The sequence below is a fragment of the Eleutherodactylus coqui genome, chromosome 3, assembly GCF_035609145.1.
Source record: "Eleutherodactylus coqui strain aEleCoq1 chromosome 3, aEleCoq1.hap1, whole genome shotgun sequence".
Lineage (NCBI taxonomy): Eukaryota > Metazoa > Chordata > Amphibia > Anura > Eleutherodactylidae > Eleutherodactylus > Eleutherodactylus coqui.
This window is the reverse complement of record NC_089839.1, coordinates 136,478,051-136,550,139: the sequence shown is the minus strand read 5'-3', so window position 1 is coordinate 136,550,139 and position 72,089 is coordinate 136,478,051. Positions and strand designations below refer to the sequence as shown.

The 72,089-nt window shown below is 45.4% G+C and overlaps 2 protein-coding genes across 2 annotated transcripts; one reads left to right on the top strand and one right to left on the bottom strand.

Moving 5' to 3' along the window:
- Positions 1-14,121: 14,121 nt before the first annotated feature.
- On the bottom strand, positions 14,122-39,073 carry TTL (tubulin tyrosine ligase). The gene is made up of 7 exons (XM_066596125.1): positions 38,822-39,073; positions 33,929-34,007; positions 30,532-30,764; positions 21,400-21,535; positions 19,549-19,818; positions 18,167-18,310; positions 14,122-14,595 (listed from the first exon to the last, which is right to left on the bottom strand). Exons 1-7 carry the CDS (start codon positions 38,976-38,978, stop codon positions 14,481-14,483), a joined length of 1,134 nt encoding a protein of 377 aa, XP_066452222.1. The 5' UTR covers positions 38,979-39,073; the 3' UTR covers positions 14,122-14,480.
- Positions 39,074-57,404: 18,331 nt separating this feature from the next.
- On the top strand, positions 57,405-67,646 carry SOD2 (superoxide dismutase 2). Its single transcript, XM_066596124.1, has 5 exons — positions 57,405-57,541; positions 60,313-60,506; positions 61,262-61,378; positions 61,471-61,650; positions 67,261-67,646. Exons 1-5 carry the CDS (start codon positions 57,513-57,515, stop codon positions 67,404-67,406), a joined length of 666 nt encoding a protein of 221 aa, XP_066452221.1. The 5' UTR covers positions 57,405-57,512; the 3' UTR covers positions 67,407-67,646.
- The last annotated feature ends 4,443 nt before the right edge of the window (positions 67,647-72,089 follow it).

The window sequence follows — 72,089 nt, the reverse complement described above, 5'->3', positions numbered from 1 at the left end:
TCTTAGTGCGGCCATCTGAGAGTTAAAACGACGCTCATGTGAAAGAACCCTTGGGAGAATGGGAGCAGGGCTGGGTGTCCTGGTCCCTAATGGTAACCAGAGGAGCCCCTGATGATAGGAATACAAACTATTGACTCAATCAAATGTTAACCACATAAGGACAGTCACTATATAATCAAGGGTGCATTAAGACACAAAGATGATCGCTCAAAAGATGGCTTTTGAGCGATCATTTTGCATAAACTACTACTTGGTACTAATGCCTATTAGTACCCATAAGTAGCTTGTGAGCCACTGGGAGCTGTATTCAGAGAACAGACCACTTGCTGTTCTCTGAATAAATTCCCTTTGTTCTCCAGCGGGGCTGACGGCTGAGACAATATAATCAGCGATCCACGGGCAGAACACAGCGTACGGACCTTCTCATCAGCTGTTCTGCCGAATGATGGATTTCACCGAGGGTCGTGAATGACCAAACAACAACATAGGGTTCTTATCCACAAAAATGACCCCCGATGATGCAAATATTACAACAGAGATCTGTAAGGTCTTGATTCTTGGTATGATCACTAAAAGGGCAAAGCTTGGTCTTTTAGTCCTCTACTTTTCTTCTGAATATATATGAATTTGACACGGAAATCTGTTTTCTATCCAGAGACAGTCCACGTTCTATGAATGGGGCTTTTGCAACTTTGTTCAAATGCACTGGATTAAAATATAAATGTACAGACTTTTTCTCTGCACTGCAAGAAAAAAATACTACGTGTGCCGGTTTCACAGGGGTGACAAAATCGTGCGATTTTCTTGTGATGCAACAGCGATGCAAATCACGTTTGTGAAGCTCACGCTTTCCAATGGTTTTCTTCACATTAGCGATGTTTTGTAGCCTGCCACATTGTGAGAGGAAGAAAAAAAAAAGCGGGTTGCTGTATCTTGCTGCAATTTGCTCGGTTTTGTAGCCCATGTCTCCCTATGAAGCCTTTCTTTGTGTTGCGTCGCATCACACGTGCAGTGCGATGCAACTTTTACAGTAGGAATTCCTAGTGTTTCACCTAAAATAAGCCCTAGCTGCATGAAAAATACCCCCAAAAAATGATACATCACCTAAGAGGTGCTGTCCGGCTCCAACGCACATCTCCTCTGTATCTTCTGCAATTAATGGATGTGATTGGTTCATCGAGTGCTGGCTCTGATTGGTTCTTGAGTGCTGCGGCTCAGCCAATCAGAGGCGGTGCTTCCTGGAGGCGGTGTTTTTTTCGAAACTCCTGACAAGGAAGCTCTGCCGGAAGACTTCAAACAAGTGCTGGAGATGCCGAGGAGACGTGCAGAGGAGGTGATGTATTGTTTTTTGTTTTTCATGCACCTAGGGCTTATTTTTGGGGTGGGGCTTATATTTCAAGCCTCGCCAAAAATCCTTGCAAAAGAGTGCTGCAAAGTCGCGTGAGTTTGTAGTGGCGCAAAATCGCGAAAACGCAGCAATATCGCACAGAAAACCGAAGCGATATCGCTGCGATTTTCTTGCGGCAGTACTGCTGTCGCCCATGTGGAAGAGGCCTTATTCTCATGAATTCCACATGGTGGATTATCCCCATGCTAAATAACTGCATTGACTGGGACCAATCCTTTTGTGGATCCATGGCCACTAGGATGCTGCTTATTCTTATGGAACCCACATAGAAACCCTGGCGGATTAGGATTATCCCCACACAGAGTAGCTCCGCTGACTGGGCTCCACATGTGCGGATTCACAGCACATTCGCAGCAGATATCCAGAGGTCAGCCTCACATTACTGCTGTGGATCCTGTAGGAAATACATGTCAGATTTGCCTAATAGTAACTAAACTCTGGGAATAACGTCTCATCAAACAGCTGCCTGTCTACAGTCATTACACTAGGAACGTACCTGTAAATTCAGGCTAGGGCCAGGTTGTAGACTCAAAAGCATCATATATAGATCCTGCAGAAAAACTCACGGTGAAAGTATAAAACTGGAGCTCTTCTGACCATACCCTCCCCTTGCCGAGTTCTTCTCGCAGTCCCGGTGTATAAATAAATCATGACGATAGGTCATCTCCAGGAAGCGAATGTTCTCATAGCAACTGTCTAATGACGACTTGCATCACGACCTGCAAACTCACTGGTTTATTTATGAGCCAGCAGAGCCCGTACAGCCCATTGTAGGAAAAATACAGTATTACGGCTCATTTACACGAGCGTATTTGCACAACATATTATGCATGCAATTTGTGTACATAACACGCAATGAATAGAGCACATTGATTTCAATGCGTTCGTTCATTTGAGCGTATTTTTTTAACACGATATATGATCTTATGAAAAAATACACAATATTTCTTACTTTGGTGAATATCACGCACTTTAGCAGCCCAATGAAATCAATGGGCATGTATAAAAACGCATGGAATATGTAGGAAAACTGCATATTTATTGTGTATTTACGCACAAAATCAATGTGATTTTGTGTGTTTATTTAAGCGAATAAAACGACTGACAGCTTTCAGAAAAATGCAAGATTTTGACTCGTGAATATGCTGCATATTCAGGGACTGAAATGCAGATACTCCAGTGTGAAAGCACACTTATCTAGTACAATGAGGTCTTTTCACTCCATTAGAGTATTTCAGTCTTAACCCCTTAGTGACGAAGCCCGTTTGCGCCTTAGTGACGGAGCCAAATTTTGGAAATCTGACATGCGTCGTTCAACGTAGCATAACTCCGTAAAGGCTTTACATTTCCAAGTGATTCTGACATTGTTTTTTTGCCACATGTTGTACTTCATTTAGGTGGTAAAAAGAGACCGATATAATTTGCGTATATTTATTAAAAGTACCAATATTGGAAAAAATTTCAAAAAATTGTCATTTTTTTCACATTTTCAACCGTAATATCTCAAATATGTGCAAACATACTGTACAAATTTTTGATAAGATATATATTTCCATCTGTTTACTTTATTCTGAATGCACACTTGAAAAACTTGTGTTTTTTTAACCATTTAGAGGACGTACAAATTTAACATTACTTTTCAGCATTTTGAGGAGCACTTTGTTTTCCTGCACCAAGCCAAGTTTGCAAAGGCTCACGAGTGTCAGAATAATAGATACCCGCACAAATGACCCCATTTTAAAAACTACACCCCTTAATGTATTCACTGAGGGGTGTCATGAGTGTTTTGACCCTACCAGTTTTTTTCAGGAATTAATTCAATTTAGAGGAGAAAAAATAAAATTTCATATTTTTGCAAATATGTCATTTTAAAAGACATTTTTTTCCTATAGTGCCCATGAAAATGAGGATTTACACCCCAAAATGGATACCCCTGTTTCTCCCGTGTTCAGAAACATACCCATTGTGGTCCTAATCTTATGTCTGGATGCACAACGGGGCCGAAAACGAAAGGAGTAGTCAGTGGTTTTCAGAACATAAATTTTCCTTGAAGGCGTTTTAGGCCCCATAGCACTTTTGTAGAGCTCTTGAGCGGCCAAAACCAAAGAGAACCCCCACAAGTTACCCCATTTTGAAAACTAGACCCCTTAACGAACTTATCTAGGGGTGTACTGCCCATTTTGACCCCACAGTTTTTGAATGAATTCAAGCAAAGCAAAAGGAAAAAAATGTGATTTTCGTTTTTTTGTCAATTCTATCATTTTAAAAACAGCTTTTTTGTACAGCACACACATGAATGAAGACTTGCACCCCAAAATGGATAACCCTGTTTCTCCCGTGTTCAGAGACATACCCATTGTGGCCCTAATCTTATGTCTGGAAGCACAACGGGGCCCAAAACGAAAGGAGTAGTCGGTGGTTTTCAGAACATATATTTTCCTTGAAGGCATTTTAGGCCCCATAGCACTTTTGTAGAGGTGTTGAGCGGCGAAAACCAAAGAGAACCCCCACAAATGACCCCATTTTAAAAACTAGAGCCCTTAATGAATTTATCTAGGGGTGTACTGCCCATTTTGACCCCACAGTTTTTGAATGAATTCAAGCAAAGCAAAAGGAAAAAAATGTGATTTTAGTTTTTTTGGCAATTTTGTCATTTTAAAAACTGTTTTTTTTGTAAAGCACACACATGAATGAAGACTTGCACCCCAAAATAGATACCCGTTTGTCCCGTGTTCAGAAACATGCCCTAATCTTTTGCGTGGATGCACAACGGGCCCCAAAATGAAAGGAGTAGTCGGTGGCTTTCAGAACAGAAATTTAGCATGAAGGTGATTTGGGCCCCATTGCCCACTTGTAGAGCCCTTGGGCGGCCAAAACGACAGAGAACCACCACAAATGACCCCATTTTGAAAACTAGACCCCCTAACGAATTCATCTAGGGGTGTACTGTGTATTTTTACACTACAATTTTTGAATAAAACTAAGCAAAGCAGTAGAAAAAAAAATTACAATTTTCATTTTTTTGGCAGTTGTATCAATTTTAAAACTTTTTTTTTGTACAGCACACATAGGAATGAAGACTTTCACCCCAAAATGGATACCCCTGTTTGTCCCGTGTTCAGAACCATACCCCTAGTGGCCGTAATCTACTTAAAGGACACATGGCTAGGCCTATAATGGAAGGAGCACCCGTTGGATTTCAGGGTACAACGGAATAAATTCCAGGTCCCATTGCTCACTTGTAGAGCCACTGAGCGTTCAAAACGATAAAGAACCCCCACAAATGACCCCATTTAAAAAACTAGACCCCTTAACGAATTCCTCTAGGGGTGTACTGCATATTTTGACCACACAGTATTTGAAAAATCTAAGCAAAGCAGAAGGAAAAAATTACGATTTTCATTTTTTTGGCAGTTGTATCAATTTAAAAACAGTTTTTTTGTACAGCACACATAGGAATGAAGACTTTCACCCCAAAATGGATACCAGTTTGTCCCGTGTTCAGAGCCATACCCCTAGTGGCCCTAATCTACTTAAAGGACACATGGCTAGGCCTATAATGGAAGGAGCACCCGTTGGATTTCAGGGTACAACGGAATAAATTCCAGGCCCCATTGCCCACTTGTAGAGCCATTGAGCATCCAAAACGATAAAGAACCCCCACAAATGACCCCATTTTAAAAACTAGACCCCTTAACGAATTCATCTAGGGGTGTACTGCGTATTTTGACCCCACAGTATTTGAATAAATCTAAGCAAAGCAGAAGGAAAAAATTACGATTTTCATTTTTTTGGCAATTTTGTCAATTTAAAAACAGTTTTTTTGTACAGTGTACATAGGAATGAAGACCTTCACCCCAAAATGGATACCCCCGTTTCTCCCGTGTTCAAAAACATACCCCTTGTGGCCCTAATTTACTTACAGGAAACATGGCAAGGCCTATAATGGAGGGAACACCCGTTGGATTGCAGGGTACAACTGAATAAATTCCAGGCCCCATTGCCCACTTGTACGGAATAAAAATTGACACCTTAAAAAAATCTCTCCCCCCCACACACACACTCTGCGCCCTTTTCGGCGTTCCCCAAATCTTAGATAAAAGTAATAATGTGAACTGTGAAGTATTTCCAAAAGACGGGTAATTACGGAGGCTGGTTGGGATGGGCACATGGGGCAATAAAATTGTGTATCCCCCCTCCTCTCATGCTTTTTGGGGGTATTTTGTGACCTCAGTAGTGGGTATGGGGTGTAAAAAGTGGCGCTCTGTGAGTCTCCGTAATCTCGCTGAGGTGCGGCGGTCTCACACAGAAGATGCTCAACAAGCTGCTCCTGGAACTGCAAGAAGGTGAGCGTTCCCGGGGCTTTTTGTAAATTACGGATTACAGGTAGCGGTCTGAATAACGCCGGGCTCACGCAGCCGTAGGCGGAATCCGCTTGCGAAGGCCTGCAGCGGATCCCAGCTGTGACCCTGCGTACGGCCGCGTAATGTACTGCGCATAACTGCCTACTCACACAGGCGGTCATGCGCAGTATATATATTTTTTTTGTTTGTATTTCCAGCACCGGCGCTTAGCGATGACACGGGTACCCGCAGCCCGTATACAAGGTAGTTGCGTATGGGCAGCGGGTATATCCGCGACCACGGAGCACAATGGGCTCTATGTTGCGGATATCTGCAGTAAAATAGAACCTGCTGCGTTCTCTTTTCTGCGAATAGATTACACAATTCTAACCCACTAATGTGAGCGGAATTATGTAATCCAATGCGATTGATCTGCGTAATACCGCATCGGTGAGGGGAGATGAACCTTCACTTTTTTTTACTTTTACGTAAACGCCATTATCCATTGGATAATGGCGAACACGTGATCAGGAACCGCTCATCGCTGCCCCCCGTGAAATCTCCAGGCTCTCGGGTAAGTTTTGTAGCCAGGAGCAGGGAGATTTTAAATTACCACAGCTTTTGCGCATGCGCCTGCCATGTTGGCGACATGCGCGTGCGCAGAAGCTGGGGTGAGGTCCGCGGACAAATCCGCGGGCCTTAGGTACGTCATTTCATCCTCCCTCACGGATATGATCCATGGGGGGAAATGAAACGCAAGTTTTTAAAACTTTTTTTTTACTTTTTACACTTTTTTTTTTTACTATACATGATCACTGTCATCCATTGGATGACAGCGATCATGTCCCCAGTGACATCCCTCTGCTCCTGGCTACACATGGCAGCCAGGAGCAGAGGGATTTTAAATTTCCCAGGGCTCGAGCCCCTCTGTGCACGCGCCCGATGATAATCATCGGGCGCGCATGCGCAGAAGGGGACTCCAGTCCCAGAAGACCGGGACACCGCTGAGGACCGGGGGTGAGTATTTTCACCTCCCCTCATGGATCCGATCCATGAGGGGAGGTGAAACTTAACTTTTTTAAAAACTTTTTCGCGATCGCCGCTATCCACCGGACCGCTCACAGCGGTCCCCGGTAACACCTCCTGGTTCCCGGCTGGAATCAGCACATGTGACGGGGCGGAGCTACGCGATGATGCGTACAAGGGGGCGGGGCCAGAACACCGCTGCTGCCGAGCCGAAGGGAAAAGACCCATCTGCGCAAGCGCGTCTAATCGGGCGATTAGACGCTGAAGTTAGACGGCACCATGGCAACGGGGACGCCAGCAACGGAGCAGGTAAGTGAATAACTTCTGTATGGCTCATATTTAATGCACGATGTATATTACAAAGTGCATTAATATGGACATACAGAAGTGCATAACCCCACTTGCTGCCGCGGGACAACCCCTTTAACTCAAGTGGAGGGAAAAGCCCCTATGCTGTCAGGATGACTTCAAGAAAAGGAATTAACAGGTAGGACCTTATTCCTGTCTTCCCCTCGTCATCCTGACAGCATACAGCTGGAGAAGTGCCAACAACTGAGGGCTTTTTTAGGGAGGGACCACTGCCTGTAGCACCTTCTGCCCAAAGGCCATATCATGGCTGGCCCCCAGGTCCAGGCGATAGCGTTTGGTGAAGGTATGGGTGTTCGACCATGTGGCGGCCCTGCAGATCTGGTCGGTTGTCTCCTGGGCTCTCTCTGCCCAGGAACAGGCGACCGCCCTAGTGGAATGTGCTTTAACGTTGCCCGGGAGTGGAATCCCCTGGGATCTGTATGCGTCTTGTATAGCCCTCCTGACCCAACGCGCTAAGGAGTCTTTAGTAGCGGCCCCTCCTCTGCGTGGACCCTGAAATTGAATAAAAAGGTTGTTAGAGACTTCCTGAAGGAATGTGTGACCTCCAAATACTTGAGGATTGCTCGTCTAACATCTAGATTATGGAACCTCTGTTCCGTGGTGTTACGGGGTTCCTGGCAGAAGGAGGGAAGGACTATGCGCTGTTCTCTGTGAAAGGCTGTGAGAACTTTAGGTTGAAAAAAAAGGGTCAGGTCTGAACTCTATTTTATCCGGGAAGATGGTCATATACGGAGTCCTAATAGAGAGGGATTGGATCTCCCCAATCCGTCTAGCAGATGTGATGGCGACTAGAAAAGCTACCTTATAGGAGAGGATCTTAACTTGTAGATCTTCCAGGGGCTCGAAGGGGTATGCGCAGAGGGCCTGTAAAATTAGGTTCAGGTCCCAGGGGGGCATGGTTTCTCTTATAAAGGGGTGGAGTCTGACTGCCCTTTAAGATATTTCCTAATTAACCTATGGTCGCCCAAGGAGTCGAAGGCGGCCCCAAGAGCGGCCACCTGGACCTTAAGGGTACTACGTCTTAGCCCCATATCCAATCCGTCCTGCAGGAACTCCAATATCTTGCTAATGTTAGGCTGTTGGAGGTCATGGATACTATGCCCCAACCACTTAGAAAAGGTATCCCAAACCCTAGCGTATATAACTCTGGTGGACCTTTTGAGGCTTTCGCATAAGGTAGTTGTTACCCTCCCTGATAGGCCCTGGCTCAGGTATTTTACCCGCTCAGCTTCCAGGCCGTCAGCCTGAACTTTCGAACCTCTGGGCATATCAGAGGACCCTGCTGAAGGAGGTCGTCTCTCTGTGGAAGATGTAGAGGGTCCCGTTTCGAGAGAGCAGCCAGGAGCGGGAACCAGGGTCTCTTGGGCCAGAATGAAGCTACCAGGATAACGGAGCCTGGGGACTCCTGAACTTTTCTTAGGACCAGAGGGATCAGGGGAATGGGTGGGAAGGCGTATGCGAGGTCCCAATCCCAGACCTGGGACAGCGCGTCTATTCTCATGGAACCCCCGTCCGCTCCCTTGGAGATGAACCGGGGAAACTTGGTGTTCTCCCGTGAGGCAAACAAGTCCACCTGCGGTGTCCCCCATCTTTCTATGATTAGCTGAAATGCGTGTGGATGTAGAGTCCACTCGCCCGGATCTATCTTCCTGCGGCTGAGATGATACACCATGGAGTTCTCTGGGCCCCTTACCTGGAACGCTGTGACGGAAGGTGTCCGCTGCTCTATCCTCTCGAGAACTTTTGCCGCCAGGTCTTGGAGTCGGGGGTTCCGCGTGGATCCCTGGTGGCGAATGAGGGACACAGCTGTTACATTATCTGAAAAGATCTTAATGTGTCTACCCCTGACCTCTGTCTCGAAGCCACGGACGGCCTTCCAGACAGCGCAAAGTTCTTTATAGTTGGAGGACTAAGTAGCTTCCTCCGGGTTCCAGCCCCTTTGGACGCAATGACTGCCTAAGTGGGCCCCCCAGCCAGTTGCACTCACGTTGGTAAAAATGGATGCTGGGGATGCGGGGTACCAAACCGTGGCCCTGGCGAGGTTGGTAATGGACATCCACCACTCCAAGGAGGAATTTATCTTGTGGGTAAGGACGACTAGCTGATCCAGGGAAGCGGGTGACTTATCCCAGCTACTCAGGATGAAGTCCTGGAGGGTTCTACAGTGTAATTGGGCCCAAGGGACTACCCCGATGCAGGACGTCATGAGGCCGAGGACCCTCATGCCTCTCCTAAGGGAGACTTTGGTAGCGAGAGAAAGTGCCCGACACCCATCCAGAATCGCCTTCTGCCTCTCTAGGGGGAGGGATGAACACTGGCGATGTGAATCCAGAATAACCCCCAGGAATTTTTTCTTTTGTTCGGGCAGGGGACTAGATTTAACGGTGTTGATGATCCAGCCCAGTGATTCAAACAGACGGAGAGTGAGATTGACATGGAACCGGAGTTCTGAAACTGATCCTGCTATGATCAGGAAATCATTGAGGTACGGGACGATCAACACCTTGTTAGTCCTTAGTGCCGCCACCATTTCTAACACCACTTTGGAGAACACCCGGGGTGCATAGGAAATCCGGAACGGCAGGCACGTAAACTGGAAGTGAGAGATTGACCCATCAATCACCAGGGCAAACCGAAGATACTGTTGGAAATTGTGTGCATAGGGACATAGTAGTAGGCGTCCTTTAAGTCCACGGTGGCCATGACGCTATCTGGTGCGATTAAGGGGATTGCTGACCGCACAGATTCCATTTTAAATCTTTTGTATGAGATGGATTTATTAAAAAACTTCAAATTAGTGATGGTTCTAGAAGACCCGTTGGGCTTTTAACGAGAAACAGGGGGGAGTAGCACCCCTTGAACCGTTCTTCTGTGGGAACCCGAGTGATGGCCCCTAGGGACAACAGCTCCTGCACCCCCAACTGGAGGGCCTGAGCAGACGAGGGTGACCACAAACCTCCAGGGAGGGGGGAAATTTTTTTTTATAGCCCTCCGTAACTAGGCGTAAGGCCCAGGGATTGGAGGTCACCTCCTTCCATTTGAGGGTGAACCCCATCAGCCTACCCCCTACTTGCAGGGTCTTGGAGGGTGGATTCTCACCCTTTCCACCTTTGGGGTAGGACCAGCGTCCAGTTTTCCCTTTTCCCTTGTATGTCCTAGAGGGAATAAAAGTTGGAGGGTAGGAGGAGGAAGGCCGCTTATCTGATGCTTTCTCCAGGAGGGTATCCAAGGAAGGCCCAAAGATTCTATGCCCTTGGAAGGGTAGGGAACAGAGCCTGTTCTTTGATGCATTATCCCCTGCCTAGGCCTTGACCCAGACGGCTCTCCTGGCTGTGTTAGAGAGGGCTGCTGAACGGGCCCCAAACCTCACCGACTCCATAGAGGCATCCGCCAGAATGCCGGTTGCTTGTTGGAGGAGGGGAAGGCAGCTGGAGAGGTCTTCCCTAGAGCCCCTCTGGGAGACCAGCGTCTGAAACTGGTTCAGCCAGACTGTTATAGACCTTGCCACTGATGTGGCCGTGATGTTAGCCTTAATGGTCAGGGCCGCGATCTCCCAGGCCTTTTTCATCGCTGAATCCACCTTGGTGTCTAGTGGATCCCAAGTTGTGAAATGTCCTCAAAGGGGAGGGCTGCTTTTTTTGAAACCCTGGCCACTGCCAGGTCCACCTTAGGGGTGGTTTCCAGGAACTCGATGTCGTCTGCTGCGAAGATCATCTGGTCCCTAAATTCTTTGGACAGGAAGAATTTTTGCTCTGCCTGCTTCCATTCTGTCAGGATCAATTGTTTCAAAATGTCATTAACCAGGAATGACGGTTTTGGTTGAGGTTGGAGCCCCCGGAACAGACTATCTTGGAATGATGGCTGCTGCGACACCTCTTCCTCCACCTGCATGGTGCGTCAAACTGCGTTTAACAGCTGACCCAGATCCGCCGATGAGAAGAAGTATTTTTTCACATGTTCCATTGGTGGCATGGATTCTGAGGGAGAATCTTCCAGGAGTCCTTCCTCAGGGTCAGACTCTTCTGTGTGCGTCCGCCTCGCCCTTTTCATGGGGGGCAGAAGAGAAAGAGGAGAGAGGGACCGGATGTCCATCATGGCAGAGTAGCCCTCTTCACGGACCACTTTCACCGTACAGTCCGCACACAGTGGCTTGGTGTGGCCCTCTTCTAGCCGCCGTAAGCAGACCGGACATTTGCGTACGCGTTTTTTGGCCTCTCTAATCTTTTGCGCATCTCTGTCCTAAGGAAACGGAAACAGCAAAGGAACTTCTCCCCCAGTGCAAGACCCATAAGGAGGTCTACTCACAAGCAGGCTGCTTTCAGTGTCTTCTCTGGCTGACAGGAGACATGTAGGGAAATCCGGCTCTTGAAATTTCAAATTTGGTGCCGGCACGCCCCCTTGAACGAGGCCCCATCCCCCACGTGACGCGGCCGCGCTGACGTCACACCGCCGCGCTGGACCCGGGGGATACGCCGCACATACCAGGGACGCCGACCAAGGAGGAGCACACATGGAGCAGCTGCTCCACAGACCGCGCGCATGCCTGACCGGACGTGAGCCTGACCGGACCCACGCCCAAGCCCCTGCTGTCACCACGCGACCATTCGCCCGCATAGGAGTGCATACCTCTGCCCTGATGGGCTGCTGGATCCCCGCTGGAGTCGCCGGGCCTCTGCTCCAAGCCCTTCAGGTACTGGGGGCCGTTCCACCAGCCAGCTACCCTCTGGGCAGCGCACTGGGGGAGGATTTTCCCACAAGGGGAATGGTGCTGGGTAGATCCTGCGGGTGAGGGTCCCCTTGTAGGGTCTCACCCGTGCAAGTCCTGTCAGCCCCACCAGAAAGTCGTCCCACCAGGGGCGGACAGGCTGCATGGGAGTCTTCTTTCTTCGTTCTCCTCCAGCATACACTTGGAGGATCCGCTTGGACTGTCCTGTAGGGACAGGAAGACACTGGTGAGCCAGTGGTGGAAGTTACCTTTTGCGTTTTTCCGCTTCCTGTCCCAACAGGTGTCCAGCGGACAACCTCCAGGTGTATGCTGTCAGGATGACGAGGGGAAACAACTCTTTGCCTATAACATGGTAAAGGCACTGGTTTTCCAGGCAGCACTGGCCGTCAGTGCCGCTGCTTCGACTCGTGTAGCGGCGGGTGCTTGTAATTCCAGGTGCAGCTTGCATCAATTTCTTCTCTCCCCTCACCCTGTTTCCGGGCCTGGCACAGAGTACACTGTGTGCTGGAACTGGGGGAAGAGTTCTGAGACCACAGAAGCAGCCAGCAAGTGATCACGATGCTGGGTGACCCTAAAAACTTGCTATGGGTCTAGCCCGAGGGGCTTGTCTCTCTGCCCATCCCTAGCCACCAGAACATGAGTTGTTCATAGTCGGAGAGCCCCTCTCTGATGCGCTTATTTCGCAATAGGGCATATGGACAAGGGATGGCTTTATGGACAAACATTTAGCTGTGTTTTTTTTTTTTATGCTTTACCCATTTAATCATTTTAAGTTCAGCAAAAAGTGTTTTATGGCTTCTGCAATAAATGAAAGTTTATTGGAGAAAGGTCATTGACATATATAGTCTGTAGGAAGTGATGGGGGCACTGATAATCTAAGACATTGCATGTTGCTCTGTTTGGCCAGCGCTGCTCACATGACCCATCCTGGCCAATTAGAGCTGCATGTTGGGACTCAGACTACCAATGCAATGCAGTGTGCGACCAGCTCTGTTTGTTATAGACTGGAGGGTTGCTTTAACCCCCTAAGGACGTAGCCCCTTTTTTGTTTTCCATTTTCGGGTATTACTTGTCCCCTTTTAGAAAATCATAACTGTTATTTAACAAATTGATGTATTTGTCTAAGGGCTTGTTTTTTGCAGGACAAGTTGTATTTTTCAGTGCTACCATATAATGTACTGAATTTTTTTTTTTTTGTTAATTCTAAGTGCAGTGAAATGGAAAAAAAATGAAATTCCACCATCTTTGAGTGCATCTTGTTTCTATGGTGCACAAACTGCAACAAAAACGACATAACTTTATTCTATGGGTCAGTACGATTAGTACAATACAAAAATTTATAGTTTTTTTGCTGTACTATTTTCCAAATATATTTTTTTGAATTTTCTACCACCATCTTCTGACAGCCATTATTTATTTATTTTTTTTTTCAATCGACATAGTTGTGCGAGGGCTCTTTTTTTTGCGGGATGTCTTGAGGTTTCAATTGGTACCATTTTGGAGTACATACGGTTTTTTGATAGCCTTTTATTTTTTTTCTTGGAGACAGGGCAACCAAAAAAGCGCAATTCTGGCATTTAGTTTTCTGACAACGTTCAGCATGTGGGGTAAATATTGTATTACTTTGATAGCTCGTACTTTTACAGATGCAGCAATGGCAAATAGGTTTTGTTTTATTATTTAGATTTTATTAAAAATGTGGCAAAAGGGTTTCAATGTTTTTAAAGATTTTTAAAACTAATTTACTTTTTTGTTGCGATGCTTTGATCGCCATAGCATTACATTATACCGCAATCTGACAGGCAGTCTATCAAGCCAGCCCACAGGCATGGCTTGATGGGTAACCTGCAATGACGGCCCTGGGACCTTTCAGAAAGGCTCCAGCTGCCATGGCAACCCGTGATCTTATTGGGGGCGGCAGTGTGGGACCCTGAACAATGGTCAGGGCATTTAGATGCCACTGTCAGAATCAACTGCAGCATTTAAAGGATGAGTGATGTGGCTCATCGGATATGTAGCGAGTGAGGGCTAGGCTGTAAGAAACAGGTGGCAACCGCATTGTATGGAATAGGATCGACCCCCGATCTCCCTCTAGAGACGCCCAAACCTGCAGGATGTAACTGTACGTCCTGTAGTGTTAAGGGGTTAAGATTCCACCCCCCTTCCCTCTTATCTTTTTCAACACTATAGTCATCAAGGGAAGTCCCTACTGATGAATCATTGCCAGCACAAAAAACGTAAGTCAGATACTAATTGCTTTAAGGCTTTTACTCCATATAGGTCTGTAAAAACGTATAGAGCAGAAAGCATTCAAGCGCTAAACATCCATAGGAAACAAAAAAAGTTCAAGCTGACTAAACTTGCATCCTTCATTTTCACTTAAATAAAAAATAAGTTATATTCATATAAAAAACCTAAATGCTTGGCGTGTAAAATCATAAAAAGCATCATCCAGTTCATTTCGCCTCATCTTCCCCTCTTGCAATGGGTGTTCTATCCAAGTGCAATTACCAATTAATTGGCATGAGTGGGCGAAAATCACTGATTTGGGTATCAAACAGTAATACGTGGCAGCAGTGCTTGTGCGTATATAGATAAGGCAGAGTCTTCAGAGTTTGATGAACGCATTGTCCTGGGTCTGCTTCTGCACAGTGTCTGTGAGAGGAAAAACCGTGGAGATGGCGAGATCCACAATGCCTTGGCAAAGTTCTGCATACAGCTTCCTGGAAAGAAGAAATGTAGAAATATTGAGTGTTCTGTACATTCAGTAAGAAGCTGAAGACAAAAATAATGAATAGGGAAGGAAAACTAGAATATGCCAGATGCTCAACATCACTACATTCATTCCCAAGACCACAAATGTGCAGAGTCAGTTCTGTTCTGAAGTGCAAAAAATGTATTGAATGCTTTTTCTTCCCCATTTGGACATTATAAGGCGGTGTTATGTAAGAAATACCTTTCAAAGTTATAAAAAAAAGCCATTTAAAATGGAGATGCAGGGACGGGCAATTTCCCTACCTTGTCAACTGTGGTCCAGTTTTCTATATGATGAGCACTGCCTTAGAGAGCAATATGCAAACCAATTTTTTGAATCATGTGATTAACTCAACAGATGCTACCATTGCTTGACAAAATCACCTATATGCTTAGCGTGTAAAACTTAAAGGGGAGTTCCAACACTAAACTATAGAGGACTTGTCCCCAGAATACGTCATCAATAGTTAGTCAATCACTGCTGCTCGGGATCCCCGCCTATGTGCTGAATAAAGCAACAGTGGCACTTGGGTGACCACTACTGCAGTCCAGACAAGTCGTCTCGCACAGGCTGATCGTCATTTGATTTTTGCTATTGCTGCACTCTACCATAACTGAACAATCTTTTTAACCCCTTCCCGCCCCATGACATAAAAGGTACATCATGGGAGCGGGGTACTTCCCGCAAAATGACGTACCCTTACATCATAGCAGATCTCGCTCTATCCCGCAGCGGGAGCCCTCAGAGATGCGCGCCCCCCCTGCTGTTAACCCCTTAACAGGGCTCACAGCGGGAGTGCGCTCCATCTGACTCCAGCCAGCTCTCGTGATAACATCGCGAGAGGCTGGCTGGTTGCTATGGCAACAGGACACCAGATACTGGCGTCCTGTATTGCCATTGCCTAAGATCGCTGTAATAAGCGATAAGGCATGCCAGGAGAGAAGTCCTGCCATGCCTTATCACAGCGATCATTAGTGCTGAAGTAAAAGTCCCTCAGACTTACTACAGACAAAATAAAGTACAAAAAAAAAAAAATGTAAAAAAAAAAAAAAAAACATCCCACGTATTTGGTATTGACGCATTCGTAATGACGCGTACAGTAAATTGAACACGCTTTTTATCCTGCACGGCAAAAAGCGTTTAAAAAAAATGCTAAAAAACTGAGGCAAACACACTACTTTTTAGCATTTTGCCTCCCAAAAAACGCACTAAAAGTGATTTAAAAAAAAATGTATGTACCACAAAATGGTACCAATAGAAACTACAGCTCGTCTCGCAAAAAATAAGCCCTCGGAGAGCTCCGTCTATGGAAAAATAAAAAAGTTATAGTAATTTGATTGCTATGATTTTAGAAAAAATAAATAATTTCTAAAAAAGGGTTTTTATTGTGGAAAAACCTAAAAAAAAAAATTATATATATATATAAGAATTTTGGTATCGTAACCGTACTGTCCTGCAGAAAGAAATGTAGTGTGTCATTTATGCTGCATAATTAACGCTTTAAAAAAAAAAAAAAAAACCTATGGCAGAATTGATGCGTTCTCTCCCTAGGATCATAAAAAAAAATTAAAAAAAATAATAAAAGTTTTACAATGTAGTCTATGTAACCAAAAATGGTACCAATAAAAACTACAGTCCACCATGCCAAAAAAAGCCCTTATACGCCCGCGTCGACAGAAAAATAAAAAAGTTATGGCTTTCGAAAAATGGAGATGAAAAAATACCAAAAATAGTTTGGTCCTCAAGGCCAAACTAGTCCATGTCATTAAGGGGTTAAAGACCCTCTGATAAAGCCACCACTCCCCCTGATCTCGCTCCTGAGGACCGAAAAGATTTCCAGTCATCTACACCTTTGAGGTGACGAGCAGAGAAATAACACTCCCCCCTCAACTAACATGAGGATCTGGCAAGTGATTGACATCAACCGGGACCTTGTTCCTCCCAGGTAGTTCATTACCTTCATAACACAGGATCACCAACCTCAAATCTTTGAGAACTGCCAGAAGTTCTTTTTGCAGGTTCTTTTGCATTGTAATAAGTCCCAAATAATGGATTGGTCCCGGGACCTCTGAAACATTTAGTCTCCCATGTGAGCCACCACCCCAAGGGACTGACATCTGTAGTAGTCAACATTGGATCTAGAGTTTTCCATGGAACACCATAGGAAAGATTCTCCTCTATCAGCCACCACCTTAAATCTAGACAAGTTCTCTGAAATTGATATGTAATCTAGGGTTTTGTAATCTGTTTTTCCATACTAGGCAGACCTCCTCTTATAGCCTCATATGACCCAGAGTCCATTAACCTCCAGGATGCATGAAGGTAGATCTTAGGTTTGACATAGCGTCTTGTATAGCGATCAAGGGACAGAAGATCAGATTGCTTACAATTTCCTGACTCATTGGAATCTTTTCCTGAAGCAGAAGAGACAACTAAAGAGCAGAATCTAGTCGGGTCCCCCAGAAACACCCGACGCTTCAAGGAAGTTATCCAAGATTTCCGGTAGCAGATTATGCATTCCAGGTATAATAAAAATGTTCCTGACTTGGATTACCCGATCTGAGCACACCAACGCAACAGACTTGGAATCAGAAAGTTGTCCAGGCAGGGTACCACTAAAATATAGATTTGTCATCTATACAAAGTTACAAGGGGGCCATTGTTATATTAAAAGGGTAGTGCTTTGACTCAGGTAATGTATTCCTGGTGACCCTGGACCAGACTGTCACCCTCGAAAACTCCCATGAAGCAGTCAGAATATAAAAGACTAACTGCAGAATGAGTTTTATTCCATTTTGAAAGTTTAGAACTTTCACATCTACCGTTCTAAATCTGCCTGAATGTCAGGGATAAATTCTCCTTGCCTATGGAATTCCAACTTACACCCGCTCTGCCACCCTCAACTGGGCCTGAAACGGAAGTCACACTCTGACAAACCCACACAGGCGAGCGAGATCCACCGGACGCTCAAAAGTAGTGAACTGAACATTTAACCCCTGCCATATCCCTGCTGCCAAATGGCATATGCAGCAGCTTTATTTCTGCTGAGGTGAACCTTCGGACATAAGGTCTGCCGGAAACGCCCTACAGCTCACGCACTTACCAGCCGCAGAATCCAACAGGGAGAAACTATCCTTAATCCCAGGCAACACTGACGAAAAGCCGAAATGTCTACAATCAGAAACTATGGTCACCTGTGAGTCACTAGATTTGCCGGCAAACTCCTATTCACCCTAGTATCTTGATTACCTGACTATCATACCCATCGGTAGGTTACGTATTTATATGCTGGTGCAGCAGCGTTATGCAAGATAACTGAGTGAAAATTCTTAGGTTATATCTACACAACTGCAGTGTTCTTGTTATTTAGTTACTTTTCTATCATAAGAGGACCACTGTTTTAGATGTAGATTTATGATCCCATATCTTACCTCGCATCAACATATTCTGCCAAGCTGTAAGCTGTATAAATTAGTAACTTCAATCTAAAATATAGGGTTTTACAATAATTTCTCACACACTGCTATAATCTAACTTACTGTGCACAGGCAGGGGCACCATTGACTTCAAGTAACCAGACCTTCAATTCTTCATCCACCATGAAGTCAAAGCCAAAGAGCTGGAAACTTTGATAGGGCAGATGCTTTGTGCTGATTGCAGGTTCTATACAAGTCAGACAGACCCTAAAGGGAATACGAATAATAAATGCTCAGCTGCATCAGTGTCTGTATAATGCATTTATATGAAGATTGACTATATGTTCCAATATGGTAATTGCAAGCTGTAGAATTCTAGTATTTTCTTTCCATGAAAGCCTGGGACACAGACCTCCAGCAATGTCCTAAATGAAGGAATCCTGGAATCAACGCCCATAGATAAAAATATGATTAAAAGGGTTGTTGTACAAACAGAAGTTATCCTCCAATACTGCCATTTTAACAAACTCATGACACTGATAATTAGAAAGGAGTAAATCACTTTATTTACCTAAAATGAAGTTTTTATGCTGAAAATAAGGGGCTCTCCATGTCTTCTTATTTGCTGTCTACACTGTCTCATGTGAAATCCTTCTCTAATAACAGGCACAGATTACAGGATATGGGGGTGGATATTGTACCATGCTGCCCACAGAAGTCTACAGAAGAAGAAGGCGGAAGCTGCTGTAGGAGAAAGAAGCGAGACGCATAGCTACACTGCTGTATGAAGTCCTCCATGATGCCGCTACTTAGGAGAGTGAGAGATCCTGCTTTCCTATGTGTGTAATGTATGGGACACTCCATAGGAGCTGGTCTCCTCCAACCAGCTCAGGGAAGACTGAGAATCAGATTCAGGCTGCAGATGGGAAAACCAGTGAAAAATGCTATAGTGGCCAGAAATACTGCTAATCCTCATGTACACACGACTCATTCTGTGACAGGCTACTGGAAGTGCAGGCATGCCTTCACTTACTTGAAAGAGTAGTAGATGCTTGAAACAAACTTTCAGCAAACGTGGTTGGAAAATCAAAAGTAAAAATAACACTAACACACACACTTAAAGAGAAATAAAAGGAAATGTAAGGGCAGACCACATGACCATGCGCCCTTTTCCCAATAATCTTGTGTGTTTCTATGTGCTGAAAAAACAAGTCTGATACACTTTATCAACTATCCTCACTTTAGCAACAGATGGTTAAGTCCTGATAGTTGCTAAAGTGTTGGTGCCAGGTATCGCGGGACATCTTCAGAGCTTTTGGGGAGTTCATGTCTTGATGGATCAAAGAAGTTTTGGTTGTATAGGGGGCATCTACACATTAATGCAGGCAATTTTTACATTATGACTGACTGGTGTACGTGTTAAGTGTAAAAACCTGACTACTTAGTTACAGGTTCTTCTCCTTCAAAACTCCGGTCTCAAATAGGTTAGCGATTTAAGATGGTACCTTATAATTTGCTTTATCTGCCAAAGGATGCTGTTTTCTAGATTGATGTTTAAAGAGGTCATAAGGTACTGATTGAACTCTTCAAAGAACATCTCATTTCCCTCTTCATATCTTCCATAGTTTTTAGAATGCTCCTTCTGAATGCAGTGATTGGTTAAGTGGCTTGTCATGTCTTGAAAGTCAGAGTCGTTGTATGGTTCAGAGGATGTTCTTAAGACTCCCTCACGATACAGGAAGATGTTATACTGATTGTCCACAAGGACCCAGCTCCTACAAGACATCAATAATGAAGAAAGTGTCGTTAAAGGGGAATATATTTCATCAGTTTGACACCAAAGATCCAACCACTCTTCACGTTTGCTCATTTTCACATGTATGTTCACTATCACTATATTTAAGTTCTGGTTCTCAACAGGATGCTGTTAGGCAGTTAACAAACCTTACCATTTCTATACTGGTTAAGGAGAGCACCTAGAAGGTTGAGGAGATTTATAAGGCTATCCATGTTCCTCTGGGAAATTTGCTAATGGAAGATGGAACAATACCCCTGCAGCGCCACCTATTGGAAGGCAGCATTACTGCAAGTCAATGTTAGACTTTTTGAACAAGTCTTGTAACAATGACCATTTCTTAGAGGAGCAAGCATGGCTTTATAAGCCTCCCCACTCACCTTCTAGATGCTCTCCTTAAGGAGAAACAATACCCTTCCCAACCGGGTCTAAAGGCCTCTCGTTAGCCAAGTCAGAAACCTACTGCACTCCGATGAGGGGCAATCACCCTGTCTGTGGATGGTATTCTGGCTTTGGTTCACAATTTCCAGTCATCGTTACAAGGCCTGTTAGACTTTTCAAACATTAACTTGTAAGAATGCTTTCTAATAGGTGGTGCTGCAAAGGTATTGTTCCATCTTTCCATTTGCATATTTCTATACTGAAATGATAACTACAAAAGGTACTACAGCTTCAATGGAAAAGGACAAAGGTGGCCACCTCTCTAATGGAAAAAGGGTGCCAGGACCATGTTATGCAGAATTCTTGATGGCAGTCTCCTGAAGATTTGACACTCATAACATACCGCATTTTTCGCTTTATAAGACGCACTTTTTCCGCCTCCAAAGCAGGGGGGAAAAGTTCCTGCGTCTTATAAAGCAAATGTGGCGAAAATTCGTTCCGAGGGCGATCGTGAATTTAACGCGCGGACGCGATTTATTTGGCGCGATTGCGCGTTAAATTCGCGATCGAGTGAACAAATGTGCGATCAGTTAGAAGATCTCTCTCCTCCTGTCAAAAAAAAAAATAAAAAAATCAGTACTCACCTCCCCCGGCGTTCTGCGGCGCTGCTGCAGGCTGTCGCTCCCTCCTGGTCCCCGGCAGAGCATTGCTTTCTGGACGCAGGGCTTGAAATCCCCTCCTCCAGAAAGCTAATACTGTGATTCACTAACACACGCCGTCACCCAATCATAGCCATTCAATGACATCATTGAATGGCTGTGATTGGCTAACACACGTGCGCCTTCAGCCAATCACAGTATTAGCTTTCTGGAGGTGGGGATTTCAAGCCCTGCGTCCAGAAAGCAATGCTCTGCCGGGGACCAGGAGGGAGCGACAGCCTGCAGCAGCGCCGCAGAATGCCGGGGGAGGTGAGTACTGATTTTTTTCCCCTATTTTCCAGCTCTAAAACGGGGGTGCGTCTTATAGGGCGAAAAATACGGTATCTAACTGATGTTTTGTGCATATCAATAATGTTCACTTTCAAATAATAGAAAAACCATGTAAATTAAGGTAATTATATCTTTGAACAATTGGTAATATAATGTACTGCAAAATAAATCTCAACAGGCAGATGAATCACCTGATATCAAATTTGCGGTGTCCGGGCTCTAGAAGAAGTGGGTTTTCTAGGTATTTCTGTATCACATGAACTTGGCCTTGATTGTCAATGAAGTCTAGAAGTTGTGTAGCGTCAGACGATATAAGGATTCCTTCCCCTAAACAAGAGTAGCAAATCAACGTTCTGTTAAAATACTACAACTGTTTCGTACTTTTCAGCAACACCTGAATCCAGAAATCTATAGCGTTTTCTCACCGATTTTATTTATTTTATTTTTTAAAGCAATTCCATCCTACATGAGGTTCTAAAACTATGCGAAAATCTCATCTCAAATCAACAAACAGCAGAAGGACTGCTCAGTCTCTGGAGGAATAGCCCACACCCAGGGAAAACCCCCAAAATATGCATGAAAGGGTAAATATTTTAACACAATGAACAACACCATTGTATCCTCTGAAAAAAGACTAAAACAAACAAATGGAAACCAGGGCAAATGAAATCTAAAGTTTGCATCTTTAGGCTCATTTCTGATGATTTGGGTGTTGCCATGTGTAGCAGGCTCAGGATCAGATCCCACTCAATACTTGGTGGGCATCAGCTGTCACATGGGTCTCCCTTTATATGGCTTTTAAAATGTGTTTAGATGCAATTATGTACAGTATAATCAACTGAAATGTTTCATTGTTCTCTATATTCTACAGTATTAAAAATATTAACAGCAAAAAAGCAGGAAGGTTAACTAGTCCCTCGCTGCCCGAACACCCTCAGCGCTTTTCAAATAACTAAACCGGTATAGATGCTTAAAGGGCTTCTGCCACCTACTTTTAGCCCTATGAGCCAAGCTAGAAAAAATGTGTTCCATTTACCTTCCCCTGTTTGTGTATTGAGTGGTGCCAAGTAGTTCTCCTGTTCTCATTTTATAATAGCCGAGCTACTTAGCAGAGACCACTCAATGCACTGAGCAGCAGCTTCCGGCAACGTCACTGGAGGAATGACAGAGAAGTCAAGTATAATACCGCGGGCCACCTACTTTTACCACATAGGCTTAGCTAAGAACTAAAAGTAGATGAGAGTCTAGTTAATATAACAAACGTGAGGGTAATAGGCATGTCGTCATAAAGGGTTTCCTAAAAACCAACTTATAGGCAAGAACTAATTCTAGTTTAACAAATCATCCGCCATGACGAAATCACAGGAGTTAAGCCAGATAAGCATATGTATACTCTAGGGTGGTGACTGCAGTTTAGAGAATATTTCTCCTAAACTTATCCAATAAGTTTATAAAGTTCAGCATGTGGCAGCTTGGCAGATTTACTTGAAGGAAGCATTGCTCCTTTCAGCCCAGGTAACTGCCCTGGCTCTAAGTTGAATAAGTCAACTGCTTGGCTGGTGGAGAAACCCTTATAAGCTGGACAGATGGCTCTTGTCCAATTAAGACAGGCAATTCTTAAAATTATCTTTCCTTTATTTTGGCCACATAAAACAGACAAGAGAGGTTCTGGTTTTTCTCCCAAGAAGTGGAGACCTTCAAATATTTTAGAATTATTCTTGGGAACATCTAGTATGTGGAAATCTTCCTCTTATTTTGATGGGTTTTGTGAAAATGATAAAGGATATCCTGAGACATATGGAACTCATTATACTCCGTTTAGGCTCCCCCCCCCCACCCACCCCTTTTCATCTTGAAAAGGGGGGGGGGGAAAAAGCCTGAACTGAGGATAATTTAAAATGGCCAAATGGTTCTTTTATAGAGATGGCTTGGTTTTACATAACCCTCATGACCATGGCAATAGCAACCGGAAATGCGGCTTTCCAGGAACGACTTGATAATTATAACTACAAGGAGTTCAAAGAGCGATGGATAACCATTTTAAGACAAGATTGAGGTCCAAAGGAGGAACAAGATTAGAAACCTTAGTGAGTTTTCTGCTAGCAGTCGGTATTAGTGCATCTTGACGCCACCAGGAACTCCTGGTGGAGACCAGATAGACAGGAGGGTCAGGGTCACCCCCCCACCCCCCACCGATAGGCTGCACAACTTGTTAAGCAGCAGGTCCTGGCAGCCCACAAAAGTATCCATGTGAACTGAAAAATGCGCAGCCCCATGTGCAAGTGAATGGGACAGCGGTGTGTGGAGCAGGGATGGCACAGCCCCATGCGGCGGCGTTAAAAGCGGACAGCCCCCCAGAGGCATATTGCGGCTCACTTACCAGTGGCGGCACGCACCCGGCCCATCTCATTTTCTGCAGGGCTCATTTAATGTTGTGAGCGGATGCCTGCGGACCCCCTTGTCAGTCCAGGCTAGGCAGCCAGGGACAGTACAGCGGCGCGAACACACACCAAGAGTCTGCGTAGGGCCACACTCGGCAAGTTGGAGCACACAGCGACAAAGCCAGACACTGAGGGAGCGACCTGGGCGCTGGGTTCCACTGAGGAAGGGTAACGTGGAGGCAGTGGGGAAGCCTTTAGGAGCGCAGGGTCACAGTGAGGGGGGCGGGGAAGGCTGCAGCATGTGCCCCCGCCGGATCACGCACTTGCTCTGTGGGGGGGGGGGGGGGGGGGGGTTTCGTGCCTGCAGCGCTGGTGGTGGCTGCATGCTTTATTTACGCTTCTTTACTTAGCTTGCAGGACCTGCCACCCAACAGGCTGTCCAGCCAATCAGCTACGTCACCCCTTCCTGTCAATCTTGACGCCACCAGGGATACCTAGTAGCGTCAAGATACACTAATACCCTGGCAGTCTTCATAAACCTCCCAATCCAGCAGTGTTCATTTAGGTCTTGGGGGGAAGTAAGTACTGAGGACTGAAATCTGTACTTTTAATGTATTGGGCTCTAAGCCTTTTTTCCTAGGACTGGCTGCAGAAAATTCAAGATCATTGAAAGGTTTGGCTGGAGAGGATCTGGGGGAGGGTAGCTGGAGTACGATACAAAAGTCTTCCATATCTGATTAGGAAGAGTGTAACCAACTCGGTTTACACTCTTCCTACTTTGTTAGAGTGTATGGACACTGCCTTTTCGATAGACCCTCAAAACTATGCGTTTAGGTGAACTTTCTGGAGTAAGTATGGGAACTTGATATAATAGGTCTACATAGGCACTACATAGTGGTTTGCACTTCATTAGGCCATTCAGCAGACAGAGGTAAGTATTTGGCCAATAGAACGCTATTAAAATCACCTTTGAAGGACCCTGGGAAGAGGGAAACTAATATGCCAGCTGAAACTGGCTGTACAAGAACATCTACCTCCTGCAAGGATGTCCACACACAGCTGACACTGAGGGGGTGGAGGGAATAATTAACTTTGGTGCTTCCTGTCCCTTTTAGGGCATCGAGTTGAACCTCCTGTATAACCGTCTATAAGGACTGTACCTGGCTACCCACAGCAAACATTCACTTTAAGATTTTTGGAAACTTCATTGACAAAAGTTCCGTTCATTCTGCAGACATTACAGCCAGTGTAAAGTGTTAATAATGCTGTGCCAAAATATTTTCTGCATTGCCTCTACATTTTAAAACCAACAATAGAGGAAATCAATATTTCAGGGTGACTATAAATAATGGATAAGAAGTCAAAAACTGGCATCTATAATTAAACAGCGTCCCAAGTTTCCTCGGATTAGTTCTCCCTCGGATTTGTTACAGATGAAAGTCTGCTAGGTTTTTGCATTTCTTTATGATCTACTTCTACTGTACTAATAGGCAATAACTGCAGCTTAATAACGGGGTTACAGGTTTAAAGTATCGATGGCCTAATCTACAGCAGGTCATCAATAGCAGACCGCCAGGGAAATCTGACACTTAGCACCCCAATAAGCTGTGCGCCAAAACTGCTGTACCCGAGAAACACACAGCACTGTACCGTGCAGCAGCCAGGAACGGGACTTGGGCCACAATATCATTCCAAGCCGTTGTACAGCGTATGGTTGCGTGCATATCCAGCCCACAGTGGCTCTGGTGAACAGCTGATTGGCGGGACAGTCAGCCCCACCCTGAGGATAGGTCAGCAACTGCTTAGACTTGAAAAAGGCCTTTTCAAACGCCATTACTTTTATATTTTTCCATCCACATGGCTGTAGGACTGTTTATCTTTTTAGTTGTTATTGGGACCATTTTGGGGTACATACGCTTTTTTGATCACTTCTATTGTGGTTTTTTTGGCAGGCAAAATGAAAAAAAAAAAAAAAAAAAAAAAAAAGCATTTTTTAGCTTTTTAAAAAAATTCCTGTTAACAGTTTTGCCATGCAGGATGTGTTCAATTTACAGGTACAATTGTACAGGTCATTACGGATATGATAAGACCAAATATATGGGTAAAAAAAAAGATTTTTTTAAAAATACAAAACAGGGTAAAGTGCACAAAGAAAGTTTTTTCCCCCTTACATTTTTTATATCCCGTGGGGGTCTTGAAACAAAACAAAACAAAAAAAACAACTCCGATTGCTATGATAATACATCGCAGTACTTCTGTACTGCAATACAGTATCGCTCACAATAGCAATCACAGGCCATGGCAGGCCCGGAGACCATTGTGGAGTGCCGATGACATAACAAAGGAAGCGCGCTCCCTCGGTGAACCTTGTGCAGCGATGTACATTGATCATGGCATGTAAAGGGTTAAGAACGGGGATCAACATCATGGATCCCCATTGTTGCAGCAGAAGGCCAGCTATCAGTTACAACCGATTCCCACTGTGAGATGGTCCAAGCTCACTTCAGAGCCTGCGCCATCCACAGGACGCAAGTTTACGTTCGGTTACGTTAAGTGCCCCCGGCTAGGATGTAAGCTTACAGCTTGTGGCGTTGAGGTGATAAATTTTGGGGAAAATACCTTATCACTTATCCATAAGATAAGAGACAAATTGCCGATTAATGGAGTCTGACGCGGTGACCCTCACCAATCCCGAGAACGAGGGTCCGGAAAGTACAGCAAATAACACAGAGGTGGCCGCTTGTGTAGAGTTAGACTGTGTTTACATGCGGAATCTTCACCTAAATTCTAATAGAATCGGCTAACCTCCCGCCAGCAATGCGTGTGCAAAAGGTATTTTATGTCCAATGGCCTGGCTTACACGAACACATTTGCTGGTGTGCCACGCGAGGATGCGGCAAGTATACATTGACATGCATATTTGCTGCGTCCCACCAATTCCAACATACTATCTTCGCGTGTATGCGCATGTAGTACACGTTAACCCTTTCCAATCCAATTTGTATCCTGGTTTTCCTAGGGGGCTTAGTCTTTTTCTGCCGCTAAAAAATGACACTATCTGCTGGCTAAAGCCAGTACTGCATGAGGTGACACGTTGGATAGGCTCCTATAGCAGAGAGGCTGGCAATATACAGTAAGAGAACCCCGATGGATGTCTTCCATCATCGGAGCTGTACAGCCTTAAATCATAATGTCTTTAGACGTCAGACAGTGGATTGGAAAGGGTTAATATAGCGCGTGCTGCAATTTCTTTTGCACACGTACTTGGCAAAAGTGAGTGGCAAAACTAAAGTATACGGGAGATTTCTACTGCGTATTATGTGTGTAAAAACTGCAGGGTAATACACAGCGAGCATACCGTAGTGTGAGCAACATTCTAACACTTGTTCGTGGTCATTGGCCAGCTATGGGCTCATTCACACAGGTAAGTGTATTTTGGTCATGTGAATACACTGCATATATTTGCAAGAAAAAAAAAAAACACTTAGGCCCACATATTTCACCCAATTCTGCAGGTTTTTGTGCAAATATCCTTTTTTGCGTTTGTATATATGCAGTGTGAGTCATACGCACCAAAATAGGACATGACGTTTTTTTCCCCCACGCCGTAGGGAAAAAAAAAATGCTAATTTAAACGAGCTCATTGAAATCAGTGGGTTCTATTTACTGTGCATTACACAAGCAAAAGTTGCACACACAGTACAACTGTGTGAAAAAGCACTAAAAGGACCTTTCATTAGGGCTTATTCTCATCAGTATTTTTCATCTGTATTTCGTAAGTCAAAACCAGGAGCGGGTCCAAAATACAGAAGTAATGTAAATCTTTCCATTATACTTTCTCTCCACTACTGGTTTTGGCTTACAAAATACTGATGAAAAATACTGACGTGTGAATAAGGCCTTAGAGTTTACTGAAAAGTCTAGCCTTGTTAACACGTCACCTGCCAGTAGACCATTTGCAGAATACGAGTGGGTACTCAAAAAACACGGAATCCGTTTTGGTGGGCGGGGCATTACTAGTATAGGCGTAACACTCAGCGCCATGTCGGCAGGAGCGTTGTCCTGATGGTAGAAGTGAGCAGCTGTTTACCCACAGAGCGCTGAGTGTTAAAGAAATTTTTAACAGAAAACAGCATCACACTCTCGCCTCACCCTCCGTATTTATACAATCTCACGCCATGCAACAGTTTTTTCCAGGATGCAGTTTGTGGGAATCTGCCATCACAACATAGGAGAAAAACTGAAGAAATTGTTGAGGAAAAAAAAAAGAGATATATCTATCTATCTCTGGGGTAGAAGATAATCTTCCCCAACAACGTCCGCTGACGTACTGTCGCAGAAGGGTCCCCAGACATCCATAGAATTGGAAGGGACCTCCAGGGTCATCGGGTCCAACCGCCTGCTCAGTGCAGGATTCACTAAATCATCCCAGACAGATGTCTGTCCAGCCTTTGTTTGAACACTTCCATTGAAGGATAACTCACCACCTCTCATGGTAACCTGTTCCACTCATTGATTATCCTCACTGTCTAATATCTAATCTGTGTCTCCTCCCTTTCAGTTTCATCCATTGCTTCTAGTCTTTCCTTGTGCAGATGAGAATAGGGCTGATCCCTCTGCACTGTGACAGCCCTTCAGATATTTGTAGACAGCTATTAAGTCTCCTCTAAGCCTTCTTTTTTGTAAGCTAAGCATTCCCAGATCCTTTAACCGTTCCTCATAGGACATGATTTGTAGACCACTCACCATCTTGGTAACTTTTCTCTAAACTTGCTCCAGTTTGTCTAGGTCTTTTTTAAAGTGGGGTGCCCAGAGCTGGACACGGTATTCCAGATGAGGTCTGACTAAGGAAGAGTAGAGGAGGATAATTACCTCATGTGATCTAGACTCTACGCTTCTCTTGATTCATTCCAGAATTGAGTGTGCCTTTTTGGCTGCTGCATCACATTAGTCTATTAGTATACCCAAGTCTTTTTCACATGTGCTGCTTGGCCCAATTCCCCCCATTCTGTATGTGCTATTTTCATTTTTCTTGACCAGAAGTAGGACTTGGCATTTCTCCTTGTTAAATACTATTCTGTTAGTCGCTGCCCACTGTTCAAGCTTTTCTAGATCTTTTTGAATACTCTCTCTCTCTTTTCCCTAGTGTTAGCTATCCCTCCTAGCTTTGTGTCGTTGGCAAATTTGATCAGTTTCCCCATCAATTCCCTCCTCCAGATCATTTAGAAAAATGTTGACCACCACTGGGCCTACGACAGAGCTTTGTGGTAGCCCACTTGATACATTCTTCCACTTGGATGTGCAGCCATTTATGACCACTAGGGACAGAAACCTGTACTAGTAGCGCCCTGCCCACCAGAAGATTCCTGGTTCTTTTGGGGACTCTCTCATGGATGTTGCTATAAACTGTGCAAAAAGTAGAAAAATTGTGGAAATACTCCAGTAGAAAAAAAAAATTTGAAATGATGAATGATGCCATCAGAAGGCTATAGATTCTTATAGAAGCGAGAGGGTCCTTATGTGTAGTGGGTGCAGACAACCCCAAGTCCCGTTATACCCAACTGAGTCAACATTTAAACTGCAAGCTCCAGGAAAATTAAGGCATATGGCGCAATGAACAGCTGTAACAGATGAATTCATTATTTGCCATCCCAGCCTGTATTTGTAATCCTTGAAACAAGTTTACAAGCTGGTTTAATGAGTACAGAAAAATTTTGAAAAAAAAAAACAAAAAACAGTTGACGTGTTATTACACCTGTAGATGGCGCCATATACCTTAATTTTTTAAATTTTTTTCCTGGAGCCTACTGCTATAAACTGTCACCTCTATTCTTCAGAGAAGGCCCACAGGGTGATGATAGGTAATCTGAATGCAACCTGTACAGACCACTATGTAAATACAACGGCTCCTGCCTGTAAGAGAAGTAATCCTAATCAAACTACTAACGACCGCTTGTCTGTATGCACTTGTGTGCTTCTCATGCTCCTCCCCTGCTGATCTCATTGCTCCGCCCCCTGGTGACACCATCGAAGGTCATATAACATATAAAAACACAGAGTCTGACCCACAGAAGTACACCACTTTTAGAGCTCTTGGAAAGGGAGGGCAAAAATAGCAAAATGAGAATACAACTAAGCCGTTATCTCAGAAGACACAACTCAGCAGTCCTGACAGAAGACAACAACCTACCACCACCACAGAGATCTAGTGGGCTAAAGGAACTGTGGGGATGTCACTGCTGTGGGAGAAGTCACGCTCTGTGTGTGTGTGTGATGTGTGGGGTGTAGTATAGCTGTGTGTGTGCAGTTACCATGTAGCAGAGCTGTGTGGCGCATTGGACCAACAGAAACACTGGTACTATAATTTCCTATACAACTCAGCAGTCCTGACAGAACACATTGACCTACGGTCACCACAGAGATCCAGTGGGCTGAAGGATCTATGGTGATGTCACTGCTGTGGGAGGGGCCAAGCTGTGTTTGTCTTTTGTGGTAATCAAGCTACTGCGAGTGTGATGTGCCACCAGAAACACTGGGACTATAATGTCCTAATAATTACTAGTAATATTTTAGAAGTCTGTACATAAAAAGGTTTGATATCAAAAATGGCTTTAATTAGAGCTTCTCTTTTTGTGATCATCAAGATAGCACAGTGACACAGACATATCAAAAGGATTTAGAAAGTATAATAGACAAACATTCTGATCGCTGGGGTCCGGCTGCTGAGACCCCAACCGATTACTAGAATGACCTAGCTGAGGCGCTCGTCTTAGCGCGGTCACTGCTCGCTTGCTGAAGGTGGACCCGTAGTCTTCCTGCTGAACCCTACTCCAGATAGTGAGCAGCAGACAAAAGATGGACCTCAGGGATCACAACTTTTGAACCATCAAGTTTTTAGAAAGCCCAGCTTGTGTGGTAACCTTTCTGAATGCTTCGACTAACCTTTGGCACCGGACGAGGACTTGGCTATCCACACATTTCCTTTTCCGCTCTCCGTCCTTCCATTAAATGATTCCAGGAACTCCTCTCGTTCGTCTGTGCGGCTGCTGTTGATTAGATCTTGGAGACCGTTTCTTCCTTTTGCCACAGGAGACTTCTGAGTGGTTGGATAAATCACATAGGATTCTGGGAACCAAGTGCAGGACTCAGACAGCTCGGGACTGGTTTTAATTAATCTTTAAAAAAAAAAAAAAAGTTAAATTAGACACTATAGCTGTCAGCTTCCCAACTCTCCCAGCATGCCATTCATGAATGTAATCACGTATTCTAAATGTAGTGCATGCATAACGGCAGCAGACATATAAACAGAAATTACAGTACAGTATTAGACCAACAGCCAGTACCGTGCCAAAATCAATCCCTCCCCTAGAATTTGTCAGATGGGATGAAACTTTCTCTGCAATTGTAACGTTGATATAAGTAAGTGATTACAATATCAGAGCAAAAGGATCAATTATAGCGGAAAACTGACCCCTTGTAGGGAGGTTCCAGTACCCTGTTGTACCGCCACTAGCTTAAATACAAGATGTGATCCAGGCAGACATGGAGGCTCTAGTACCCGGTTGTACTGCCTCTAGCTTGGCTACAAGATGTAATACGGGCGGACACAAAAGGCATGCAGGTTCCATATGGTATCCTGCAGCATATCGCTCCACATTTGCTGTACTAACTAGAGAGTCTGTTACAAACGCAAGCCTGGGGAAGTTGATGTCGCAGATAGTTCCATACATGTTCTACTGGTGATAATCCCAGTCACCAGGCAGCCACGGAAGTGTGACAATGTTGTGGGGGTTCCTATGACCCCCTTGTATGTATGCAGCCAAGCATTATCCTGCTGCCTCTTGGAAGCCACCATAAGAGTAACACATGTGGCTGCAGGAGGTCCTGAACATATCGCTGAGCTGTCATTGTCCCTCATACCACTACTAGGGGTGACCGACTCATATGCGATGGCCCCTCAGACCACCATACCAGCAGTGGGGGCTGCGTTTCGCTGCCCAGCAAAGGCAGGGATTGAAGCGCTCACCCCAAGGTCTCCAGTCACGAACACGACAGTTGTCAGCGCCCAAAACAAACCTGGATTTGTCGCTGAAGAAAACCCAGTTCCACTCTGTAGCGTCCAGTTTCGTCGTTCACGACACCATTAAAATTGCAGGCGATGGTGGTTGGCTATCGAAGGCCGTACACATAATGGTTGCCGTGAGACCAAATGTCCTTCAGCCAAGCTCCTGGAAATGGTTCTGACAGACACAGGGGTGTAACGATGGCGCCACCTGTCTCTGGATGGCAGACAACGAAACAGTTGGAGCTGCTGGTGCTTTTTGTGCCATCATCTCAACTAGTGGTGTGTTGAGGGGGTCCTGAGCCTGGTGGTCACTCTCATCATATGTATATCTGCCTGAAATACAACTGTATGCCAAGTCCTGCAGCAAAACTTCTTCTGGGGGCGGGATTGTTCTCTTGACAGTGTCTAGGCAGAATTCTGGGTCATTAGATAATCTCCAGATTTGGTCAGCATTAGCAACTTGTAAATACATTACAGCTTCCACAAAGCAAAACTGACCTCAGTGGTCGGGTGGCTCACATACAATTCCAGAAACCACTTGGGGGATTGTAAAAGTGACTTGAGTTCATTTTAACCCATTAGAAGACCTGAAATTTCTCAAATTTTCTTTGTTTTTCTTTCCATCCCCACCTTTTCAGGAGCCACAACTCTTGTTTTATTGCAGGAGGAGTTCAATTTAGTAGTTTTATTTAACATACCATATAATGTATTGAAAAAGGTTTAAGGTTTTTAAGCAGGATAAATAAAAAATAAATATTATATATATAAATATATATAATTGTGCCATTGTTCCTGGGTTTTGTTTCCACAATGCTCAAGATGCAGCAAATATGACATACTAATTTTATTCTGCGGGACAGTACAGATGTGGGGATACCAAATTTACTTCGTAAAAAAAAAAAAAAAAAAAAAAAAAAAAAAAAAATCAAAAAAAAATCTTAGAAATGAAAAACAATAAATAAATAATGACATATATATTTGACTTAGGCCCCCTGCACACAGGCAGAAATTCTGCAGAACTTCCGCCCATGCCCGCTGCCATAGGATTGCATTAGGTAACGCAATCCTATGCAGACACCTGTGATTTGACCGCGTGAAAACTAGCGCGGTAAACAAATCGCAGCATGTCCTATTTCTGTGCGAGCCTTGCATAGAAACATCACTAGTGACGCGCCGGCTACGCTCTGCGCATGTGCCGGCTGGTCGGCAGCACCCAGAGCGGGGAGACGCCGAGAGCAGGTGAACCCAGTGGTCACTGCAGGGGCACGGCGCGCATCCCGCTGCGAGGATTCTTGCCGCAGGATTCGACTCTGCCGTCTGCAGGAGGCCATACGAGTGTTTTGGGTTAAGAGCTCTGTCACGGAACAGATTAAACTCTTAAGCCAAGGCACCACTCAGCTGCCATATACTGAGACCCATAACTCATCTTTCCATTCAATGTGACTGGGCGAGAGTATGTTTTTGCAGGGTGACATGCAGTTTTAATCAGTACTATTTAAGGGTACATACAACTTCTTAATCTTTTTCTCAGGAGATGGCAGTGCCCCAAAAATGCAATTCTGGCATTATTAGTTTTTTGGATGCAGTTATAGCAATTATTTATTTTTGACATTAGAAATAGGGGGAAAAAAGTTTTTTTTTTCACTTTTAATATTTTTTAAAATTGTATATTACATTTTTTTTTGTCTTTAGTCCCTATAGAAGGTACTTGAACTTACAATAGTTTGATAGTTTCTACAATACTTCAGTATTGCAGTATACTGTATTTCTAGCTTCAAAGACTGAAATAAGTTATTTAATAATAATAATCTTTATTTGTATAGCGCCAACTTACTCCGCAGCGCTTTTATTTCATGGAAAGCTTCCAGGCTGCCATGTGAACATACTGGCAACTCTCAATTGTGTTGCGGGGAAGGGGGGGGGGGGGGGTGTAAAATGAAAGAAAAAAAAAAGTTTGGTACCATGTTAGCCAGTAGAGCAAAGTGTGATTGTTCTCAGTCATCTTGTAGATATGATACCTTTTAATGGCTAACAAAAATACATGACGTAATAGCGTGCTTTCAGGGATATTTCGCCCCCTTCGTCAGGCTGATGAATGAAACTCATTCCTCGGTCCATGCCACATGTGGGTTGGGCAGCGTGAACCCGATGACAGACTCCCTTTAAATCCTGGCCAATTCTTGTCTTAGGAGTCAGAGCTAAACAATCAGTCTGAAAACTAATGTAGGCAAGATTTCCTTTAAGAAGGCATAATTCAACATGGAAGCCACTTACTTTACCAAGGAAGCCTTACGACAAAGTTTATCAGCTCCACGATAGTAATTCACCAGCTGCATGATACCGGGCTCATGACCTGCAACAGAGACAAAAAGAATAAGTCAGATGGTGATGTCAGAAGCCCCCCAAAAAATACACCCGCCACCTGCAGACAGCAAAGTGCTTGCTAGTTAGCAAAAATTGCATATGCACAGTGACGGCAAGGAGGCACAACAACCACAGAACTCCTTGCAGCTTCTGCATGTGAAGCACTTGTGTATGTGGAGACCCACTCTAAAAACGCAGATCTTCCTCATAATGTAATGCATTAGTTACTTCAGTGTATTGCAGTGATATGTCTGGTGTGTGGATCTGTGCAGGAGTTTGGGAGAAACTTGCATTTCTTTTTAGTAGCAGCCAGACACAGAACTAGTCCTGCATATTCATGAGCTCAGATTAGCCACACCCAACCAATGGGCTAAACAGACCCACCCTCCAGCCAAGGATTGACAACTGTCTCCATATGTGCAGTAAGGCCCAACGCCCACAGACAGAAATTCTGTGGCGAGATTTTTCGCAGAATTTCTGCCGTTGCATTTGACCGTGTGAAAACTCGCGCAGTATTAAATGTCCTATTTCTGTGCAGACCTCCTAGAGGCTTGCACAGGTACATCGCTGACGCGCTGGCTCTGCGGCTCATCGTCGCATGGGTCGCATCCTACTGCGAGAATTTCTCAGTCGGAATCCGACCCGGCCGTGTGCATGAGGCCTTAGAGTGCTCTCACACAAACACTTACATATCATATTAGGAGCGTATTTTTATGCACATAATACACAGTGAATAGAGGCCATTCATTTCAACGGATTCATTCAAAGCTGTATATTTTTCAGCTGCATGAAAAAAAAAAACAAAAAAACAACACTAAAATGAACAAAACAGGTCTTCTCTTGGAACGTATTGCACATGGAAATAGTCCATTGAAACCAATGGGCATTCGTAAATTGGCAGGAAACTTGTGCATACGCTGCTCTTCTACGCACAAAATGAATGAGATTTTGGGCATTTTTTTTTTTAACACACCCACAAGTACATTGCATATTTATGCATTTAAAAGAAAAAGAAAAATGGCAATAGGGCAGAAACATGCAAGGCATCTGCATTTCAACCTATGAATATGCTGTGTAATCATTGACCAAAATACACATATGGCTGTATGAAGACACCCTAATGGCTCCTTCATACGAACGTATTTTCACACACAATGCGCAGATATGATTTTATTGATGGTAATTGATTCTATGTGCATTTCTTGTGCTTGCAAAGAAAAAAAAAAATGCTCCATTTTCCTGTGTATTTGTGCAGCCCAGGTCTAGGAGAGGTGCACAATGTATAATACTATGAAGAATAGAACACATCTGGAACTCATTAGGCCAAGTAGCCTTTTAAATCAGGGCGGTGTGGTGTTGTGCACACATACGAACAGGCCCTGTGTACGCAGAAAAGTACAGCACAATGTACAGTACAAACGTGTGCAAATCAACCGCAATTATAGAGCAAATACGTTGCGCTGAAGAGTGCGCATTTGTGTATACGCTCATGTGAATGAGCCCCAATAGTGAAATAGCTATAAATGAGTGTCTGGAAGGTAGGTGTGGCTAGCCATTGAGTGGGCAGGGCAACTGCAGTTCATCAATTTGAGGCCCACTTCCTATAGTCCTCTGTGTCTGGCTGCGACTAATAAAGGCAAATTTCTCCCAAACTCCTGCACAGATCCACACAGCAGACATCATTGCAATCAGTGCGATGACTGCTACCTTGCAGGGCCCTCGAGGGTGAAAAGATGGGGGAAGATTGCCATTGAATTACTATAGGCAGTCTTAAGTATCCTGCCGCATCTTGTCAGTAGTGGCCGAGTCACCGGCTTAAGAAGATGTACGGACCTGTTTAAAGCCCGTTAGTGAGGTCAGTAAAGAGAAGTATGAGTATTGTGGTCAGTAAGGGGTTATATAGGTGGAACGTGTAAACCGAGTCACTAGACATATATGTTTCACATGATTGAATGCAGCGCCAGGCCGGTCCGCGCCAGCAGAGAGGACAACACACCTTCTCCAGTTGAAGCCCAAGAGACAAGGCTGCCGTCAGTTAACAACCGCTCAGCTCTGGGCCATTTTACTAAATACTTGGACATCTTTTCTAAGAAGCGGCCGACGCACCGTTTCCCTTCTGGAAAATGTTTGAGCAGACCGACAAGGACAATGGTGTCACCCAGTTGTCAAAGTGGTGCGTCTCATAGCGTGGGCACTGATTGGACAGCCTCAGACTGTGTGGTGACACTTTACTGCCATGGGAGAAGCTGCATATGTGAAGCTCAAAGTACCGCTGAGGACATTGTAAGGACTTAGGATGCGTACTGAGGTGTGTAAATACAGCATAGGATTTACTTTATGCTGCTTTAGGCAACTCTCCGGTTTCCGGACAAAGTTCTGTCCTGGGACTGGAGGGGGTATATTACCCGTGGTTTTCTCTGCCCTGCTTTCACCCGTGAAAGATGGCTGCAGCCACTGATTAGAAAAACCAGACAGGGAAAGTTGTCATTTCTCGCGGCATACAGCAACGGAGAGGTATGTTCTCAAGGAACATTTCCAGCTAACGGTTCTTTCCGGTTGAGGAATCCACATTGTGTGCATTGATAGGAGGATGGTAATGCCAGGAGGAACAACTAGAGTGATGATGCAGTTTTAAAAATGTAACAATCTTTACTTCATGGAGGAATACAAGCATTTCTAAATCGATGTGTTAGGAGAGCCGACTGCTCCTCTTTAACCCCTTCTTGCAGCAAGTGTAAATGTATACGTCAATGGACAAATTTATGTCTTATTGGGCGGGCTCAGAACTTGGGCCCATGTCATCCGCAGCTGTGACTGATAGCTGGATAGCTGGCCTCCCGCTGTAACAGTGAGAACACCGATCCCTGCTGTTAACCCCTTACATGACACAATCAATGTTGATCTCTGCCTGTAAGGCTGGGTTCACACAGGGTAGATTTGCCGCGCGGAATTTCGCCGCGGCAAATCCGCCCACGACCGCTAATCTCGGGATTAGCCAGCCATGTGGACGAGATTTCTCAGAAACCTCGTCCACACGGGACGGCCAATCCGCTGCGGTAAGTCCGGCTGAAGATGCAGCAACGGAAAAGCGAGCGGCCGAGCTGCTTCAAAGCCGCCGCGGTTCTCCCGACGGAAATCTCGCGTTTTTTGCTGCGGCCAAACCGCGAGATTTCCGACGGGAATACGCCCCGTGTGAACCCAGCCTAAAGGGTTCACAGACAGACGGTGCTCACTCTGAGATGCCATCAGTTCTCCACTATGTAATCATAGAGAGCGGATGGGTTGCCACGGTAATCAGATAATGGTGTCTGGTTCTGCCATGGCCTGTGATCGCTATGATAGGTGATAATACACTGTAGTACAAAAGTAATGCAATGTCTTACCAGCACAATTGCAAGTTCAAGTCCCCTGCAGGGACATTAAAAAAAAAATTAGAAGACAAATAGCTTTTTGTGCACTTTTCCCTCCGTTTATAAAACCATTAGTATGAAAATACTGATGATTGATATCATTTCATCCGTAACAACCCATACAATAAACACTTCTTAGGCCGCTCTCGCACAGACGGTTTTTACAGTGTTCAGCGCGGAATTTCAAACATTGCGCTAAATGCTGTAAACCGCCTCCATTGATTTCAATAGGGCTTCTTATAGAAGTATTTGTGTTGGAGACACCACGCTTTTCCAGCGCTGTCTGCTATATTTTAGTGCATTTTAACGCTTTAACGCATCTCATCACCCATTGTCACGGGGGGAAAAAAAAGCGGGTTTTAAATGTGCAAAAGTGGAAAAACCTACAAAAACGTTGTATATAATTTTGATATTGTAATCGTAGAAACCCCACAGAAAGAGCGTATGGCGACATTTATGCTGCATTACTAATGCTGGAAAAGAAAAACCAAGCAGAATTGATGTTTTTTCTTCCCTTCCTCCCAAAAATAAAATAAAGTTTTACGACATTATCTGCGCCCAGAAAACGGAGCCAATAAAATGTACAGCGCGTGGGACAGAAGAAGCCGCCATTGTGTCAGTTAGTGGGGAAAAAAATAAAATCATTCGTCCTTCGGTTCAAGAGCGGCGGTGTCACTAAGGGGTTAAGGAGCTCCTGTAAGCCCTGTAACAAGGGGGTCTGCAGACAGCGGGGTGTGAGGGTCCACGGGCAGCAGCTGTGCCTCTGAGCCCCCTGCTGCCGCAGACAACACCCACTGCAGCTGCCGACACGCCTCGCACCCACCCAGAACCACACGCACTGCTGGGATGGGAGGGGTTAACCACAGCTGTTCCTCTTACAGCCGCTGTCAGTGTATTTACATGCACATGTGTGCGATAGGCGGTGTGTTTTTGCGCTCATCTGTACGTATTTTACTGCATGACCTGCGTATTTGTGTGTACAAAAAATAAACCACACGATCGCACCCTTTGTTTTTAATGGGAAGTTAAAATATATATATGCGCAAATCAGTACGTAAAAAGGAAGCAAAATAGAGAAAAGGCTGCGTTTTTTTTATTTTTGCACGACCGAAATGCGCACACACAAGGCGCACGTCAACACCACTGAAATCCCTGCGCCCTGCAGCACTAACATGTAGTGTGAATGAGCCCCTGCAGACGGGGCACAGCCGCCGGCTCACAGACGGGCGCAGGATTCACGGACGGACTTACGCCGTTTTCCTGCGTATATCTCTGCAGGTCAGCGGATGCTTACGCACACAAAGAGAAGCCGGCGCTGAGTGTGCGCGGCCCGCGGTTCTCCACCCATTCACACCCGGCGAGCACTGCGCATGATGCGGGACCGCGCACTCACCCAGCCTCCCGAACGGCAGCCGGTTCCTTTCGCCCAGCATGACGTTGAAGCGCGGGTTGTCCTTCTTCAGCCGCCGCCACCGGCCGCTGCTCAGCAGGATGCGGGCCACCTCTGCATACACCGAGCTGTTCTCGTCCCGCACCACGAAGCCGTACATGCTGCCGGCGTCTCTAGAGCGCGGGGAGCGGCTCCATGCGGGAGAGGGGAGGGCGCCGCCGCTACATGCCAGTGCTCGGCAAGCCCTCCGTGACGTTACGCCCATGTGACCGGGGGGCGGAGCTTCATGGAAGTTTGTCGTAGAAGCATTGTTGCTGCTGCGGACGTCTCCCCTACAGGGGGGCTCCGGGGGTGCCGGTCACCAGCGGCCACGGCATCCAGGAAGCTAAAGGGGGCTCTCTGTAGCCATCAGCCCCCACAAATACGGTGACAGGATGCCGCTGGGTAGCCGTGGCAATCAGAGTAAACATGCCTATAAATGCCTATTAGAGCGCATTCACACAGGCGGGGTTCTCGTGCTGCGAGCCGCATAGAGCTGGCGCTGACTTGTTATGGGGGGTCTGCTTACAGATGGGAATCTTCGCTCCTAGAAGGCTCTCAGCACCTTCTCGTTTTCTGCACATCCACAGAAATCCGTCCCATTGTTTCCAATGGGTGAGAATAAGAATCGCCTCGCGTGCCGGCCCGTCCAATGGGGTTGTGGTATTTGTCCTGTTGAAAATACATGCAGGAAAATCCCATGTTCAGCGATGCAATTTCCTCGCACATCGCTGCACACTTGCAGTTTTACAGTCTTGGCCTGGCCTCATGCTCGCCCGTTGGAGGGCGCCCTTAGGGCTCGTACCCACTGGCGATAGACTTTCCAGCGATGTGAGAGTAATTGAAAACGCATCATTATGAAACCAATGATTTTCAATAGTTTCATTCTCATTTGCGATTTCTTCACTCAACCCTTGCAGCGCTAAGAAAAATCTGCGATATCGCCCATTGCTTTCGGCCCCATTGAAATCGATAGAAGAAGATCGTGAAGCAGGCTAGGAATCCCCCAGAGAGAGGGGGGGTAGAGCAACAGGGGATCTGACATATCTCCTTATATTTGGAGAGATAGGGGGCAGGGCTAGTGGGCTTTTCCAGGGATTTTGTGGGGGCAGGCCTTGAGGGGTTATCATAGTGATCCTTTTTTAGCCAAGTGAGGGGGCGGGGCTAGCATTATGATAACCCCTTTAGCCCTGCCCCCTCTCAAGCCTCGCTCTCGGAAAAGCCCCCCTGTCCTCTTGGCCTGTGGGTTCTGGGAACACTGATATGCAATGCTCTGCATGCAATGGGTGTACTAGAATGCAATATTTTGTATGACCCTGGGGGCTCTGGATACACCCCAGTTGCCATAGTAAAGCATCGCGATTCCCCAGATCCCTGTTCCCCGGGGGTTGTGTTTTGCTGTCAGAGGGAACCACTTCCTCTGTCAGATTTCTTAGATGCTGCATTTGCTACGCCCATAGCATCTAAGGGGTTAGGATGATCTAAAACCAATGTTCTTGGTCTTTAAAGGGGTTGTCCCGCGGCAGCAAGTGGGTCTATACACTTCTGTATGGCCATATTAATGCACTTTGTAATGTACATTGTGCATTAATTATGAGCCATACAGAAGTTATAAAAAGTTTTTTACTTACCTGCTCCGTTGCTGGCGTCCTCGTCTCCATGGTGCCGACTAATTTTCGGCCTCCGATGGCCAAATTAGCCGCACTTGCGCAGTCCGGGTCTTCTGCTGTCTTCAATGCAGCCGCTCGTGCAGAATGCCGGCTCCGTGTAGCTCCGCCCCATCACGTGCCGATTCCAGCCAATCAGGAGGCTGGAATCGGCAATGGACCGCACAGAAGAGCTGCGGTCCACGGAGGGAGCAGACCCCGGCGGCCATCTTCAGCAGGTGAGTATGAAGACGCCGGACCGCCGGGATTCAGGTAAGCACTCTCCGGTTTGTTTTTTTAACCCCTGCATCGGGGTTGGGGGGGGGGGTTAAAAAAAAAAAAAAAAACCTGTTTCGGCGCGGGACAACCCCTTTAAGTGGGGTCAGATCCCCACTGTTAGTAAGAGCTTGGGCCTTGAGAGTGAAGAGTGCACAGTGCTGCAAAGAGAAAAAAGCCTCGGTACGGTGTCCCCAGAAGAGCAAAGTGTGATTGTTCCCAGCAAGAGAAGCCAAGTAATCTTGTAGATATGATACCTGTTAATGGCCAACAAAAATACATGATGTTAATGCGAGCTTTCCAACCTGCTTAGGGTTCTTTCTCATGCTTCACTGGCCTCAGGCAGAACTCTGAGTAGGTCCGAAAGCTGTATTTTTGTTAGCCATTAAAAGGTATCATATCTACAAGATTACTTGGTTTCTCTTGCTGGGAACAATCACACCCTGCTGCAGTCTTGTTCTGAAGCTCCACCATGAAAGAGCAACAAAAATGTGTTTAGAAAAAGTACCCCTGCAACTTGTATACCTCATTAAAGTGAATGGGTTCTCTGTGGGATATGTTTGAATACAGTTTTTGAACATTTATTCCCTGGCTGGGAAGTTTAGCATCACCTATTCTGTGTGTAGATGATGTGTTTAGTGGGGAACTTCAGACTTGGACTTGCCTTCAAGGGGAATCCAGTGGTGGGCCCTGAGCACAAGATATGCACATTGGGTGAATGAGAGTCTGCCAATTCCTGCCCACCACATTCACCATACACTTCAATGGAAACAGGGCCGTACACAAACGCAGCCATTTTTCTATTGAAGTACATGGAGAATGCATGGGCAAGGAGTTTTTGAACAGGGGTCGGGTAATATTTTCATGTAGCCCATAATTAATTTTACAAGTGGGCAGCGGGCAGCCCAGTCCGACACTGGTGAAACCTGTTTAATTTTATTAAGAAAGCCTAATGCCAACATCTACAAATGGACAAGAATAGGTTGAGGTTATTGGATGAGGTTTTATTGTACTTAATGGGTCATACAGGGTTTTTAAATAACTAGAATAAGTTTTATTGTAGTTTTTAATTTGTCTATATGAATTATTCTAACACTTTCTCTGCAGGTATATGCAGTTTAAGGGCTTATTCACATGGACGTATATCGACCAGGTTTTCACGGCCGGTCAATATACGCTGCTCCTCTGGTGCATTAGCTTACAATGCACAGGGGCGTATTCCTGCAGCGTAAAAGCGCCTGACCAGGCGCCCCCACGCCGGCGGCGGCAGCTGCATAAATTCCTATGGAAGCCTATGCTAGCTGCTGGAGAAGGGAGGTGGGAGGGAGTTTAGCAGCGTGATTGCTAAACTCCCTTCCCTTTTTCCTCTTCCCCTTGCCGATGTTTGCAATTGGAGGGGTAGGATGGAGGCGGAGCTTAGCTCTGCGCCATCTCATTGCTGGCTGTGGACAAGAGGAGGGGTGGGAGCTTAGCTCCGCCCCTCCCATTGCAAACGGCCGGAGGGGAGGCAAGAGGGGGTGAGCCGGGGAGGGAAGGAGGAATGTCTCCCCAGACTCCACGGCATTGCGGCCATAGTGTATAGGCGCCAAGCCCTTTGCCGTTCAGGCATTTTTACAGCGCTGGCGGGCGCACGTAAAATGCCTATGGCTGTGTAAATGGGCTCTAAGGAATCATTCACACAAGCGTTACATATATCGTGGCTAACTTGACTGCACAAAAAAAATCACGACCATCAGAACCAACAGTCTCCTATAGAGTCATTCAGATGAATGATTTTTTTTCGCTCGCAAAAATATTGGAGCAAAAAATATAGCACACAAGCATGTGATTTCAGCGACTGAAATTTCGTTCTGCAGAAAAACATAAGCCTTGCTCTATCTTTGAACCGAACAACATTGGAGGCTCCATAGACTCCTATGGGAGTCTATGGGAGCCAGCAGAAAAGGGGGGGAGGAGTTTAGCAGCAGCTAGCAGGTACCTCCAGTGAGGCATTCAAAAGTGATTAGTAGTAGTTCTGCCAAGAGTAATTTTGGGGCTGCGGTGTAATTTCCCTCCATGAGGCTGCATTCCCACGACCGTATATCGGCTCAGTTTTCACGCCGAGCCGATATACGTCGTCCTCATCTGCAGGGGGGGGGGGAGGATGGAAGAGCCAGAAGCAGGAACTGAGCTCCCGCCCCTTCTCTGCCTCCTCTCCGCCCCTCTGCACTATTTGCAATGAAAGGAGGTGGGACGGGGGCGGGGCTAAGTTTTGAGAATTAGCCCCGCCCCCTTTCATCGCAAATAGTGCAGAGGGGTGGAGAGGAGGCAGAGAGGGGGCGGGAGCTCAGTTCCTGCTCCTGGCTCTTCCATCCCCCCCCCTGCACATGAGGACGACGTATATCGGCTCGGCGTGAAAACCGAGCCGATATACGTTCGTGGGAATGCAGCCTTAGGGTGCCTACCCACTGGCGTTGCCAATTTTCGGGCGTGAAAACCGCAGCGTTTTTGGCGCGTTTTCCACGGCTTTTTGGCGCGTTTTCCGTTAATTTCCATTGACATTCATGGGTGCATTAAGAGAAAAATAAGGACACATATGCAACTGACAGTTCCTATGTGAAAAATTGCAACGGACCGAAAAAAAAAACGCAAATGGACAAGAACACATTCTATACTAATTGCTCTCCAGAAAAAACGCAAAACGCAAAGGAAAAAAAAATCGCCAGTGGGTAGGCGCCCTTAGGGTGACTACCCACTAGCGTTTTTTTTACTGCAAAATTCGCAGCGTTTTTTTTGTTCAGCAGGGGTCTTTGGGCTATGGGACATGTAAAGCTAAAATCGCGATCGCGCAAAATCGCGGTATCGCGGTAAATCGCAATTTTGCGCGATCGCGATTTTAACATTACAAGTCCCATAGACCCCTGCAGAAAGAAAAAACGCTGCGAATTTCGCAGTGAAAAAAAACGCTAGTGGGTAGTCACCCATTTGAATGGATGGAAAAATCGAGGATAAAAGCTGTGATTTGGTCGCGGCTATTCTTCGTACATGCGATTTAATGGCGCACGCTGCGGAGCATAAAAGCGCAACGCTCGTGTAAAAGAGGCCTAATGCTCAAGAGTCTGAACATCTAGCGAGGAAGTGCCTTCGTTATTAAGTAAAAACGCTTTAAAAAAAAAAGGTCAGGCTCCTCAGATCAATGGAAAGAGTAAATGAAAAATACCAAACCTGCTGACCCACAGCGGACAATATCCTGGGATCTGAGTGGCATGGTGCAGGGAAGGAGACTGGAGGATCCAGTTCCAGAACACAAGATTTCTTGCAGCACTCATATAAAGTTAAAGTAAAACGTTTATTGCAACATCTTTAACCCCTTAACGACACAAGATGTACAGTTATGTCCTGTACTTTCCATATGTTTCTTTCAGCTGACACTTGCTGGCCACAGCTGTACTTATGCTGATTGAGGCTGTTAGCCCTTTAAATGTTGCCGTCAATTCTGACAGTGGCATTTGAATACCCTGATCAGAGTTTGGGTATCCCAAACAGCCCCTTCCCCCCGTGATGAAATTGCGGGGTGCCGTTTGGTTGCCATGGCAGCTGGGGCCTTCTGCCATTACAGATTGCCTATCAAGCCATGCCTGTGGGGTGGCTTGATAGATTGCCTGTCAGATCGCGGTCTAATATAATACTATGGCATCACATCATACTACAGAAGTGATCAAACCAATCACTAATTCTTGTACCCTATGGGGACTAAAAAAAATGAAAAAATCTTTTTTTAAAAAAGGTAGTAAAATAAAAAAAAATCTTTTGCCATATTTAGAATAAAATAATCTAAATAAAAAACAAACATATTTGGTATCGCTGTATTCATAAAAGTCCGATCAATCAAAGTTACGCATTATTTATCCCTCACGCAGTTATCTTCGTCATGTGGTTCATCACAGCAGATGTAATTGACTGTCAGCACCTTATTTAGCTCTGTAAACAGCAGAGTAAAATGTTTCACAATCTGATGTTGAAGGGTTTCTGAAGTACCAGAAAAGGCTAGGAAATCGTAAAATGTACAGGACGCACGAAATACGGAGCTGCAGAATTTCAGCCAAAATGTTCAGGTCTAACTGCAGATTTGATGCAGAATTGCAAGCAGGTTTTGAGCTATTTTTAATTCTGCATCAAAATCTGCGCCCTAATTCTGGCCTGTATTAAAGATGCCCAAGGCTTGTGGTCCTTCCTACATCTGCAGTACATCAAGCAACAATTAGGCCTCATGTCCACGAGGAAAATGTGACTGAAAATCCGCAGCGTTTTTCCCACAGTGTGATCCGCTCTCCATAGGGATGCATTGGACACCGACAGGTAAATACCTGCGGATGTCATTTTCCCTTGAGGCGCGGATTGTGTCTGATGGAAAACACCCGCAGCATGCTCCATTTTTAGTGTGGTTCTCTCGCGGGGACGGCTTCTATTGAAGCCTATGGAAGCCGTCTGGATCCGCGGAACACCCGTACCTGAATTTCTGCTCTCCGGTGTGGGAGAGCAGGAGTTAAAAAAAAATGGAGTGCGCGGCACGCTGCCAGCGTGCAGAGTACATCCGCCAGGCCGAAGAAAAAAGATCCAGCCGCGACGGAGGGAAGATCCGCAGCGTCCGGACAGGTAAGTTTAATCTTCTTTTTAGCCTTATGTCCGTGGGAAAGGAGGGACCCGCTGCGGGATTCTGCATTGAGAATCCGCGGCGGGCCTGATTTTCCCCGTGGACATGAGGCCTTAGAGTGTCCAAATCACTGACTAAAATGCTGACATCATCACTCTACGCCAGAACATCATGTAAGCAGTGGTCAGATCGCTGTGTGTACGACAACATAATCCCCTACAGTCATCCATTCACCTATTTGGTAGGTTGTTGCTAGAGCCAGATTGTTGCTTTCAGTTGAATCCTTGCCATGCTTCTCTTTTCCTGTAGCTTACCTCTATATTACACTGATCTTCTCCAGGTGATTGTTTTATGTGTAGCCCATCATCTTATTAGGTGCTTTCTCTTTACAATATAAAGGGAGCTGTATTATGTTGTGGTCACATCTGTAGTAATTACACCAACTGCTCATACATTTTATTATTTGAAATTTACCTTATTACAGATGATGATGACGACGAACCCTCAGAACTCATTTTAATGACCTTCAGATACAGAAATTTAATACCCATGGAAAACAGCAACTCAAAAATGTTCATTTTCATTGGATACAGGTGGGCATGGAGGCTCTAGTACCCTGTTGGGCCGCCTCTAGCTTTGATACAAGATGTGATACGGGTGGGATGGAGGGTCTGGTATCCTGTTGTACCGACTCTAGCTTAGATACAAGATGTGATACGGGCAGGCATGGAGGCTCTAGTACCTTGTTGGGACGCCTCTAACTTAGATACAAAATGTGATAAGGGGGAGGATGGAGGCTCTAGGACCCTGTTGGGCTGCCTGTAGCTTGGATTGAGGTTGTTATACGGACAGGCATGGAGGCCCTAATACCCTGTTGGGTACAGGATGTGATACAGGTGGGCATGGAGGTTCTAGTACCATTCTCGGACCACCTTAGCTTGGATGCAAGATGTCATACGAGTGGGCATGGAAGTTCTAGTATCCTGTTTGCCCACCTCTAGCTTGGATACAAGATATGTGTCAGGATGTGCTGCTGGGATCTGTTGTACTATGTACTCCTAGCAGCACAGCTACAGGTTGTTGTACCGCCTATAGCTTGGATAAAAGATGTAACATGGATGGGCATGGACATTCTAGTACCCTGTTGTACTGCGTCTACCTTTATACAAGATGTGATACCAGCAGGCATGGAGGTTCTAGTTCCCTGCTGGGCCGTCTCTAGCTTGGATACAAGGTGTGATAAGGGCGGACATGGAGGTTCTAGTACCCTCTTATACCGACTCTAGCTTGGACACAAGATGTGACATGGGTGGGCATGGACACATTCTAGTATCCTGTTGTACTGCCTCTAGCTTGGATACAAGATGTGATACAGGCAGGCATGGAGGCTATAGTCACTTGCTGGGCTGCCTCTAGCTTAGATTCAAGATGTGATATAGGAAGGGGCAATGCAGGCTCTAGTACCCTGTTGCGTCACCTCTAGCTTGGATACAAAATGTAATATGGAAGGGAAGCTCTAGTACGGTGGCGTTTCCGGAGCTACGTTTGGAGTCACAGGTTTAGCACCTGTGCAGGACCGGAGAATAGTTAGAGGACAGCAAGTTTTCGGCAACATGTGGTCTCAGGTCACGGTACAAAGGAGTAGGCAGGTATCGTGGTCAGGAAGAAAGCCAGAAGTCGGTATTGGTAGTTCTCAAGTTGCAGTACAAAGGAGGAGGCGGGAAACATGGTGAAGAGGAAAGCCAGAGGTTGGTATTGGTAGTTCTGAAGATGCGGTACAAAGGAGGAGGCGGGTATCGTGGTCAGGAAGAAAGCCAGAAGTCGGTATCAGTAGTTCTCAAGTTGCAGTACAAAGGAGGAGGCGGGAAACATGGTGAAGAGGAAAGCCAGAGGTTGGTATTGGTAGTTCTGAAGATGTGGTACAAAGGAGGAGGCGGGTATCGTCAGGAGGAAAGCCAGAGGTCAGTATCAGTAGTTCGCAAGCTGCGGTACAAAGGAGGAAGCGGGTATTGTGGTCAGGAAGAAAGCTAAAGGTCGGTACTGGTAGTTCTCAAGTTGCGGTACAAAGCAGGAGGCAGGTATTGTGGTCAGGAGGTAAGCCAGAGGTCGGTATCAGTAGATCTCAGTTAGGTTGTAGAGTTGCAGGCAGGCGAGATTCTTGACTAAAGCCATGAAGCACAATAATCACGCACTGAGGGAGTAGCAGGGCCAGGCTTTAATAGTTAGCCTAATTGGGAACTGGGCAGAGCTAGAACAGGGGAACAGGCCAGGGAAAACGGGATCATTGATATGCTTTAACAGAGAAGCTGTCCATGTTAAAGTTCAAGCATCCCCCCGAAATCCTCGCCACAGGGAGTCCCCTGCCACTGCTGTCACAGCAGTGGCAGAGGAACGCAAGCATCTCCTATTGATTTCAATGGAGCTGGCGCTGCTGCCATCGGCCCCATTGGAAACAATAGGGCGAGATCGCAAAAAGAATAGACATGCAGCGATTTTGTTTTAATGCTGCATCGCAAGCGTTAAAACATCGCACATGTGCATGGAGGCATTTGAAGCCATTGGCTTCATATTTTTGCGTTTTCTCGTAGCCTTGCCTTGCGATTTCATCACCAGTGTGAAGGCACCCTCAGAGTGAGGGTGCGGGCAGACGAGCGCATAAACGGCGCGTTTTTGCGACCAAACGTATATACGTGACTATCTGAGGCAATGGTTTCGAATGTATTCGTTCACATGGGCGATTTTACGGCGCGTAAAAACGGCAATTCGAAAAAAAAAAAAGGAACATATGCGACCGAAATACGCGCCAACGCATATTCGATCGCCGAAAAGACCGTTTGCAAAGTAGGAACAAACGAAAATACGCTTTCTAGCTCTGGTCGTGATCGGTGAAAAACGATCGCTTGGGCGATTATACGTTGCGCTCGTGCGAACGTAAATACGCCTACGCTCGTCTGCCCGCACCCTGAGGGTGCATTCACACGAACGTATATCGGCTCGGTTCTCACGCGGAGCCGATATACGTTGTCCTCGTGTGCAGGGGGGGGGAGGATGAAAGAGCCAGAAGCAGGAACTGAGGCTCCCGCCCCCTCTCTGCCTCCTCTCCGCCCCTCTGCACTATTTGCAATGAGAGGAGGCAGGACGTGGGCGTGGCTAAGGTCCGGGAATTAGCCCCGCCCCTGACCCGCCTCTCCCCATTGCAAATAGTGCAGAGGGGCGGAGAGGGGGCGGGAGCTTACTTCCTGACCCTGGCTCTTCCATCCTCCCCCCTCTGCACACGAGGACAACGTATATCGGCTCGGCGTGAGAACCGAGCCCATATATACGTTCGTGTGAATGCACCCTGATACTGAGCAGTGTAGCTGCTGTTGTTCTCAGGAGCTACACAAGGCTTTGTTCACGTTTTTCAATCAATTTGAAGTCTACGGTCTGTCTGTTATATCTGGGCAGATGAAGAGCCAACTGTGTGCAGCCGTATGTCAAACAGCTGGAATCATCTGCTTATAGAGTTCTACTGCAGCAAACCATAACAATTCCTAGAATGACTATTCTATGTCAATGTGCTGCCCTCTGCTGGCTGCAACCAGAAAACAATCAATGTCTCATTGATTTGACTAGTTTTGCTATTCAGTTGTTTATAGGCGTTTTCTAGGCAGTGCCTGCTGTCCTAGTCAGCATACATTGGGGTTTGAGCAAAAGCCGCTGTTCCGACCCCTGTTTAGTGGCGGTAATTGCAGGTGCAGCACTCAAGGAAATCAGTGGGACCCCAGGCTGCAATTACAAGTGCTGGCCATTACACAGGGGTCGGAGCAGCAGCTTCTGCTCTGGTTCTAATGAATCGAGATAATGACAGCTGGCACAGCCTGGAAAACCCCTTTAAGTCTCAGAGGTCATCCCACATGTTGGGACCTTCATGACTTTTTTTAAACTCCTTAAAGACGCAGCCCTTTTTTTCATTTTTGGTTTTTCCTTCTTACTTTAAAAAAATTCAAACTTTTTTATTTTTCCATTTACATAGCTACATGAGGGCTTGTTTTTTGCAGGACGAGTTGTTTTTTTTAATGCTGCCATTTAATTAACCACATAAATTACTAGAAAACTTTTACAAATTTCCAAGTGGAGTGGCGTTGAAAAAAAATGCAGTTCCACTGTCTTTGGAGGGGCCTTTTCATGGTATACACATTGTGGTAAAGATGACATGATAAACTTTTTACTCTATGAGTCAGTACAATTATGATGATACCAAATTGAGGGCTTATTTAGACGATCGTATATCGGCTCGGTTTTCACGCCGAGCCGATATACGGTGTCCTTGTCTGCGGGGGGGGGGGAGGATGGAAGAGCCAGGAGCAGGAACTGAGCTCCCGCCCCCTCTCCGCCCCATGCCACTATTTGCAATAGGAGGGGGGAGACAGGGGTGGAGCTAAGTACCTGTGCTTAGCTCCGCCCCATCCCTCCCATTGCAAATAGTGGCAATGGGCGGAGAGGGGGCGGGAGCTCAGTTTCTGCTCCTGGCTCTTCCATCCTCCCCCCCCCCCTGCAGACAAGGACACCGTATATAGGCTCGGCGTGAAAACCGAGCCGATATACGGTTGTCTAAATAAGCCCTTAGGCAGTTTTTATTTGCTGCACTACTTTAAAAAAAACTAACATTTTTTGAAAAAAATTAAATTATTTTCTTCCTCCACCTTCTGACTGCGTTACCTGTTTTATTCTTCCTTTGACACACTTCATAAAATTTTCCATGCAAACAACAAGCAAACACCTGTACCAAGTTAACTCGGGTGAAGTCGGGTATATCAGCTAGTAAAGTGTAATGTAATACCACGGTTTTACATCACGCCGCATTTTGACAGGCAGTCTATGAAAGCATGCCGAGGAGCTGTTCGGAACCCCTGAACAACAATTGTGATTGGCATAAGCTCTGATAGCCCTGTTATCACAAACAGTCGTCACCCACCTTGTATGGCACGGGATCGGATTGTGATCCACCTCCGTATAAACCCTATGCACCCAGAACATAAATGAACACCGAGGGATGTTTAGGAGTTAAACAGGTTTACGAAATTATAGCTGAATGCCAATAGAGTAGTAATATTTATTTTCTGTCTTGTACTAAACCCCATGCTGGTTCTGACTAAGTATGTGTTAGGACACCTACATACGAGCGTATTTTTGGTGATGCGCTGTAGGAGCTGATCCATGGCCCCATTGTATGCCTATGAGGATGTACACATTCACGTTTTTCCATTTGGACCATCAAAAAAACTTATGGTGTGTCCTATTACTGTCAGTTTAATGGATGAGAAGTAGGACACGCCAATGCGCTGCCTCAGCATAAATCGGACTTTGTGTCCATGCATTGTCTGATGTGAGTTGCACCCGCAAAATTTTGGGTGCGATATCGACACACTGCTTGTACCCAGTCTAAGGCTACATTCACACCGGCATTTTTTACGCCGATGAGAGACGTTTTGCATTCAAACACCTCGCATCACTTCTGTGAAACTGCGATCCTGAGGAGAATGTTTCATGTGATTCAGAGTGTTGCAAGTGATTCCCATTGAATTCAACACCACATCGCACGCCATGTGAGGTCTTTTAAGATCCTATTTGGAAACAATGGGCAAGACATTCAGGTGGAACACCGAATGATAGAAGATTCTGCCATTTTTATCCTCGCAGCATTACTGGGGGAAAAAAATTTGCTCACGTGAATAAGTTCATTCAAAGTAATAGAGTTCATATTTGTGCGAGTGTTGTGCATCTTGCAACGCACAAAACTCATGCAAGATTCTTGCTTGTGTAAATAATCATTCAGCATGAATATCAGTAACCCGTAGTCCTACTATAACTTGTACTGAATGCAGAATCCTCCAGATAGCAAGAGCGCCGCAACATAAAGCTCCTTAGGAAGCGCGCAGCATTTGTCTGACTCACCGTGTGCTGGTACTAGTGATTACAATCATATTATTTAGTATGGATCTAGTGTGCTGATGACCTCTGGGTTTGTGCAGGTACTTAACCCCTTAGTAACCAAGCCTATTTGTGTCCTAATGACCACGCCAAATTTTGGAAATCTGACATGCGTCACTTTAACATAGAAAAACTCCCTAAAAGTTTTGCATATCCAAGTGATTCTGACATTCTTTTTTCGCCACATATTGTACTTCATTTTGGTGGTAAAAATAGACTTATGGAATTTGTATATATTTATTAAAAGTGCCAAAATTGGGAAAAGTTTGAAAAAAAAGTCTTTTCTTTCACATTTTCAACTGCAATATCTAAAATATGTGCAAACATACTGTACAAAATTTTGCTAAGATATATATTCCTACCTGTTTACTTTATTCTGGAAGCACATTGGAAAAACGTACAAATTTAACATTGATTATTAAAATTTTGAAGAACATTTTGTTTTCTTACACCACACCAAAATTGCAAAGGCTCATAGGTGTCAGAATGATAGATGCCCCCACAAATAACCGTATTTTAAAAAATACACCCCTTGATGTATTCACTGAGGGGTGTCATGAGTATTTTGAGCCCACAGTTTTTTTTCAGGCATTAATGTAATTTAGAGGAGAAAAAGTAAAATTTCATATTTTTGCAAATAATCATTTTAAAAAGTTTTTTTTTCTTTAGTGCACATAAAAATGAGGATTAACACCCCAAAATGAATACCCCTGTTTGTCTTGTGTTCAGAAAATACCCCTTGTGGCCCTAATATTATGTCTTGATGCACAACGGGGCCCAAACTGAAAGAAGCAGCCGGTGGCTTTCAGAAAATAAATGTAGCTTGAAGGTGTTTCAGGTCCCATAGCACACTGGTAGAACCCTTGAGCCACCAAAACAATTTTGAAAACTAGACCCCTTAACAAATTCATCTAGTGGTGTACTGCGTATTTTGACCTCACAGTTTAAGTGCTGTTTCAGACGACCATATATCGGGCGTCTCTGTCTGCAGGGGGAGGAGGCTGGAGGTCCGGGAGCAGTGCCCTGAGCTCCCGCCCCCTCTCTTCCTCCTCTCCACCCCCTCTGCACTATTTTCAATGAGGGAAGGCTAGATGGGGCGGAGCTAATTAACAGAAACTTAGCCCCGCCCCATCCAGCCACCTCTCATTGCAAATAGTGCAGAGGGGTGGAGAGTGGGTGGAGAGGAGGCAGAGCAAGGAGATTTTAAATTTCCTGGGTTCTCTGGCCTTCTGTGCATGCGCCCAACACTTCACCTTTGGCGTGCATGCGCAGTAGACGGTGACAGGTCCTTGCAGGACCAAATCGACACGGGACATTGCGGAGGCTGGAAGTGAGTAGCTTCAGCTCCTGTCACAGGTCTGATCCGTGACTGAAGATGAATCATTAACTTTTTTTTTAACTTTTATGTGATTGCTGTTATCCACTAGATAACGGCGATCGCGTGACTGAGGGTCGCACTCCGCAGTCCACCATGCCAGCTTCCTGGTTTCTTGTGTACTTGCACACGCCCGTTAATTGCAATTGGCTTCTACGGTGCATAAGGACGTCTTACTGTTAGACAGTTTTGCTAAATGAAACTCAAAACGTTTTATTCTGCCAAAGTTGTCACCAAAGGGATATGAGACAAAATGACGACAGGAGAGCATCTTGTGTCCTAGATTTTCACGTCTGCCAGGCTGTTATTAGTGCGTAACATCATTTCCGAACTGGAAAAGCTCCACCCAGCAGGCACACAATTCGACAGTGGTACTCCAATTTTAAGGAAATAGGTTGCATCTGTGAGCAAAAATCATCAAGTCATCCGCCAGTAAGCGTGGAAACCGCGGAGCGTCCTGCAAGGTTCACACAAGTCCTGAGAAATCCACAGTCAGAGCGAGCAGAGAATTGGATGTCCCACCACCGACCGTCTTGAAGACCCTGTGCCAACGTTTACGGTGTTCTCCCTACCGATCACAATTGTTTTACCCGGCCCTGAAACTGGACGTCAAAGCGATAGACGTTCTTCCTGCAAGAGTCTGCGAACTAATGGAAAGCGATGGTTTCATGGAGTCTTTAGTGATGAAGCCACTTTTCGGGCAACAACTCTGGAGGAGGGGAAACCCACCTGTCTACATGGAGCGTACGGGCGACTTCCCCGAGGTGAATGTGTTTTGCGCTATAACCTATAGGAAAGTGTGCGGCCCCTTCTTTTTCCATGGGCAAACAATCCTGTGGATTTCGTACCTGGACACTACGGATATGGCTTCTGCCGCAGCCAGAACAGGAATTCCCTACAGGATGATATGGCTTCTGCCGCAGCCAGAACAGGAATTCCCTACAGGATGGGGCACCCACCATTTTCACAATGAAGTTAGAAGTCAGCTCAATAGGCAACTACCCTGTTTCCCCGAAAATAAGACCTACCCTAAAAACAAGTGATTTTTGGGGATTTTCGGGGAGGCTTAAAAAATAAGCCCCACTCCAAAAATAAGCCCTAGCTGCATTACATAAAAAAAAGGAATACATTACCTAGCAAACTTGATCCAGGTTCCTCCCACTGTTCTCCGGAGCTCCGATGTACCTCTTGCAGTGAGGCTTGTTATTATAATGGGGCGTCTTAAACGCAGGAAAATAGAGCAGACAGCGCTCACAAATTTCAGCGTTAGAAAAGCTGATTTGAAAGCTAGACTGTGAAGCCTTATTGAAATCAGTATAAGAAATAGCAACCAATCACAATGCTGCTTTCATTTTACCTTAGCAGTATAAGAAATTAAAGCTGAGCTGTGATTGGTTACTATTGTCAAAAAAAATTTACAGGGGAAGTCAGTGAGTTTTTGATTTTTAATCACACCAGTATTCGCCGCCTGGTGCTGAAGAACGCTTATGCAAAATTTCACTCAAAATCGGACCAGAACTGTGGATTTGTATACGGCACAACCAACCAGATTTTGCCTTTCATATATGAGATTGACTTCAATGGCTTCCTTCTCATGTCTCTTTTGCATGCACAAAAAATAGGCCTGCTCTATGTTATGCACATTTCACGCAAAGAAGCCCATCGAGGTCTACAGGAGCTGCGCAAATGTGCATATATGTACGCGCAGGTCTGCAAAAAATGCTGCGCAAAGCTGTGACCGCCAGCGCCTGGTTTAGCTTAATAGTAATTTAAATCAGAGCGGGGTGAATCCTCCGCCCCATGTAAACTAGCGGCACCTGCCAATTACGCACAGCATTGTGCACAGACACATCCACAAAGTACACTAGTTCTCTACACACAAAAAAAAAGTTGCGCAGGAGCGAGCGTATTTTGCAATACGCTTGTGTGAGGCTGCCGTTAATGACTTTCCTTGTAGCCCACAGCAACCAATCAGAGCCCAGCTTTCATTTCGTTAACTGCTGTGATTAAATGAAAGCCGCGCTCCGATTGGTCTGCTTTGCAAGGTGTTGAGGTGGCGGATGACTGCGCACTCTCTGGTGCTATAATATCTATAACGACACCAAGGCCCGGTCACACAGACAATTAACGCTGCGGAAAACCTGTTACAGTACGCACCATCTGGAGATTTCAGAAATGTTCACGCGGTGCAGAAAGTTTCCACAACGACTCAGTGGCGTTATTGGCAGATTCTATTAAAGGGGTTGTCCCGCGATAGCAAGTGGTGTTAAGCACTTCTGTATAAAAATCCCCCAAAAATTGTTGCGTCCTTATGACCAAAATAGACCGTGTCCTTAGGAGGTTAAATTGTGGATCAGCCGCAGAATTTTAACCCTTCTATTTTAGGGGTTGCATTTCCCAGCATTAAAGGGGTTGTCCCGCGAAAGCAAGTGGTGTTAAGCACTTTTGTATTGCCATATACATGCACTTTGTAATATACATCGTGCATTAAATATTGGCCATACAGAAGTTATACACTTACTCCCTCCGGTGCTGGCGTCCCCGTCTCCATGGCGCCGACCAAAGCCGCCTTCTGCCTGGATTAGACGCGCTTGTGCAGTCTGCCCTCTTCTGTCCGTACAGAAGTGCTTAACCCCACTTGCTTTCGCGGGACAACCCCTTTAATGCTGGGAAATGCAACCCCTGAAATAGAAGGGTTAAAATTCTGTGTCTGATCCACAATTTAACCCCCTAAGGACACGGTCTATTTTGGCCATGAGGATGCAACAATTTTTTGGGGATTTTTATCTCCACTTTTCAAAAGCCATAATTTTTCTATTTTTCCGTGGACACTGCGGTATCAGGGCTTGTTTTTTTTACGTGGCAAACTGCAGTTTTTACTGGTACCATTTTTGGGTAAATATACACTATATTGTAAAACTAGTATTTTTTTTATATTGAAGGGAGAGAAAACCTCAATTCTGCCATTCTTTTTACAGCGTTAATTATACAGCATGAGGGCTTATTTACACGAGCGTATATCGGACGGTGTTTTCACGGCCGGCCAATATACACTTCCATCTAAGCAGTTCCCCCCTTCCCTCTCACTCACCGACTCTCTGCCTCTCTTCTTCACTCCTGCGTTTGCACTGGGAGGGGTGGAGCTAAGATCTGCTCTGTCCCACCCACTCCCATTGTTGGCTATAGACAAGGGGTGGGAGCTTAGCTCCGCCCCCATTCCACCCACACCCATTGCAAACTGCTCAGAGGGGAGGAGAAAGACAGAGAGGCGGTGAGGGGGAGGGAAGGGGCTGCTCAGATGGAAGCGTATATCGGCCAGACATGAAAACGCCCTAAATGACATGATACATTTTTTCTTCGGGATGGTATGATTATGACAATATCAAAATTCTTGGTATTTTTTTAGGTTTTTCCACAATAAAAACCCTTTTTTGGAAATATTTTTTTTCTACCTCACTGCATTCAAAGTCCTATAACATTTTAATTTTCCATAACCAGAGCTCTGAGAAGGTTTGATTTTTGTGTGATGAGCTGTAGTTTTTATTGGTATCATTTTGGGGTACATACGGATTTTTTGATTACTTTTATTGCATTTTTTGAGAGACAAAATGAAGAAATAAGCATTTTGCCTCAGTTTTTGGGTGGATTCAGATGACCGTATATTGGCTCGGTTTTCACGCCGAGCTGATATAAGGTGCCCTCATCTGCAGGGGGGGAAGGATGGAAGAGCCAGGAGCAGGAGCTGAGCTCCCGCCCCCTCTCTGCCTCCTCTCCACCCCCTCCCCGCCCCTCTGCACTATTTGCAATGAAAGGAGGCGGGACGGTGGCAGGGATAAGAGGGGAAAATTAGCCCCACCCATGTCCCACCTCTCCTCATTGCAAATAGTGCAGAGGGGTAGAGAGGGGGCGGGAGCTCAGTTCCTGCTCCTGGCTCTTCCATCCCCCCCCCCCCCCCCTGCAGAGAGAGATGCTGTATATCGGCTGGGCGTGAAAACCCAGCTGATATACGTTCGCCTGAATCCATCATTTTTTACGATTTTTACCATGCAAGATAAATGGGGTGTTCAATTTATTGTACGTGTCGTAACGGATATGACGTTACCAAATATGTGAGACTTAAATTTTTTTCAATTTTTAACACTAATAAGGGAAAGAGCGTTATATTTTTTTACCCTCTTTAAATCCCTGTTGGGACTTGTACCGTCACCTGTCTGCATGTTAATTGCGGACAGGCCGTGGGTTCAGCGGTTTCGATTGACTTTAATGGTAGCCATCCACACGGAATCTGCAAAAAAACGGAGCATTTTTCCTTTGCTCGCAGAAACTGAACTCGTTTTCCGCTGTTACTAGGAGGACTCACCTGGCACAGGTGCCAAGTCTACAACATAACACTATTGTACGGCGGAGGGAGACCTGCTCTCTGTCAGCTGGACTGACAGTCCTTGGAGCGGCTCCTCCCACACCAGACTCTAGTAATGTAGTTCTGTGTGTTTTGGCCCTTCTGCGATAACACCTCTGTGCAGGAGCCCTTAAGTTCTAACCATCCGGCACTAACGAACCACTGGGCGCCGCCATAGTCATAGAGCAAGACATTACTGCGCCTGAGCAACACTGAAGGGGCGTGACTTATACGCGGCCCGGAACTATATTACTGAGAGGCTGGTGTGGGAGGAGCCGCTACAAGGACAGTCAGGCCAGCTGACAGAAAGCACAGACGGAGCGCAGCGGCTCCCTCCGCCGTACAATAGCGTCATGTTGTGTAGACTTAGCACGTGCGCCAGGTGAGTCCTCCTAGTAACAGCGGCTCCTCCCTGCGTACATATACCGAGGGGCCTCACTGCTGCCACTGTCGGCTGTCCGTGCCGAGGAGCCGCCGACACTGAGGGCTCTGTGGACTTGTGCCCTCTGGAGCTCGGGGGTCACAGGAACCCTGCGCCACATAAAGACACCAGCTGCTGTGTGCCGGCAGTGAACTAGTCACCTCATGTGTCGCCGGTCTGCAGGCTGCAGCCCCTCAGTGACACCCCCTCACCCAGCAGTGTGTATAGACACTCCTTGTCAGTAACATCCCCTATGCTAGGAGGAGTATATATATACATATCTACACATTGCCAGTAGCATCCCTCCGCTAGGAGGAGAATATATATATATATATATATATATATATATATATATATATATATATATACACATACACACATATACACACACCCCTACACATTGTCAGTAACACCCCCTCACCCAGCAGTGTGTATAGACCCTCATTGTCAGTAACATCCCCTATGCTAGGAGAGTATATATATACATATCTACACATTGTCAGTAGCATCCCTCCGCTAGGAGGAGAAAATATATATATATATATATATATATATATATATATATATACACACACCTACACATTGTCAGTAACACCCCCTCACCCAGCAGTGTGTATAGACCCTCATTGTCAGTAACATCCCCTATGCTAGGAGGAATATATATATATATATATATATATATATAAACATACATATCTACACATTGTCAGTAACATCCCTCCGCTAGGAGTGTGTGTGTGTGTGTGTGTATATATGTGTGTGTGTATATATATATATAGATATAGATATAGATATATATATATATATATATATATATATCTATATCTACACATTGTCAGTGACACTCCCTCACCCAGCAGTGTGTATAGACCCTCATTGTCAGTAACATCCCTATGCTAGGAGGAGTATGTATGTGTGTGTGTGTGTGTATATCTCTCTCTATCTCTCTCTATCTCTCTCTATCTCTCTCTATCTCTCTCTATCTCTCTCTATCTCTCTCTATCTCTCTCTAAACCTTGTCAGTAGCATCCCTACGCAGGGGGGAATGTGTGTGCTTTTGACAATGAATGTAATAAAGGTAACATCTATAGTTTTGCTCTTGTACCTCTCTCGTTATAGTATTACATTTTTCAATGTGTACCGATGCAGACAGCCGCTCTCCATCTGCCCTATCAAAGCACATGAACGCCATGGAGGATAGTGTGCTGCCCCCCTCTGGCAGCAGAGAGACAGAAACAAGGATGACTACTGACCCTGTCTGTTCATGTATAAGAGGGATCATCCCACCCAAATCATTAGCTTTGCACAGGATGCACTAAAACTGTTTGACTGGGGAGTCCAACTAGTGGGACCAGCAGGGATCCTAGTAAATGGAGCCGCGGTACATGCAGGACCACTGCGCTATTCACAGTCCTGCCACACTCCTCTATGGAGGCCTTGGGGTGTGCCCGTCTCTGATCACACATCTATCATGTTGGTAGGTGCTAAATGATTTTGGAGGGATAATCTCTTTACAGGGATTGCCCCACTTATTTTTTTACACGGTTCTGCCCCCTCCACCACGTCCAAGACTACATTTTAACATGACACATGGGGTTCTAGAAGGCTTACTGGATGTCACTGACGTCCCTGTCGAGCCTCCTATTGGCTACAGCAGTCATGGGGTAAATGACTCTCTAAATGGAGTATGTTATGCCACAAACACTCTTAATTAGTGACCCTCCTGAACCCAGTGCTCTAGATCCTTGGCAGCTGCCTTTCCCAGACTCGCCCTTGAGGGCCACAGCAGGAGGAAGGTATTACTTGCATGATGCATAAACTATTTTGTAGCATCTTTTCTTACTTGGACTGCTCCTCTCTTGTTCCTCCTGCAAATGTATGAATGAATTGACAGCTGGTGACCCCATACCTTCTGTAAGTGAAGTTTCTCCCCACTTCCCCCCTAAAAAGGTTTTCCATGCAATGCACGCTGCCAATGCCAGGATACACCAGGGTCGGAGCAGAAGCTGCTGCTCTGACCCCTCTGTAGTGGCTGGTGTTCGTAATTACAGGTGTAACTGTTATTGAAATCAATTGGAACTGTGCTTGTAATTGCAGGCTGGGGTCCCATTGATTTCAGTGAGAGCTGTGCCTGCAACTACGAGTGCCGAGCCACTACAGAGGGGTCGGAGCAGCGGCACGGACAGCCATCGCTGCCTGGAAACCCCTTTTAGCAACCAGTGCTGTCAGTATCACTATATCAGGACGCCCTCCAATGACCTGTGGAATGGTAACACCTTGTTGTCCAAGGATTCATCTGAGGAATAACCAAGCAATTATGCCATGCAGACCTTGGTAAACAGGGGTGAGCCTGGTTTATCGGACCCCGGCTGGCTGTAAACAATAGTATTATGTGACTGTCCAGCAGTGCAATGAGTGGACGGACGGATGCGGCAGACTTGCGCTCCCTTTTTGCTAATCCCTCATGTAGACCGTGGTGGACCTTCTGGCTGCAGAACATCTACAAGTATTACAGAAGCGGCAAAGTGAATGAGATTTTAAGAACTAACATTCATGTGTCGCTGAGAAAAAGTTAAATGCCCAGTGGTGGGAATTTTAGGACCCAATTTGTTTGTTGAGGCTTTTGTCCCGGATCCCCACCAAACCCCTGCAGAACATCTGCTACACGTGAATGTGTGAGTGGAGCCATTTTTTACTAAGTTTTTAAAATCTATCCCCCCCCCCCTATGTAGGACAAGCCTCAGACTGGCACCTGCTTTGGCCTCCAGACAGAAGCATACATTACCCGACCTGCCTTACGACTATGGTGCACTTCAGCCCCACATCAGTGCAGAGATCATGCAGCTCCACCACAGCAAACATCACGCCACGTATGTCAACAACCTGAACGTCGCAGAGGAGAAGTACGCCGAGGCCCTAGCGAAAGGTAAGAGGCCGGGGGGTTCCTCTGTAAACTGGGCTACTTCCAGACGTGGCATCGTGGTTCAAGCCGTCACCGTAGATACGGGGGATTGTAGTAAAGCCGCATATTAGTAGCATCTAAGTTACATTTTTCACAGTTTTCTTCTAAAACCAATGTGATTTGCTTCCATCTATGGACTCGCTCTCATGGGTGCATTTGTTCCACATATTATGTACACAGTTTTTACTTAAGTATTATGCAATGTTTAGAACGCATTGATTTCATTGGGTGCGTTCACATGAGTGTATTTTTTTCGAGCAATCTCTTATATTGTGAATGGCTCAGCGCAAATACGTCACAAACCTGTGTATTTGTGTAGCGCATACATGGACCCTTCTGTGTAGTTTTTGTGTGCAAAAATACGCACTGTATTTGCACGCACAAAGTGGCAGTCGCGGGTGAAATACGCAGGTGTAAACGTATTTTGGTAATGTAAACACTCAGTGTATTTACACAATGGAAATGGGCTTACGCCTGTGTGAAGGAGCCGTATAGGTGGGGTTATAGAGGAAATGTCATGTAATGTCACGGAACATACAAGATGCTCTGAAAAACAATGGGGTACAATGTAGCATTGTGCAATCTTCGGCTGTGTGACGTGTAGCCACATATAGCCATAGCGTAAAGGTTGTCATTCCACCGTATAGCCGTAGCATAATGGTTATCGTAATTTCTGTGTCTTTTATGACTTGTAACCGGTCTCTGTAATCCATTTGCAGGGGATGTAACTGCTCAGGTAGCTCTTCAGCCCGCTCTCAAGTTTAATGGTGGTGGACATATAAATCACACAATCTTCTGGACAAATCTCTCTCCCAATGCTGGTGGAGAGCCTCAGGGTCTGTATACATGTGTGCTCCATGTAATATTATTGCTTTTTTGTATCGACTTAAAGCCATGTGACTTTTTCCACCAATTGTTTTTGTATCAGGTGACCTGTTGGAGGCAATCAAACGTGACTTTGGCTCCTTCGAGAAGTTTAAGGAGAAGCTGACCACTGGCTCAGTGGCTGTCCAGGGATCAGGATGGGGCTGGCTAGGTTACAACAAAGAATCTAATCGCCTGCAGATTGCTACTTGTGCCAATCAGGACCCTCTACAAGGAACAACAGGTGAGACCTTGTCTAGCTTTCCTAGATTTAGGGCTATTTCAGACGACCGTATATCGGCTCGGTTTTCACGCCGAGCCGATATACGGTGTCCTTGTCTGCAGGGGGAAGAGGATGGAAGAGCCAGGAGCAGGAACTGAGCTCCCGCCCCCTCTCCGCCCCTCTCCACTATTTGCAATAGGAGGGGGCGAGACAGGGGCGGAGCTAAGTACCTGCCCTCACATAGCACAGCATACGGGAGTCAGGCGACGTATTTAAGATCCCATTGAAAACAATGGGCCATGCATTCTGAGGAACGCAAAAAAAGTAGGACATGCCACATGTTTCCTTCCTTGCAGCATCTCTGTGATGGAAAACATCGCTGGTGTATGACTCTATTCAAAAGAATGTAGTTCATATTTGTGCATCCCGCAACCCACAAAACTTGCGCGAGCTTCTCGCCCGTGTGAAACCAGTTTTAGGCTGAGGCTATACACAAGAGCCTCAGTAGTCATTGTGTGACTTGCATAAAACATTTTTCATCTCTTTTCTTTGTCTTAAAATATTTGTTGCCTAGCAGCCGAATGACAATTTAATTCGCAGTACATCTCTCCTTCCTTTTGAAGAGGTGAAATCCGCTGCATAAAGTAACATGATGTGAATGTAACATAAGCTGTGCAGCTCAACATGTGCTGTGGATCCTTCCTGCAGCGTGCAGATGACCTTTCTTGATTTCTTGTCTGTGCTGATTGTACGCAAAATGTTGCGTTTTTTCTTTAGCCAATTTCTGTTGTGTGAATGTACTCGAATGACTGCCGATTACATTGGCTAAATCGCCAGGTGTGGGGTCACAGTGAAAACAGTCGGAGACCTGAAAGGTACCTGCACACAAAGCATAATCGCTGCTACCATTTTGCAACAGAATACCTGCAGTAATTACACAGTTAAAACACGGTGGCCGAATCCACACCTAAATGGTGTATTTGGCTTGTGGAAAGGCAGATTTACTTGTGGAAAGGCTACAGATTGTAACCCGTGTATTTATAAGGTTGAAATCTGCAGCATAAGGGGATGTTCTGTGACATCTCCTCCATATGCGCTTTATGGTAATTTCCGCATGAGTGAAGATGGCCTGAAGGCCCCCTGAATTACCTCTTATAATTACCTACAAGGGCAGACTTGTAGTCTTCATAGAAATAAATAAAAAAAACATACAATATTTTGGCATAAGCAAGAGCAGGAATGTTGGCCAAGAAAAAACATTAAAGGGGTTAATTTTTCTCTGGGCCCATAAAGAGCATAAGCTACCCACAGGATATGTGTTATAATCCGCTATCTCCATCAGAGACAATGAATGAGCAGTAAGTGCACTTGTGTGACCTTCACTACACTCAAATGGGGGACTTGTGGCCCCGGTTTGCATGATCTTTGGGGAGGCTTAGTGGTTTGATCTCCAGCAATCATATATCTATTAGCTAAAATGAAGTAATAAGATACAAAACACATTTTAAAGGAATTGTAACAACATGTAGTAAATGTTACTGCAGGTCAGCAGTCAGAGTGAAAAAAGGACTTTAGCACCAAAGTTAAGTTAATGAAAATTGAAGGGTAGAAAGTTCTGCTTGGTCAGCAAGATGAGTAAACCTCAGCTTGGCTGTGCTGATGCAAAATAATGGAATACCAAGTTAACCCCTTAGTGACTACACATGCCTTTTTACGGGCCGTAAAAACTCACTCGCCCTGGGAAGTAAAGCCGCAGGGGCTGTGGACATGACTGCTCCCTGCTATTGGCTGTCGGAGGTAGTAGACAGCCTAGAGCCTTTTATGGGGGGGGGGGGGGGCTGTGATATCAGAACCCAGGTCACATGATCGCCGTTATCCATTGGATATTGGTGATTGCATAAAAGTGAAATAAAGTAAAAGTACTCTCCTCCGTCCTCCCCGATGTCCCGCGGCGTTCTTGTCCTTCCAGGAGCGTACGCAGTCTTTCCTGCTCCTGGCTAGCTTGAATAGCTGAGAGCAGGGAGCTGTCACTGGGGACCTTGGTATGCAGTCCCTAGTCACACAATTGCCATTATCAAATGGATAGCCGGGATCCTATAAAGTAAAAACAGGAAAAAAAGTTAAACTTTAACTTTCATCCCCCCTCACAGATCATATCCATGAGGGGAGATGAAATTATGTACCTCATGCCCCGAGATTTATTTGCAGAACTTACCCCGGCTTCTGCGCACGTGCCCGTTAACAAAATGACGGACACTTGCGCAAAAGCCGCGGATTGCTGGGGTAATTAAAAATCTCTCTGCTCCTGGCAACCAAATGTAGCTGAGAGCCTGGAGACTTCACAGGGCGCCGCGGTATGTAGTCCCTGGTCACGTGATCGCTGCTATCCAAGCGATCATGTAAAAGTAAGAAAAAGTTAGTTTCACCTCCTGTCACGGATCCGATCCCATGTCCCCTGATGGGATCTTTATCTGCAGATCTTTCCCCAGCTTCGGCGCATGTGCCCATCGGCAAAATGGCAGACGCAAGTGCAGAAGCTGGGGAGGACCCAGGAAACTTAAAATCTTCCTTCTCCTGGCTACTAAAGGTAGTAGAGTGCCAATAGCAGTGACCGAGGGCCGTAAAAGTTTTAAAAAAAAGTTGAAGTTGAAATCTCCTTCACCAATTTGTGATCGGTGAGAGGAGATAAAACTTCTTACCAGAGGCCTCCGCATTTGAACTCCGACGAAATCCTCCTCCACGGACCTGCCTCGGCTTCTGTGCATGCTCCCGCTGGTAAAACGCCGGACACATGCGCAGAAGCTGGGGAGCCCAGGAAATTTAAAATCTCTTTGCTCCCAGCTACCAAAGGTAGCAGAGTGCCTGGAGCAGTGACCGGTGACCTCGTTGCACGGTTAGGTTATCTACCTTAGGCCGTTCTCAAACGACAGATAGAAATTGCGGATTCAGTCAAATGCATTGGATTACACAATCCGCTCATATTAGTGGGTCGGAATTACGCAATTCACTCGTAGAAAACAGAACGTAGCATGTTTTTTTTTTACGCGGATATCCACAACATGGAGCCCATTGCGCTCTATGGTCGCGGATAAACCCGCAGTCCACATGCAGCTACATTGTGTACGGCCTGCGGGTACCCACGTCATCGCTAAGCAACAACGCAGGAAATACAAACAATAAAAGTGTACTGCGCATGACCGTCTGCGTGAGTATGTAGTTATGTGCAGTACATTATGCCGCCGTACGCAGGGCCACGGCCGGGCTCACAGCTGGGATCCGCTGTGGGCCTCCGCAAGCAGATTCCACATACGGCCGCATGAGCCCTGGCATTATTCTGATCGCTACCTGTAAAATGTTATTTACAAGAAGTCCCCGGGAACGCGCGCCTTCCTGCAGTTCCAGGAGCAGCTTGTTGAGCGCCTTCTGTTTGAGACCACTGGACCTCAATAAGCTCACAAAGCCTCACACAGCGCCACTTTACACCCCATCCCTGACGCTTAGGCAAGAAATACACCCCAAAAAAGCATGGATGGAGAAGGGATACCCGGTTTTGTTGCTCCATGTGCCCATCCCAACCAGGTCCCTGTAATTACCCCTGTTTTCAAACCTACCACAAGGTTTATATTATTACTTTTATCTAAGATTTTGGGAATGACAAAAAGAAGGGGGGGGTGGGTATTTTTAGGGAGTCAATTCTTTTGCACTGGTGAGCAATGGGGCCTGGAATTTATTCAGCTGTACCCTGAAATCCAAAGGGTGTTCCTTCCATTATAGGGCTAGCCGTGTGTCCAATAAGCAGATTCGGCCACAATGGGTATGTTTCTGGGGTATCCATTTTTGGGGTGCAAGTCTTTATTTATATGTGTGCTGTACAAAAAAAACTTTTTAAAATGACACAATTGCCAAAAAAATGAAAATCATTTTTTTTCCTTCTGTGTTGCTTAGATTCATTCAAAATCTGTGGGGTGAAAATACTTAGTACACCACTAGATGAATTCGTTAAAGGGTCTTGTTTTCAAAATGTGGTCATTTGTGGGGGTTCTCTGTCGTTTTGGCCACTCAAGGGCTCTACAAGTGGGCAATGGGGCCTAAAACACCTTCAAGTAAAATGTTTGTTCTGAAAACCACCGGCTACTCCTTTCGGTCTGGGCCCTGTTGTGCATATAAACATAAGATTAAAACCAAAATGGGTATGTTTCTGAACACATGACAAATTGGGTAATCCATTTTGGGGTGCAAATCCTCATTTTCATGTGTACATATTTGCAAAAATATGAAATTTTATTTTTTTCTCCTTTAAATTGCATTAACTACTGAAAATAAACTGTGGGGTCAAAATACTCATGACCCCCCCCCCCCCCCCCTCAGTGAATACATTAAGGGGTGTAGATTTTAAAATGGGATCATTTGTGGGGATATCATTCATTCTGATACCTATAAGCCTTTGCAATCTTGGCTTGGTGCAGGAAAACAAAATGTTCCTCAAAATGTTAATAACTAATGTTAAATTTGTACGTCTCCTAAATGGTTAAAAAAAAACAAAAAACGTTTTTCTAATGCGCTTCAGTAACAAAGTAAACAGATGGAAATGTATATCATCAAAAATTTGTACAGTATGTACACATATTTGAGATATTGCAGTTGAAAATGTGAAAACAATTTTACCATTTTGATGCTTTTAGTAAATATAGACAAATTCTATTGGTCTATTTTTTTTACCACCATATGTGGCGGAAAAACAATGTTAATCACTTAAATATGCAAAACCTTTTTGGAGTTACTCTGTTAAAGTAACACAGGTCAGATTTCCAAAATTTGTCCTGGTCATTAAGGCACAAACGGGATCGGTCACTGAGAGGTTAAGAACTCGTCTACTCCTTGAGCTTAAAAAAAATTCTGTATTCTATTCTTATCTCTTGTTTAGCAAGGTAAAAAAAGATTTCCATTACATCTGCTTCAGGGTCCGGCTGCAAAGATCTGGCACAAGCATGCTGCGCTATTTCATTTAGGAAAATGTTGAGTCCTGTGCCGGAAACCTGACAGACCGCATTACAGTTAACGGGGTGCGTCAGACACTGTACCTACCCGTTGTGTCGGATCTGAACTGCAATGTAAATAGTGCAGATGTGAACCCAACCTAAGAGCATATCCAGGCCCTTACTTTTTGAAAAGCAATTTGTAATGTAAAAACTAGGTTCAGGCATCAAAAAATGGTATACACATGAATCCTGGGGTTCCACAGCCTTCATGTACTGTACAGCACTCCGCATGCACTGTCATCACACTGAGCCTTCTATTAGCAGTGGCTGCCCATGCACTGATGAACCGGGGGCATTGCAGTATACAAACCTAGCACTGATTGGCTGAGACTTGGCCAATCAGAACTGTGCTTGATATGCTCATCCCTCCCCAGCTCATCCACACTCTATCCCATTCACCTGGCCTCCTCCAGCTCAACGAGATAGGGATTCTAATGCCAAAGTCATCGAATGACTTGCATTAATCAGCCAGCCGTGGGGTGATGACTTGTGATGCAATGTGTACATTTGGTGTTAGCATTGAATTGTAACTTTTTCCAGTGTGTATATCTTTTCCTGAGCTCTTCTACTTGCCTTGTGTCTTGCCTCCTAGGGCTCGTCCCTCTTCTGGGCATTGATGTTTGGGAGCATGCTTACTACCTGCAGTACAAGAATGTGAGACCCGACTATCTGAAGGCCATCTGGAATGTTATCAACTGGGAAAATGTAGCGGAAAGATATCGGGCCTGCAAAAAATGAACTTGTTTCTGTGATCCTCTGGTCTGTCCTTGTTAAGCACTTGGATCCATAGAACTGTATTATCATTCTGTTCAATCATAAGCCATGCTTGGTTCCTTGCAGCGCCTGTTACATTCTAGAAGCCGCCGAAGAGTTTTACTTTATTTTTGCTAACAAAAGTGGGCAGCGGATCTGGAATATCGTAAGGGTTTCTTAACGCTGCTAAATGCCGCATTGTGAAATATATATTATCACATCTGACCTGTGGTGATGTCCTGTTCGTTGTCCTTTTTTTCCCCAGATTTGCATGGCTTTTCATTAAAGACCTAAGCAGAAAAAATAGGCCCTTCAGGGTACATTAAAATATTAATGAAGTATGATTCACATTGCATTTAATATGCAACTCCTAGAGAACAGGGCTGTACGCACGTAAAATGTGGTGAAATAGAACATGCTGCATTATTCTTCACATGCGTATTACACGTAATGTATATGCGCCAATGTGAATGGATCAATGAAAATGAATGTACTTTCATTGACTCTACTGAGTAAATAAGCCTTAAGAGCTTCTTCAGATGACCGTATTTGCACAGGTATTTCTACGCATAAAAAAGTCGGACATAAAACGCGACCATGCATTGCATTGGATTTTAATTGCTTCATTCAGACAAAATATTTGTGCACAAAAAAAAAATAGGACCTGTTCTATCTTTCCCGGATGTATTTATTTATTTATGGGGTGTGAAAAGATAGGTCTTGCCCCATCTTTTGCTGTGTTACGCAGTAAGCTCCCATAGACTTCTATGGCAGCTGGAAAAAAGGGGGATGAGGAAGTTACCCTCCGCACAACGCTGGGAAAAGAAGACCGCTCGCCCTCATTAGGCATTAATTGTCATTCTGAGCACTTCTGTCGATCTTTGCTTACCATTGCTTCAGCGTGGTTTTTTTTTTTTACATTCATGCAGCAGAGCCCGGTGTGAATGGCTTTAAATACTCCAATTAAGAGCGAAAAACAATCGGGTCAAAAATTCATTCATACAAATATACGGGCGAACTTATAAACGCATATGCTCGTGTAAAGGAGCCCTAAGGGTGGTTTCATATCTACATTGGGGATTCTAATTCCTGCTATGTTCGGGTAGCGGAATCCCCATGCCCGAACATTTCCGTCTCTGGATGGAACTGAACAGTGCTGGACTATAAGACGATCTGCCCCCTCTTTCCGCTCAGCTGGCCGCCTTTTGGATTGAAGAAAAAGCGCTGCGTGCATCGGGTATTTTCAGCCAGATCTGCGAGGGAACCTCCAGCTGGAGGTTTTGACGTAGATGTAAAACCAGCCTTACTGTGTTGATTTTCATATGCATTCAATCTGACTTTGGTCACCTTTTGTTCCCAGTGTGCTGTTAAACAAGGAAGGGTACTTAGCTGCTGAAAAGGAGATGATGGCCACAAAAAAGGAATCAGCAGGGTCTTATGGCGCAAATGTATGTAATGAAAAGGATACATATGCTTAGTCTATAAGGCTGCCTTCACACGTTGTAAATGCTGCAGAAATTCTACAGTATTTACATTACAAGCCACGTGGATGAGATTTCAAAAATCTCCAAATCTCATCCCTATGAAGTGGAAGAGAATGTTGACATAAGAATTTAATCTGTGCCGAGACGGAGCTCGTAAGCCAAAAATATCGTATGGCAAAGCACTTTCCCATTGTAATGCATTGAAACGCCATTAATGCATTTCAATGGGGAAACTAACCAAGTGAAAAAAAAAATCAATACTCTTCTACCGCCAGCGTTCCCCGATGATCTGTGACGCTGCTGCAGGCTGTCGCTCCCTCCTCCACGCCAACGCAGAGCATTGCTTTCTGGATGCGGGGCTTGAATGCTCTGCCTCCAGCAAGCTAAGCTCTGATTGGTTAACCCAGCATCGGCTTTTATTGGCTGATGCGGCGCTGGATTAACCAATCAGAGCTTGGCTTGCTGGAGGCTGGGGATTCAAACCCCGCATCCAGAAATCATTGCTCGGTGGAGGAGGGAGCGACAACCTGCAGCAGCGCTGCAGACCATCACGAGGACGAAACGCTAGTGACAGGTGAGTATAGACCCCTCCTGAGCCACAGCTTGCGAGTTTTTTGACTCGCAAGCAGGCTCGTAAATCAGAGCAAAAATTCGGGAGAGCCTGCTCGCAAGTCAAAAAAAACTCGCAAGCTGAGGCACTCAATAAACCCCAATAAATACCCAGTGGCTAAATCCACACTTAAATAAAGTGGATTTACTTAGCGAAATGCTGCGGATTTTAGTCCTTGTATTTTAACCCTTTGCAATCCAATTTTGGATTCAGGGTTTTCTAGGGGGCTTTCTCTTTCTGCCATTATATAATGGCACCATCTGATGGCTAGAGCCAGTACTGCAGTATGGGACATGCTGGAGAGGCCCCAGACAACAGGGCCGCCAGTAATATACAGTAAGAATACGCTGCCAGACGTCTTCCGACATCGGAGCTGTACAGCCTTCAATCGGAATGTCTGAAGACGTCAGACAGTGGATTGGAAAGGGTTAAAGGGGTTGTCCCGCGCCGAAACGTTTTTTTTTTTTTTTTCAATAGCCCCCCCCCCCCCCCCCCCGTTCGGCGCGAGACAAACCCGATGCAGGGGTTTAAAAAAAAAACAAAAAATGGATAGTACTTACCCGAATCCCCGCGCTCCGGTGACTTCTTACTTACCTTGCGAAGATGGCCGCCGGGATCTTCACCCACGGTGGACCGCAGGTCTTCTCCCATGGTGCACCGTGGGCGCTGTGCGTTCCATTGCCGATTTCAGCCTCCTGATTGGCTGGAATCGGCACACGTGACGGGGCGGAGCTACGAGGTGCAGCTCTCCAGCACGAGCGGCCCCATTCAGAAGGGAGAAGACTGGACTGCGCAAGCGCGTCTAATCGGGAGATTAGACGCTGAAATTAGACGGCACCATGGAGACGAGGACGCTAGCAACGGAGCAGGTAAGTGAATAACTTCTGTATGGCTCCTATTTAATGCACGATGTATATTACAAAGTGCATTAATATGGCCATACAGAAGTGTATACCCCCACTTGCTTTCGCGGGACAACCCCTTTAAGGGTTGAAATCTGAAGCAAATACATTTGAAAAGCTGTATTTGAAAAGTCTACATGGTCTGTACTGTAAATGCTGAGGAGATTCTGCAGTATTAGCGCCATTTGTGAAGACGGCCCAATGCTGACGACGACCATAGCTGGAGCTCTCTGTGGATTAACCCCTTTGACCAACTTCATACAAGCAGTAAGGCCTCATGTCCACGGGCACGCATGGATTCTGAGTGTGGAAAAAATACATTTACCCACCTGTCTGGACGCGGTGCGGCTGGTGGTTCTTCTCTTCTGCGCGTTGGCCAGCTTGCCGCGTGCATGCGCCATGCTTTTTTTTCAAATCTCCTTTCCCGCAGATGTGCGGCACATCCGCAGTGTCAGCTGTGGGTATGCTGTGAACCGGACAGCTCCCATTGACTTCAATGGAAGCCGTCCCCGAGGGATCTGCAGACAAATGGAGCATGCTGCATTTTTTTTTCTCCGCCGGAAAAAAAAAAATGACATCTGCAGGTATTAAAGTACCTGCTGATGCCCAATGCTAGTCTATGGGCATATTGAACTGCGTATCAAACGCATGGGTGACCCACATGGATTCCGCAATTCAATTATGCCCCATGGACATGAGGCCTTAATGCTGTGGAATTTCCTCTAGCTGAGTCCCTACAGATATTCCACAGTGTTTACCGCACAAGATTTTTCAAATCTTCACATGTAGCAGAATTTTCCTGCTGCAGATACGCAAGAAATTTGAAAAATGTTGCGGATTACGAATTTACAGCCTATTTATGTTCTGAATCTTGGAAAGCTGCATTACTTTTTTTTTTGTTTTGTTTTGTTTTCGTTTACAGGTCTGCAAAAAAATATTTTTTCAGCTGGATGGGATATTTTAGACAAATTTTATGTTTTCCAGGTTGCTGAATCCAAAAATGACCTCCATTTCCCCCCCTCATGTACACTTTTTTTTTTTTGCAACCGAGTACTACTGTACTAGTGCAGTAACGTTACATTATAAATGCATATGAGTGATGGAAAAAAAAAAATCACAATTTTATTACAATGAACTAAGCATATTTATTAACACATTCATGATGCATTTATCATTCCGTGTTCACTCTTTTTGCTTGTGAAACCTTTTCTTCTTCTCTTTGATGCTCCTTCAAGCATGCTTTCGCTTTCCATTTTTTGTTTTCTGCTTGAGCATCCAACAGTAGCCAGCTAGCATGAAGACGGATGTCTCAACTTCCTTGGTAGCGTCTCTTGATATCACGGACATCCTGGTGAAATATTTCACCTTGCTCCTCACTGTAGGCTCCCAAGTTTTAGGGAAAATAGTTGACATGGGAGTTTAATAAATTAATAAATAAACTTTTAAGCTCATCTTGCATCCTTGAGCTTTAGACGCAGCCAACATATGTTGTACAATGGTTTTGTAGAGAGGGTGTTTAGTATTCCCCAAAAACTTGTGCACTACTTCCCTGAAAGAGTCCCACGCTTCCTTTTATTTTTCACGCATTGTTTCTAAAAAGTGGGGATTAGATAGGGAATTAGAGAGTTTTTGTATGTCAGGGCCAGTAAAAACTGCCTCTTTCAACTTGGTT

Excerpts from the sequence above, each read along its gene's own strand:
- SOD2 (XM_066596124.1), top strand. The coding sequence starts at position 57,513 with ATGTTGTGTAGACTTAGCACGTGCGCCAG. Across the intron at positions 60,507-61,261 it reads CGCCGAGGCCCTAGCGAAAG|GGGATGTAACTGCTCAGGTA; the intron begins GTAAGAGGCCGG and ends ATCCATTTGCAG. Across the intron at positions 61,651-67,260 it reads CCCTCTACAAGGAACAACAG|GGCTCGTCCCTCTTCTGGGC; the intron begins GTGAGACCTTGT and ends CTTGCCTCCTAG.
- TTL (XM_066596125.1), bottom strand. The coding sequence starts at position 38,978 with ATGTACGGCTTCGTGGTGCGGGACGAGAACAGCTCGGTGTATGCAGAG. Across the intron at positions 34,008-38,821 it reads GCTGCCGTTCGGGAGGCTGG|GTCATGAGCCCGGTATCATG; the intron begins GTGAGTGCGCGG and ends TCTCTGTTGCAG. Across the intron at positions 21,536-30,531 it reads GTCCTCGTCCGGTGCCAAAG|GGGAAGGAATCCTTATATCG; the intron begins GTTAGTCGAAGC and ends ACTCTTGTTTAG.